Here is a 72,089-nt window from a genome sequence, read left to right as displayed (position 1 = left end):
ACAATGATCAAGTGGAATTTATTCCAGGGATGCAAGGAAGGTTCAATATCTGCAAATCAATCAACATGTTATACAACATTAACAAAATGAAGGATCAAATGATGCAGAAAAAGCATTTGACAAAATTCAACATCCATTTATGATAAAAAGTTCTTAACAAAATGGGTATAGAGGGAATATACCACAGCAAAATGAAGCCATATATGAGAAACCCACAACTAACATCATACTCAATGATGAAAAGCTGAAATCTTTTCCTCTAAGGTTGGGAACAAGACAGGGATATTCACTCTCACCACTTTTATTCAACACAGTATTGGAAGTCCTAGCCACATCAACTAAACAAGAAAGAGAGATAAAAGGCCATCTTTAATAAATAAAATAGGTAAATGGGAAAGAAAGTAAAACTGTCACTATTTGCATGACATGACATTATATATAGTAAACCCTAAAGGCTCTACTAAAATCTACTAGGACTAATGCATGAATTCAGTAAAGTTGCAGGATACAAAATCAATATACAGAAATCACTTGTATTTCTATACATTAATAATGAACTATCAGAAGAGAAATCAACACAGTAATCCCATTTACAGTTGCATCAAAAAGAATAAAATACCTAGGAATAAATTTAACTAAGGAAGTGAAAGCCTGTACTCTGGAAACTATAAGACACTGATGAAAATAACTGAAGATGACACAAATAAATGAAAGGATATAGCATGCTCATGGATTGGAAGAATTAATATTGTTAAAAATGTCCACATTACCCAAAGCAATCTATAGATTCAATGCAATCCCTTTCAATATACCTATGGCATTTTTCACAGAACTGGAACAAATAGTCCTAAAATTTGTATAAAACAACAAAAGACCCCAAACAACCAAGGTAATCTTAAGAAAGAACAAAGCTGGGAGTATTACATTCACTGATTTCAAACTATACTACAAAGCTGTAGTAATTGAAACTGTATGGTACTGACACAAAAACAGACACTTAAATGAATGAACACAATAGAAAGCCCAGAAATATATCCATGCTTATATGGTCAATTAATTTATGCCAAAAATAGACAGTGGGGAAAAGACAGTTTCTTAAATATATGGTGTTGGGAAAACTGAACAGTTATATGCAAAAGAATAAAACTAGACACCTATCTTATACCATATACACAAATAAACTCAAAATGGATTAAAGACTCAAATATACGACCTGAAACCATAAAACTCCTAGAAGAAAACATAAATAGTATGCTTTTTCACATTAGTCAGAGCAATACTTTTCTGATCTCTCTCCACAGGCAGGGTAACAAAAGCAAAAATTGACAAATGGGACCACATTAAACTAAAAAAGCTTTTGCACTGCAAAGGAAACCATCAACAAAACAAAAAGGCAACCTACCAAATGGGGGAAGATATTTGCAAATTATATGTCTGATAAGGGGTTAATTTCCAAAATGTATAAAGAACTCACACATCTCAATATAGTTTTAAAAAATCCAATTAAAAAGTGGGCACAGGACCTGAGAAGACATTTTTCCAAGGAAGTAATACAGATGGCCAACAGATTAAAAAATGCTGAATATTATTAATAATCAAAGAAAACAAATCACAATGAGATATCACCTCACACCTGTCAGAATGGCTATTATCAAAAAGACAAGAAACAACAAGTGTACAAGGCTTTGGAGAAAAGGAAATCCTCATGCACTTTTGCTGGGGACATAAATTTGTACAGCCACTATGGAGAAGAGGATGGGGGTTCTTCAAAAATTAAAAATATAATTACCATTTGATCCAGCAATTCCACTTGTGGGTATTTATCCAAACAAACCCATAAACACTAATTCAAAAAGATATATGTAACCCTATGTTTATTGAAGTATTATTTACAATAGCTAGTATATGGAAGCAACCTTAGTGTCCATCAATAGATAAATGGATAAAGAAGATGTGGTATAAACATACAATGGAATCTTAGCCATAAAAAAATAATAAAATCTTGCCTTTTGCAACAACATGTATGGATTTAGAGGGTATTAAGCTAGGTAAAATAAGTCATACAGAGAAAGACAAATATTGTATGATTTTACTTATATGTGGAGTCTAAAAACAAAATAAATGAAAGAACAAGTCAAAACAGAAATAGACTCATAGATACAGAGAACAAACTGTTGGTCACCAGAGGGGTGGGGAGATGGAGGTTTGGGGAAGTAAGTGAAGGGGATTAAGAGGTACAAACTTCCAGTTATAAAATAAATGTCACAAGGATGTAAAGTACCACATAGGGAATATAATCAATAATATTGCAATAACAGCATAATGACAGATTGTTACTAGATTTATTGTGATCAATTTGTAATGTATATAAATGTCAAATCACTGTTTCACACCTGAAACTAATACAATATTATATGTTAACTATATTCAATAAAATTTTCTTAAAGTGCATCAATCATTGAATTGCTGCAACAACTTTGTCCTCTTTCCGTTTCTCTTCTTTTTTCTGAAACCCTACCTCTCTCTATCTCATTTTCCTTTGTCTTTGCATCTGTTATTTTTGTCTCCTTTTCCTTTCTGTGTCTTTCTTTGTATTGGTTTCTCTCTTCTCCTATTCATGTCTCTCTCCACACCCTCACCCCAATAAACATTTCTCCCTTAGCCCTCATACGTCTTCATGCTATTCTTATCTTGAAAAAGGAAAATGAATGTTTTTGCTTAGCCACCTAGCTTGCATTTCCTCCTAAGATACTTTTAGAAAATTCAAGTAAAAAACAAGGTATTCAAGACAAATTTGAGAGGAAAGTTGCAGTAAAATGACACAAATTAAAACATGAGAAAAAATATGGTTATTAGTTGAATTATTTTGAAGAACAATTATCAGTGTAGTGAAGTGACAAAGGAACTGGTTTTAAGATGCTGGTACAATTTTGATGAATGCCTGATACTGAAGCTTCCCAAAAAGGAAGTTAGCTCACAGCTTGAGGTGCCCACTGTGGGACCATGGGCCTAACTGGACCCCTGCCTCTGTTCTTTTGGCTGTGTCCTCTCTCTGTTTCTTCCTTATTTATCCTCTCTAAAACTCAGTTTACTCATCAATATTTTTTTTAATAGTATAGAACCTGAGCTAAGGTAATGTAAGCAAGGTGCTTAGCACAGTCCCTAGTACTTAGTTCATGCTCAAAACTGCTAGTCATTATCATCAATATGATTTTTATTATTCTTATTGGCTACAAGAATAACAACTTCCAGTTTTTATTCAATCTCCTAAAGACAATTATCCACTCTGATTTTCATGTTCTTTTCTTCCATGAGAGTTTAGCTAGTTCTTATTTTAATTTAATCTATATTTGTGTAAATGTATATATATATATATATATATATATATATATATATATATAAATTTAATGGGCAAAAGTTCCTCAAAATTCATGAGAAAAAATAACAGTACCCTTACTCATTGACTGTGATAAGTTTAAATTGTATACTATAAATCCTAATGCAACCACTAAAATAACAAAGAATATTAGATAATAAGCAGACTAAGGAAATAAATAAAATCATAAAATATCATTAAAGAAAAGAAAGCAGATAGAGAAAAAAAGGACAAAGAATTTTAGATGAGACATAGAAAACAAAAACAAAGATTAGAGATCAGTAATCATTTACATTACATGTAAATAGTCTAGAGTAAGATTAGACAAAAAGAGCAAGACCAACCTTCATGATGCTATAAGAAATTCATTCTAAATAAAGGATACAAATAGGTTAAAAGTAAAAGGATGGTAAAAGATATACCTTGCTAAAACTAATCAAAAGAAAACTGAAGTGCTAGATTAATAGCAAAGTAAATTTCAGAATAAAATATATTATTAGAGATATAGAAGGCTATTTTATAATGATAAAGGAGAAATATAAAAATCCATGGACATAATCAAAATTTCAAAACACTTCTATTGTAATCGGTAGAACAAGTGGACAGAAAATCAGTAGTATATAGAAGACTTGAGCAACATAATCAATTCACTTAACCAATGACATATATAGGATGCTCTACTGAACAACAGAAGAATGGGCATGTTTTTCAACTGTACATGGGATGTTTACCAAGATATAAAATATTCTGAGTCATAAAATATTTAAAAATACATTTAAAAGGATATAAGTCATACAAAGTACCTTCTCTGATAAAATGGAATTAAATTAAGATAAAATAACAGAAAGATGTCTGGACAATTTTTTGAAATATTTGATAACTAAATAACATACTTCAATGTAGCCCATGTGTCAAAGAAGAAATTAAAAGGGAAATTATAAAGTAGTTTGAATTGAATGAAAATGAAAAGACTTTAGATTTTGTGGGATTCTACTAAAGCAGTAGTTAGGGGGAAATTTATAGCATTAAATGCCTACCTATATGAGAAAAGAAAAGAAGTCTCACATCAATGACCTCAGCTTTCACACAAAGAAACCAGGAAAAGAAAAGCAAATTAAATGCAGATTGAGGAAAATAAAGAAAATAATAAAGATCAGAGTAAAAACAATGAAGTAGAAAAATAATAGATAAATAAATGAAACCAAAGTGATGTTTTGAGATCAATAAAATCATTTAATTTCTGACTAGTTTGATCAGGAAAAAATAACAGAAGATAAAATATTGTCAATACAAGGAATGGGAGAAATTACTTTGTAAGAATTGCTACAGACATCAAAACCCAGCAGACATTACATAAAAAGAATTCTACAGACTAATAGAAATATTGGGGTTATAAAGATATTGCTAAACACAATTTTAGCTTAAAAAAAAATTTCCTCAAGTGTCAAGTAGTCCCTGACTATTTGTTCATATTTAAGAATGGGTGACTAAAATTGTAACTGAAAGCCCAGTATACCTGGAAAACTTGAGAAATGGTGAGCTTCTCTTTGTTTCTCTTCTTACCATTTGTTCAGGGACTCTGCTATTTTTTTGATAATGAATCCCAGATTTCTCTTATGGGGAATCTTCTCTTTTGGGCCAATCAAGATATAGAAGGCAACATTCAAATATTTTATCTGTAGTGTGTAGGACTAACTGTCAATATTTTTTTAGAAAATATGGGGGAAATTCTTATGGGTTTGATTGCTCATGACAGGGTAATATGTTCCTGAAGCATTTGGTACATAAGGCACTGAGATGGAGGAAGGGTGTAGCTTACAAAATCATTTAAGTAATTTGATGGTGCTTAACATCCTATATCAGAGATGAGCTACTAACACTTAAAAAATACATGGAAACTTACACATTAAAACCTGTCATATCAAAGCTTTCAAATTAACCATCTTAGCAACATGGACTCTTAATCCAATTGTCAGATATTACTAAAACAATTTCTTAAACTTCTTTTGGTTTTTCATTTAGACCTCTAAGTACTTTCTATGAATATTTTCAATACCCTAAGAATGAATTGATTTAGGAAATATACAAGATGAAAATTAGAGTAATATGGAATATGATCAAGCTGAGGATAAAATTGTGACCTCAAAAAGGTGTCTTTGAAAGTAGTGGGACTTGAACACTAGGTCTAAAAAATTTCAGAAGAGAAATTCCAAATGCATTTTGAATGCTGACAGCCTTGTTAGAATAAATGAATCTACTACCAAAATGACTACTTTGAAAGACAGCTGTCACTTGGATGTATAAATTTAGGTGTGTCAGCAGGAGTGGGAGTAATTAGGAGGTCCAATTTATTACTTTACACACACACTTTGGGTAAGTATTCCAGGTGAGGTCAAGGAAGTCGCCCCACTACTTACCTGCAAAAACCTATTAAAGTTGACTGTCTCCTGAGAATGTGTGGCTGATGACAGAAGAAGGCAAGAAGGCCACTGCTTTGATAAATACCTTAAGGGTTTGCAAAATGGCAGTGCTGGGAGGCATGTGCCAAATCATGTTTGGCTTTGGCCCTATAACTTGTGATTCTGTCAAGGACTCATCACGTCAATTGGTGGAAAATGGATTACTGTCATTCTTCAAGGCACAGCACATCATTCCCCATTGATTGGCATGCCAAATCCTTCACAAAGTAATGAGTCAGGGATGATTCAAATCATCATCCAACTGTCAGCTTGATTGCATAGCCCTCTATCAATGGGATTAAACTGATGTGGCATCCAAAATGTAATGAAAGGCATTACTTCATGTAAGAAGTTGACAGGAAGACAGGGGTGCTGGGCCCAGGAGGCCTAGGCATATAGAAATAATAATAATAATAACAAAACTGGGAAGAGTGAATTGATAGATGATGTAAATATATTTTTCAGTCTCTTAGGAGATGTTATGACTAAAGGGAATTACATTTCTCTTCAAGGTGAATTAGATCTGATAGGAACACTGTAGAAATTATCTAGCTGATGGCTATTCTCTGACAAAAAAGAAACTGAGGTAAAGGAAGGGAAATGAATCATGAATTTTGGTTACTGAGGAGAGAATGGGAGCATAATATAAGGCATGTTCTTCAGAGGGAAAGAAACTTAGTTTTCAGTCTTGGTTCTTCTATTTGCATGTGTGTCATAGTACACAAGCCCCTAAGCCTCTGTCTCTTCACCTATCAAATGGGTTACATACATCATATATGTCTATATTTATATCTATGTACATATATGTGAGATATATATATAGATAGATAAATAGATAGATTAAGGGTGTAAATCACTAAGACAATTAGGATCCCATATCAATGTGTGCCAGGAAAAATATACTGTTATATTGTTCAATTTTCATGAAATATACACATAAACAGATGCCTGTTGTAGAGGTTCAAACTGAATCACTTATTTTTCTTTTGCCTTGGTGATCACCAGTATTTTTTCTTAGAAAAAGGCCATCCTTGCACAAAAATACCTCATACATATTATCTTATTTAATATGGTTTAGAGAAATCATAAATCTTGGCAAGGTCACATTCTTAATAAAAGGTTAAGGATTTATTGATATGGCTCTAAAGACTCTTCTTATTCCTGAGCTCTGATGCTTCTCATGGTGATGATGTTCTTAGTTCATTAGTGGAAGGAAACATTCTCCTGGTGTTGTTTTTTGTTTTGTTTTGTTTTGCTTTTTGTTTTTTGGTTTTTTTTAGCAGTGGTACCAGGGTCCTTCTGTCTCATTTTCTATTATCCAGTGGGTTGTGCCCCAAGAGACCTGAATTGCATGTAAATAGCTACCTATGTGATAAGTGGAACTTGCTCACAAATTGTCCCAACACAATTTTCTCACCATTTTAAGCTGATTAAAAGTACATTATTTTGGATTTTAGCAAACATTTTGTTTTGGGGCATGGAAAGTGTTACACTTCTACCTTTATTAGCTAAAGGAATTATTTGTCAACTGACTAAAAACCTAAGCAACTGAGGTATTACTGGGGTGTTGGAACCTGAAAGGGGAGGTATGATTTTATGAACAAAACTGTCCCCAGAGTCAGGCATGAGGACCAGTGTTAGGAATGTGAATTGGAGTGAAATATTTAGACTTCTATTTGAATGTTAAAAGTCCTACCATATTATCTGCCAGATTATTTAGATATGGTATGCAAAGTTCTGGAAATCTTATCTTTAGAGTGGTGTTAACAATTCAAAGAGTATCCAAAGAAGGGAAAGAGACCTTTGATCAGACAAGTTGAGAAAATCTTGTACACTGTGCCCCTTTTAAAGAATCTCAAATGCATACTAACATGTTAAAGTTTCTAAGAAATCCTGTGGTAAAGAAACCTATTTAACTTTGCTCACTGCAGTATTCCTATAGCTTCTTTGACAAGTGAAGTTCTTTCTTGTATGATGTCTACCATAGCACTTAGAACAGGGTCTGGGATATAGGAGGGGCTCAAGAAATATTTATAAGAATGTTGTGGAGTCAAGTTCACCATGGATTATTCTCAATGGTTTCATGTCTCACGGTTGTAGTACAGAAGAAGCTGATTTGATGGATATGTATTGTACTGTGGCAGACACTGGAGAAAGAGTATAAAACAATAAATGTGACATATGCATTGGCCTCAAAGGAGTTTAAAGTTTACTGGAAATGGCAGAAATGTTTGTACATAACAAAAGGGAGCCAGTATAACATAAATATTGAGAGGGCTAGCTTTGGTCTCAGACAGAACTGGGTTCAAGTTTTGACATTACCACTTACCAGGGGATGGTCTAAGGCAAGTTATTTAATAATTCCAAAGCTTCAGTCTCCTAACATGGAAAATGGAGATAACAGAGTCATACAGCTCACTTGGATGTTATTTAGTGTGACGTAAGCAAAAAGAAATAACTGCATCTTCTCTCTGCACCAAGCAATGTCATACATCACTCAAATATTTCCTGAATGGTTTAATGATAATTAATTATATATTTTTAATTTCTACCTAGTGAAGTACCTTAAATGAAGTGGATATCTAAGAAAATATTGTTGAATGAATAAAAGACTGAATCAGGGAAGCATTTTCTAAGCACAGTACACACAACAGCCTCATCTCTGGGTACACGATTTTCCTCTTGCCATTGCATTAGTAGCCATATGAATGAGCATTTATGAAGATCCACCTTTTTCTACAACATCCTGTGGTCGCTTTGTAAGGTGTCAACTTGGTTAGGCTGAACTACACTTATCATAACTTTTCCCTGTATGTTCCAGTGTAGGGTAGGCCAAAAGAGACCTTTTTTCTTTTCTTTTCTTTTCTTTCCTTCCTTTTCTTTCTTTCTTTCTTTCTTTCTTTCTTTCTTTCTTTCTTTCTTTCTTTCTTTCTTTCTTTTTCTTTCTTTCTTTCTTTCTTTCTTTCTTTCTTTCTTTCTTTCTTTCCTTCTTCTCTTTCTCTCTCTCTCTTTCTTTTGATGATATTTGCCAGATAAAAGTAAAGCACCAGTCACTTTGTAGCTCATACATGTTATCACTTACCTGCTGGCTCCCATCTTCATGTGGGTATCAGATAGGCCTGTAACTGTTCCATCTTCCCCTGGATCCTCCTTCAGTGTCTCTGACTCCTGACCAGGTGTGTTTAGCTCCATAATGAAGAACACCAGTCTTACCTGCCCCATCAAGGTTAAAAGCAGCACAAACTGCCATGAGTTTCAGTCCATCCTTGAGGGCTTCAGCTCAAATTATGTAAAATCTTTCTAATTAGCTCATGTTTTCCCTTTGAGGAGAAACTAGGACATGTCTTTGATTCTTATGGAAGTAATTAGGGTCCTGAGGGTTCTCCTTTCAGGTAACATTTCCTAACCAGAGAGACTGTGGGGCAGTGTAAAATTTAGCCAGAGACCTGGGATCTAGTCCCGGTTCTCAGCAAAACATCCCAGGGCCCCAAGAGTAAATCAGTAATTCTGTGAGTGTCAGCTTCTTCTTAATTCAATGGATAGTCAGTTTTTTCCCGGCATAACTCATACAGCTATTGTAGAGATAAATTATTACACTGAAAACTAACACACCTTGAAAAAATAAGTAAATCTTAGTATTTACAAAAAATATTGAAGTATTATTTTGGCATTATTATTATTATTATTTCAAATCTACCATTTAGTGAGCACTTATTTTATGCCATGCACTGTGCTGAGAACATGTTTCATGTTCTCATTTATTCCCTGTAGAATAGGCTTTATTCCCCCTACTCTACTTATGAGAAAATAGTTAGAACTCAGGTTAGTTAGTTAACTACCCCAGAGTTTTAGCCAGAGTGGCTAAACATTTCTTTATAACATATGGAATACACAGAAAAATTGTTCAAACTTGGTTTGAATGTTGAAAATGTGGTGAAATATCTGCATTAGTTATATAACAGTTGTGCTACATAAAGTTGTTTATAATAAATTTTATGAAATTGTGTAATGATGTGATACTAAAATGAAAAAGTACTACAGGGCTTCCCTGGTGGCACAGTGGTTGTGTTCTGCCTGCCGATGCAGGAGACATGGGTTTGTGCCCCAGTCCAGGAAGATCCCACATGCCGCGGAGCAGCTGGGCCCATGGGCCATGGCCACTGAGCCTGCCCGTCCAAAGCCTGTGCTCCACAATGGGAGAGGCCGCAGCAGTGAGAGGCCTGCGTACCGCAAAAAAAAAAAAAAAAAAATACTACAAATACAGTCAAAGTAACTCTAGACAATTGAAATTGCCAAATCACATGGCTCACATCAGAGATTCTTTCTGACTTCAGAAAAGTTAGTGTAACTGAAAAAATAAAGAAATATCCCTGAGACACCAGCTGTCTATGAATCAAAAACCTTAGCTGCTATTTAAGAACAGCTATTTAACTTCAAGCAATATTATTATAATTAGAAAAAATTGAAAGTAAGAATTTTAATATGGTAAAGAGTAAATGTGGATTAAATCATGTGATGCCTTAAAAGGTGATAATAGCTTAAGATTTTAAGTTTGGGTTTTGAAAATCAGCATATCATGTTGATATGTAATTGTTGTTGATCAAAAATATTTCAGAAAAATATTTAGAATTAGGAATGGGAAGAAGGCTTAGAGTTTGATGGAAATAACAAAGAAGAAATTATTTATGTAGATAAATATATACTATTTTCTATGTGAATATGAATGTATGTGATGTGTGTGTATGTTTGTTTATATGTTTACCCAAAAATCTATGTATGTTTTATGATTAAGTGTAACTTAGATTTGAAGGAATATGGTACATAAGGGGATATGGTACATTTAAGATGCTGTTAATTTTACATCTTGCAAATTTAGGCCAAGACTCCTCCATACTTACCTGGCAGGGGAGATACCATGATCATTAAGCCAAGACTCCAGATAGGTAAAATATTCTAGGTAAACAGTTAAAGAAAATAAACAGTGTGGATAATTATGAGCAGGTTAACATGATTAAAAATCTACTTCATTTTAGAACATGAAGTCTAAGATTTCAGAAAATTTAACTAAAATGTCAGTAAGTAAACTACATAAATAGTGAATATGAAAGTAGAACAGTTTTTTTGCGAGAACACCAGAATCATAACTAGCTGCTGGACAGTCTTTGACAGGAAGACACTGGAACTCACCAAAAAACATACCCCACATCGAAAGATAAAGGAGAAACCACAGTGAGATGGTAGGAGGGGCACAATCACAGTAAAATCAAATGCCATAACTGCTGGATGGGTGACTCACAGACTGGAAAACACTTATACCACAGAAGTCCACCCACTGGAGTGAAGGTTCGGAGCCCCACATCAGGCTTCCCAACCTGGGGGTCCGGCAATAGGAGGAGGAAATCCTAGAGAATCAGACTTTGAAGGCGAGTGAGATTTGATTGCAGGACTTTGACAGGACTGGAGGAAACAGAGACTCCACTCTTGGAGGGCACACACAAAGTACTGTGCACATGAGGACCGAGGAGAAGGAGCAGTGACTCCATGGGAGACTGAACCAGACCTACCTGTTAGTGTTGGAGGGTCTCCTGCAGAGGTGGGGGTTGGCTGTGGCTCACTGTGGAGACAAGGACACTGGCAGCAGAAGTTCTAGGAAGTACTCCTTGGCGTGAGCCCTCCCAGAGTCTGCCATTAGCCCCACCAAAGGGCCCAGGTATGCCCCAGTGTTGGGTTGCCTCAGGCCAAACAACCAACAGGGAGGGAACCCAGCTCCACCAATCAGCGGTCAAGCAGATTAAAGTTTTCCTGAGCTCTGCCCAGCAGAGCAACAGTCAGCTCTATCCACCACCACTCCCTCCAATCAGGAAACTTGCACAAGCATCTTAGATAGCCTCATCCACCAGAGGGCAGACAGTAGAAGCAAGAAGAACTACAATCCTGCAGCCTGTGGAGCAAAAACAACATTCACAGACAGGTGAACAAGATGAAAAGGCACAGGGCTATGTACCAGATGAAGGAACAAGATAAAACCCCAGGAAAACAACTAAATGAAGTGGAGATAGGCAACCTTCCAGAAAAAGAATTTAGAATAATGATAGTGAAGATGATCCAGGACCTTGCAAAAGAATGGAGACAAAGATCAAGAAGATGCAAGAAATGTTTAACAAAGACATAGAAGAGTTAAAGAACAAACAAACAGAGATGAACAATACAATAACTGAAATGAAAACTACACTAGAAGGTATCAATAGCAGAATAACTGAGACAGAAGAACGGATAAGTGACCTGGAAGACAGAATGGTGGTATTCACTTCTGCGGAACAGAATAAAGAAAAAAGAATGAAAAGAAATGAAGACAGCCTAAGAGACCACTGCGACAACATTAAACGTAACAATATTTTCATTATAGTAGTCCCAGAAGGAGAAGAGAGAGAGGAAGAACCCAAAAAAATATTTAAAGAGATTATAGTTGGAAACTTCCCTAACATGGGAAAGGAAATAGCCATCCAAGTCCAGGAAGTGCAGAGAGTCCCATACAGGATAAATCCAAGGAGAAAAACATCGAGACACATAGTAAACAAACTGGCAAAAATTAAAGACAAAGAAAAATTATTGAAAGCAGCAAGGGAAAAACGACAAATAACATACAAGGGAACTCCCATAAGGTTAACAGCTGAACTTTCAGCAGAAACTCTGCAAGCCAGAAGGGAGTGGCATGATATACTTAAAGTGATGAAAGGGAAGAAACTACAACCAAGATTACTCTACCTGGCAAGGATCTCATTCAGATTCAATGGAGAAATCAAAACTTTACAGACAAGCAAAAGCTAAGAGAATTCAGCACCACCAAACCAGCTCTACAACAAATGCTAAAGGAACTTCTCTAAGTGGGAAACACAAGAGAAGAAAAGGACTTACAAAAACAAATCCAAAACAATTAAGAAAAGGGTCATAGAAACATACATATTGATAATTACGTTAAACATGAATGGATTAAATGCTCCAACCAAGACTCAGGCTTGCTGAATGGATACAAGAACAAGACCCATCTATATGCTGTTTACAAGAGACCCACTCCAGATCTAGGGCCACATACAGACTGAAAGTGAGGAGATGGAAAAAGATATTACATTCAAATGGAAGTCAAAAGAAAGCTGGAGTAGCCATACTTACATCAGATAAAATAGACTTTAAAATACAGGAAATTACAAGAGACAAGGAAGGAAACTACATAATGATCAATGGATCAAAGCAAGAAGAAGATATAACAATTATAAATATATGTGCACCCAACATAGGAACACCCCAATACATAAGACAACTGCTAACAGCTATAAAAGAGGAAATTGACAGTAACATAATAATAGTGGGGGACTTTAACACCTCATTTACACCAATGCACAGATCATCCAATATGAAAATAAATAAGGAAACAGCAGCTTTAAACGACACAATAGACCAGATAGATTTAATTGATGATTATAGGACATTCCATCCAAAAAAAGAGATTACACTTTCTTCTCAAGTGTTCATGGAACATTCTCCAGGATAGATCATATCTTGGGTCACAAATCAAGCCACAGTAAATTTAAGAAAATTGAAATCATATCAAACACCTTTTCTGACCACAACACTATGAGATTTGAAATGAATTACAGGGAAGAAAACATAAAAAAAAACACAAACACATGGAGGCTAAACAATATGTTACTAAATAACCAAGAGATCACTGAAGAAATCAAAGAGGAAATCAAAAAATACCTAGAGACAAATGACAATGAAAACGTGACAATCAAAAACCTATGGGAGGGCTTCCCTGGTGGCGCAGTGGTTGAGAATCCGCCTGCCGATGCAGGGGACACGGGTTCGTGCCCCGGTCCAGGAAGATCCCACATGCCGCGGAGCGGCTGGGCCTGTGAGCCATGGCCGCTGAGCCTGCGCTTCCGGAGCCTGTGCTCCGCAACGGGAGGGGCCACAACAGTGAGAGACCCGCGTACCGCAAAAAAAAAAAAAACCTATGGGATGCAGCAGAAGCAGTTCTAAGAGGGAAGTTTATAGCTATACAAGACTACGTCAAGAAACAAGAACAATCTCAAATAAACAACCTAAACTTACACCTAAAGGAACTAGAGGAAGAAGAAAAAACAAAACACAAAGTTAGCAGAAGGAAATAAATCATAAAGATCACAGCAGAACTAAATGAAATAAAAATAAAGAAAACAATAGCAAAGATCAATAAAGCTAAAAGCTGGTTCTTTGCGAAGATAAAATTGGTAAACCATTAGCCACACTCATCAAGAAAAAGGGGAAGAGGACTCAAACCAATAATTTTAGAAATGAAAAAGAAGTTACAACACACACCGCATAAATACCAAGCACCCTAAGAGACTACTACAAGAAACTCTATGCCAATAAAATGGACAACCTGGAAGAAATGGACAAATTCTTAGAGAGGTATAACCTTCAAGACTGAACCAGGAAGAAATAGAAAACATGAACAGACCAATCACAAGTAATGAAGTTGAAACTGTGATTAAAAATCTTCCAACAAACAAAAGTCCAAGACCAGATAGCTTTACAGGTGAATTCTATCAAACATTTAGAGAAGAGCTAACACCCAACCTTCTCAAACACTTCCAAAAACTTGTGGAGGAAGGAAAACTCCCAAACTCATTCTATGAGGCCACCATTACCCTGATACCAAAACCAGACATAGATACTACAAAAAAAGAAAATTAAAGACCAATATCACTGATGAATATAGATGCAAAAATACTCAACAAAATACTAGCAAACAGAATCCAACAACACATTAAAAGGATCATACACCATAATCAAGTGGGATTTATCCCAGGGATGCAAGGATTCTTCAATATACGCAAATCAATCAATGTAATAAACCATATTAACAAATTGAAGGATAAAAACCATATGATCATCTCAATAGATGCAGAATAAGCTTTTGACAAAGTTCAACACCCATTTATGATAAAAACTGTCCAGAAAGTGGTCGTAGAGGGAACCTACCTCAACATAATAAAGAACATATACAACAAACCCACACTAAACATCATTCTCAAAGGTGAAAAGCTGAAACCTTTTCCTCTCAGATCAGGAACAAGACAATGGTTTCCACTCTCACCACTACTATTCAACAAAGATTTGGAAGTCCTAGCCATGGCAATCAGAGAAGAAAAAGAAATAAAAGGAGTACAAATTGGAAAAGAAGAAATAAAACTGCCACTGTTTGCAGATGACATGCTACTATACATAGAGAATCCTAAAGATGCCATGAGAAAACTAATAGAGCTAATCAATGAATTTGGTAAAGTTGCAGGATACAAAATTAATACACAAAAATCTCTTGCATTCCTATACACTAATGATGAAAAGTCTGAAAGGGAAATCAAGAAAACACTCCCATTTACCACTGCAACAAAAAGAATAAAATACCTAGGAATAATCCTACCAAGGGTGACAAAAGACTTGTATGCACAAAACTATAAGACACTGAAGAAAAAAAATTAAAGGTGACACCAAGAGATGGAGAGATATACCATGTTCTTGGATTAGAAGAATCAATATTGTGAAAATGACTATACTACCCAAAGCAATCTACAGATTCAATGTAATCTCTATCAAATTACCAATGGTAGTTTTTACAGAACTAGAACACAAAATCTTAAAATTCATATGGAGACACAAAAGACCATAAATAGCCAAAGCAGTCTTCAGAGAAAAAAACAGAACTGGAAGCATCAGACTCCCGGTCTTCAGACTATACTACAAAGCTACAGTAATCAAGACAATATGGCACTGTCACAAAAACAGAAATATAGATCAATGGAACATCATAGGAAGCCCAGAGATAAACCCATGCAGCTATGGTCAACTAATCTATGACAAAGAAGCAAGGATATACAATGGAGAAAAGAGAATCTCTTCAATAAGTGGTGCTGGGAAAACTGGACAGCTACATGTAAAATAATGAAATTAGAACACTCCCTAACTCCATACCAAAAAAAAAAACTCAAAATGGATTAGAGACCTAAATGTAAGACTGGACACTATAAAACTCTTAGAGGAAAACATAGGAAGAACACTCTTTGACATTAATCACAACAAGATCTCTTTTGATCCACCTCCTAGAGTAATGGAAATAAAACAAAAATAAACAAATGGAACCTAATGAAACTTAAAATCTTTTGCACAGCAAAGGGAACCATAAACAAGATGAAAAGACAACCCTCAGAATGAGAGAAACTATTTGCAAATGAATCAATGGACAAAGGATTAATCTCTAATATATATAAACAGCTCACGCAGCTCAATATTAAGAAAAACAGACAACCCAATCCAAAAATGGGCAGAAGACCTAAATAGACATTTCTCCAAAGAAGACATACAGATGGCCAAGAAGCCAATGAAAAGCTGCTCAACATCACTAATTATTAGAGAAATGCAAATCAAAACTACAATAAGGTATCACCTCCCTCCAGTTAGATTGGGTATCATCAGAAAATCTACAAGTAACAAATGCTGGAGAGTGTGTGGAGAAAAGGGAACCCTCTTGCACCATTGGTGGGAATGTAAATTGATACAGCCACTGTGGAGAACAGTATGGACATTCCTTAAAAATCTAAAAATAGAATTACCATATGATCCAGAAATCCCACTACTGGGCATATACCCAGAGAAAACCATAATTCAGAAAGACACATGCATCCCAATGTTCATTGCATACTATTTACAATAGCCAGGTCATGGAAGCAACCTAAGTGCCCATCGACAGACAAATGGAAAAGACGATGTGGTACATATATACAATGGAATATTACTCAGCCATAAAAAGAAACAAAATTGGGTCATTTGTTGAGACGTGGATGGATCTAGAGACTGTCATACAGAGTGAAGTAAGTCAGAAAAAGAAAAACAAATATCATATATTAACGCATATATGTGGAACCTAGAAAAATCGTACAGATGAACTGGTTTGCAGGGCAGAAGTTGAGACACAGATGTAGAGAACAAACGTATGGACACCAAGGGGGGAAAGCGGGAGGAGGGTGGGGATGGTGGTGTAATGAATTGGGCAATTGGGTTTGACATGTATATACTGATGTTTATAAAATCAATGACTAATAAGGACCTGCTGTCTAAAAAAATAAATAAAATTCAAAAATTAAAAAAAAAGTGAAAGTAGAACAATAATCCTTGATATTGAGAGGAAGAAAATACATGAGTCAAAGGGAGTAAATTAATATCTTTAATTTTTTAAAAGTATTTGAATCAGCAAATTTCATTTCCCTAACAAAATGAAATTGCAACTCTGGAATAACTAGTACATAAGATATTGAGAAGTAATTGCAGCAATCAGAACAATGAGTCTATAGCCTTTGAAAATAAGTAAATGTGAATTGCAAGCCTAGAGAGAAGAAGCAACCAAAATAAAACATCATTATCCTAAAAGAAAGAGAGAGAGAGGGAAAGAGAGTGAGGCAGGAAGAAAAGAAGGTTGAGAGGAAGGGAGGAAAGGAGGAAGGAAGACATAAAGGGAAGGAAAGAAAAGAAAGAGAAAAACATTGAATATATGTTAATGAAAAAAGATACAACAAATCTTACACAGTGCACAATGATTGTTTAGACAAGTCATTTGTTAGAGTTCATAATTTGATGGGGAAAATGGAAGAAATAATATATATGAAAATGGAATAAGATACATTTCAGGAAAACAAATCTAGAACGGAATGAGAGAAATTTATTCTAAATTAAAAACAGTATACTTCATGGAGATTTGTAATAAATAAATAAATTCTAGTGAAATTATTCTCCTAACTCAGCACTTATTAGACTTTAAGGCAAGTATGTGTACGTCCTAAATTACCCAACACTGATTTATATGGTTATGGTAATACCAGACATACACAAGTTAAATTACGGTAATGTAAACATTGAGGTAAATAACAGGAAGCAATCAGGTGAATGGCAAGCCCCAGACCTAATCTGTGACTGAATTCTTGGAACCATGACATGTTTGGGAGTTTGCTGCTTGCATCGCAACAAATTAAACACTTTCTTATAATCACTTTGGTATAGCAACATACCCTGCGTTGTCCTTCCTAGGACTTCTTTTGATTGTCTATATATATTATGTCTTTCCATCACAAGATAGTAAACATTTTGGGGACTGAGAGCTTGAAGGCCTGCGTAGAGTTCTATCTGAAACCAAATTTTTTGCTCATGGGAATCTGAGTTCCGATCCAAAGAAAGATAAATCTGAAAAAGTTATACACCCCTTGTCAATAGTACCAGTCTTGTGAGAAAAATGAAACAGCTCTTCCCCATTTTCTCTCTTCTACCCACTTTGCATTATTTTCTTTCTCCTTCCAAATTCTTAAAGGTCTGCTCCAGAGTGGTTCTTATCAAAGTTTCTTATATTAGAAAAATACACTTTAATATTATATAAAATTATCATGGTAAGTTCTCAAGTTGAATTTAGTTTTTTTTTTCTTCTAATTATAAAATTAAACTTTCCTGTTGAAAAGATTTCATGTATCTTCAGCAGAAAGCTGAGGTTTTACAAGAGAGAATGTAGGCTTTACATTGTTCATGAAATATTCATATTTGAGTTCCATTAAAGACCTATCAGAACCTCCAATCATCCCCCTGCTCACTACACACAACACTACAATGGAAATGACTCCATGGCTGGAAGGTCTAGGCAGCCCTGGTGCAAGAGCAATGTACAATGAACATTATCGAGCCCCAGGCTGGAATGCAGCTAGTTTGTTTAGTTTGTTGTGCCCAGCATGCTTTTTTTTTTTTTTTTTTTTTTTGCTATACTCGGACGTCTCACTGCTGTGCCCTCTCCCGTTGCGGAGCACAGGCTCCGGACGCGCAGGCCCAGCGGCCATGGCTCACGGGTCCAGCCGCTCCGCTGCACGTGGGATCCTCCCAGACCAGGACACGAACCCGTGTCCCCTGCATCGGCAGGCGAACTCTCAACCACTGCGCCACCAGGGAAGCCCCCAGCATGCTTTTTAATTTAATAAAATAGTACCGCTAGGATCAGTCAAAATGTGAAGTAAACCAAAAACCTTTCTATCAACCTCAATCCTTCTCCAGGCTGATCTCCCTGAGTTTTTAGAGGCTTCACACTGCACAGCAGCATGATCCAGACCATCTGGTATTCTGGGTGCTTTTATTTTTTTAACCTCTCTCCTTAACCTATCCTTTGACCCATCTCAAGGCTTTTCTTCTGGTGACAGAAGGATGTATGAATAACTATTTTCAGGCCAGGTGTTATGGGTAATAATGGCTTAACAAACCCCACCTTGAAAATAATTTCAGGACCAATAAGATAAATAATACATTAGTTGTATATAATATGAGAATTTATTTTAGAGCAGAGGTGGATGAAACTCATACCACATAATGAGATATTTACTTCATTTGTGTTTAAAGCTGGACCAGGTTTCAAATGTGCAAATAACCAAAGTGTGCAGTTCAAAATCACTTTGTATGCCCATATCTCTCAGAAAAATTCCCCTTTCTTTTGCCTGATGGATATAGAAACAGCCTGCTACCTTTTTGTTAACTAAGGGTCTCACACATTGGCAATTTTGTCAACCTAGATGTACACCACTGCCATGTCTGAATCATAATAAATTTTGTTTACTGTAGTTAGATATTGGGTTTGCTTACATCTTAGTGAAAACAGCCAAAGATTTATCCTTCTGTCAGAACCACTGGAAAATTGAGAGTCTTGTGCAAGTTGTAAGCTTTTTTCTTAATCTTCCGGAAACTTTTCCAATTTTCCTTTAATAACACCAGGAGGCCAGTGGTATGCCACTTATGAATGGAGGGGGAGGAGTTCTCCATCCCAGTCTCCCTCCTTTACTCAGCTGACAGCCTTCACATAAATAAAATGCAGCAATATACATTAGCACTAACTTATACACCAGGCTGTCACCATCAGGTAAAATTGACCACAAATTACTGATTACTGAATCAGGAAAGTCATCAGTTATATTGTACTTGATTACTTTCTCATAAGAGGAATATATTACTGAACATGCTGAGATTACTCATGCATAAGAATTTGGAAGTGACACCCCAGTAACCCGCCCTCAGGAGGGAAGGAGAATTGTGCTGAGGATGTAGACTCGAAGTTCCTTATATAAATTGTTTTAAGCCAGCTATTCAATTATGGTAGATTGTGTGTGATGTGTACTTGAATAATTTTCAGCCATTTTTCAGGTTGAAAACTTTTACATCACAAAGTCTTCCCTCTAGGAAGCGCCATGGTCACTGACATCAACTATACTTCCTGTTAGAAAGAACTCTGGTACTGGTCAAGGTTACAAAATTAGGCCAATATAGTTGATGGAATTCTTGCTGGGACAAGTTAAGAAATAGAACATTGTTTTCTTTGTGATTCATTTTCTCCTAGAAGACCCACTTTGATTTGTCTTGACTCTACCTGCTCTATGTCATAGATGTCTTAAGACAAATTGGAAACTTACTCTCATTTAAAAGAGTCTCTTCTGCCCTTGGGAGACCACATGGGCCAGGATGGGGGTCATGAGACAGATCTTAAGAAAAAAAAAATTTGAAAGAGTTTAACATTCGCATACTGTCTAATGAACTCAACAGGAATATAGTGATAAAGAGTGTGCATTTACCCACATATAGACAGTTTTATCATTGGCGACTGATGGCAGCCAATTGAAATTCAGACTCTGGGAAAAGAGGTTGACCATATAGAAGAAGTACAAAGAAGTTAGGTTGACATTTCACACCTTACACCTAAATGAAGACTAGCTCTGATTTTTCCAAACTGGGGTATACAGAGAGTCTCAGGGATATGTAGTGATGTAGAGGGAAGTGAGAAATCAAAGGACAAACAGAAAATACCTTCTTAGATTGTCCATTTTACACTAAGATTTGGTATCCTTGCAGTCTTAAAATATTTAGGCCAATCTCTTATTTATTTATTTATTTATTTATTTATTGCGGTACGCCGGCCTCTCACTGCTGTGGCCTCTCCCGTTGCGGAGCACAGTCTCCGGACGCACAGGCTCAGTGGCCATGGCTCACGGGCCCAGCCGCTCTGCGGCATGTGGGATCTTCCCGGAGAGGGGCACGAACCCCTGTCCCCTGCATCGGCAGGAGGACTCTCAACCACTGCACCACCAGGGAAGCCCCAATCTCTTATTTTTATTCAAGTTCAGAGAACATGTTTTTATGTTCAGGAAGTGATTTAAAATATTTTACTTTTGTGTTTTATGTCCTTCAGTGCCTGCCCTTCACCAGAATATCAGTACAATTGGTGCTATGTGAGTACAGTTTCCTCTGCTGACAGAGTGGATTATACTAACAACACTAACCCTGCTCCTGGTGGTAGTCTGCAAGAGATATTTAGTCCTTGGTGTTCACCTGTTGTCACCAAGGTCTAGAAGCTGCACAGAACAGAGAGTATTAGGAAGCCTATATTCATTGAGTGGCATGAGTCTGGATGCTCCAATAGTTGTAGACCATACCATTCACTGTCTATGGTCAGATTTTGTCAGTGCTCCCAACAAGTGTGAACTTATCCTTAGCACTCCTAATTTCTGGTCAAGGTTTTGTTAACAAATGAATGAACACCCCAAACCACAAAACTTCCTGACTGAACAGGTACACTGCCTATAGATTACTGATCCAATTTGAACCTCAAGTTTGAATATTTTTTGAATGTAGACACCAGCTAGAAATAAACCCAAGTCTTCATTTGGTTCTAGAATATGGATGTTTGACTAATAGATTGTCCCCAGTTCTAGCGCCATATCCTCACAAATAATCATGACATACTCCGATCTTACTTGGGAACAAGTGTCCAATACAACCAGAAATTCCACAACTTTGATATTTGTGAGATCTACAGAACACATCTTCCTAAACAGAGGGAAGACAGCCTCTTTTCAGATCATGTGCCATATGATATTTTTTAAAAAAGAAAACAATTATAACATGGATGTTTAATTTTTTAATGATAAAATTTGAGAAGAGATTCACTGTAGTTTAGAATGTTTGTCTGTCTCCTTGTAATTCATTATAAATGAGTCTGGACAGTGCTTCACGAAAAAAAAAAAAAAACAATAACCCCAACCATTTAATAGGCACAGCTGGTTGTTTATAGCAATAAGATATCTAATGTTATAGGACAGAAAACAAATGTCATGCAATGTGTTTTTTTTTTCTTTGCCTGAGCTTTAGTCTTCAGCAAGATCTGACAAATATTGGCATTCTATGTCACTAAGAAGTAAAAGATCATTCTCTGACCTTCAAGAATCTCCACAATATGTACATTATGTTGATGTGCCCTTTGTTTTGTCTATCTTGGTTTGCTTTGGCGGCCTCTGCAATTTCAGAATGAGCGAGGTTGTTTTACCAAGTTTCCAATGGCATCATTTTAGCCAAGGAACTAACTAAAGGTGAAGACTACTTCCTCCACTATTTATTTATTTCACTCTGACACAGTTGGAAGACAAGACATGAGGTATAAACCACAAATGTAGAAACTTAAAAAAAAAAAAACATTTTTTTATTGGAGTATAATTGCATTACAATATTACTTTATGCTGTACAACAAAGTGAATCAGCTATATGTATGTGTGTATATATATATATATCCCCTCCCTCTTGGACCTCCCTCCCATCCCCCCATCCCACCTATCTAGGTCATCAGAGAGCACTGAGCTGAGCTCCCTGTGCTGTACAGCAAGTTCCCACTCGCTATCTATTTTACACATGGTTGTGTATATATGTCAATCCTAATCTCCCAATTCATCCCACCCTCCCCTTCCCCCTCTGTGTCCACCTGTCTGTTCTCTACTTCTGCATCTTTATTCTTGCCCTGCAAATAGGTTGATCTGTACCATTTTTCTAGATTCCACATATATGTGTTAATATATATATTTTTTTCTCTTTCTGACCTACTTCATTCTGTATGACAGTCTCTAGGTCCATCCACATCTCTACAAATGACCCAATTTCATTCCTTTTTATAGCTGAGTAATATTCCATTTTATATATGTACCGCATCTTCTTTATCCATTCCTCTGTCAATGGACACTTAGGTTGCTTCTGTGTCCTGGCTATTGTAAATAGAGCTGCAATGAACATTGTGGTACATGACTCTTTTCGAACCATGGTTTTCTCAGGGTATATGCCCAGTAGTGGGATTGCTGGGTCATATGGTAGTTCTATTTTTAGTTTTTTAAGGAACCTCCATACTGTTCTCCATAGTGGCTGTATCAATTTACATTCCCTCTGCACAAAAGTGCAGAGGGTTCCCTTTAGTCTTTTGAGAAAGGATTCATCAGAGAAGGTCAAAATTCTTCTTTCTTCCTTTTGCAATGGGTCTCCACCCACGTGTCAAAAATGTGTACCATCTCTAAGGTTTGAGTCACATTCCTCCTAATCCAGACACATGACCCCCCCATTGATTTACTCATTCACCTCCTCATTCTTCAAACACCTAAAGTTCTTTTAATCTGCATTGTACAATTCATTATTTAATTGAATTTTTCTTGATTTTGCCTCAGTGGTTTTGTCTCCTGAGCTAGAGGTCAACCAGATTAAGATGATAACCATATCTCTTCCTTCATAAAACATGGCACGGGCTTCCCTGGTGGCGCAGTGGTTGAGGGTCTGCCTGCCGATGCGGGGGACACGGGATCGTGCCCCAGTCCGGGAGGATCCCACGTGCAGTGGAGCAGCTGGGTCCGTGAGCCATGGCTGCTGAGCCTGCACGTCCGGAGCCTGTGCTCCGCAATGGGAGAGGCCACAGCAGTGAGAGGCCCACGTATCGCAAAAAAAAAACAAAAACAAAAATAAAAAACATGGCATGGCACATGGCATATTCTTAATAAAACAATTTTATTGGGTCTATTACTTCACTACAGGTAAGTTTTAAAAGCAGACAGATAAAAATAATATATAAATATTATTAGGTCCCTGCTTTCTCTCAAGAAGTCAGAGAAATTTCCCTCTAATATTGTTTACTTTTTTCTTTACTTTTTTTACATTTTTACATTTCAAAGTAACTTTATATCTGAGATCTGATTATGATCCTCAGAATCACCCTCATAGATAAACAGAACTTGTATATGGGTATAAGTGAGCCTGTGTTCATACATGTAAGTGGCAGAGTCTAGAACTCAAGACTCATAATTCCTAGCTGATATGCTCAACTCTAAATCATACTGACATATTTTGCTGTTCATTAGGTTCTGCCAGCTAATGACATCATTAAGATAGTTTTATTGAAATGCAATGGAGAAGAAGAGGTTCCACTGAGTTTGGTAGAATGAAGAAATTACTCCCCTCACATTCATAAAATAACTAAATAATGTATTACACAAGGGTTAAAGTAGATTACTGAAAAAAAGAAAAAACTTAGTAATTGGTAGTAAGATAATTAGTCTCAGTTTTGCATATCTTTGCTCATGAAAATGAAAGAGTTGATTTTTAGAATACCCCTTCCAACCTAATACTTATGATTGACCCCTCTCTAGGAATGATAATTAGGAGTAATTTCTTTATTGTTCAGCTCTATTAGTGTATGTACCTTATTATTTGAGCCTTGGCATAATGCTATTGTTTGTGTAGATATTTGAATTGAGACAGTATTTATGATCAGTTCTGGTTATAGTTAATCTGGTTTGTAGTTTGTTTGCCTCATCTATTTATACATATTTAAAAGAGCTAACTGGTGATAATATCATTTGTTAAGAAATCTAAATATGTTTCCTGGAGACATGTTGCAAGTTTAATCTAGTTCTACTGAGAAAAAAAAAATCTTCATTCCTCTTTAAAGTTTGAATGTTTCAATCAGTTGATATTTATTAAGCACATATTTAGTGCTCTAGAACATTATATAAAGTGTGCTGAGAAATATAAAAAGTGTAAGGAAAGGATCCTACCTGTAAATGCCTAACAATCTTGCTGGGGAGTGAAACATGTAGAGATGAACAACTCAAGGTAGTGCATAATAAACACCAAATACTTGGTATATTTACAGTCTTAAGGTGTGCTGGCATATGTTTAACAACTGACTCTCCAGGGGAAAATAACCAGGTTTGTAACATTTGCCAATTTCCATGGTGTAAATATTCCCACACTGACTAATTTCAAGCTACCAACATGAGGTCATTGAACACTGGGCTGGAGAGAGATGCACAGAATATGTTCTGGCCAGAAGCAAGTTGAATTGACTCCAGCACACCAGCTGTCATGTAAGAGTTTAGATGAAGCAAAGATCTCCTGAGCCAAAGTGGTCAAGTATATTTATTCTGTGGAGAAATATCTTTCATATCTCTGAAGAATAGTAATATATGAGTGGGATATAATTGATGTGAAATAAGAGAAGATATAACCAACAGTCCAAGGTCCCAGTGACTAAGATAGACTTGGGGAACAAAAATACATCTAGCTGGCATAGAATATTTATTTAGAAGGATCTTAGAAAGTGAGGAAGGAAGTGAGAAAAAGCTAACAAATGGCTTAGATTGTATCTTGTATGTTTGCCTTTTCAAATATGTGAATAATATCTGTATTTACAAAGAAAAATGAAAAAAATAACAAATACCAAATTCTTTTTTTTTTCATAAATCAATTTGATGATCATTAAAGTGTTATTAAGAGTCTTTTGGAGGTTGGAATTACCAAGAATATTCTTAGAAATCTTTCCAAATTACTGGAAATCCCAGAAATACAAAATTATTATAAGAAAAGAAAGCTTAAATATCTCTTCAGCCAAATAAGATTAAATTCTTACATAGTTATATTTAGTATCACACTGGAGTCTGGAATATTTTATTTTTTTCATTTTCCTCCAAATAAATCCATGTTCTGCCCTAAGAAACTTTAACTTCCACCCTTCTTCACAGCAGAATCCACTCTTATAGCACTATTCCAAAATATTTTCATTCTCATCAGAATCCCTGAAGATAGGCTTTAATTTGATTATTCATGTGGCTGGATATCAAACAGCTGCCAGGATATCTACCAACATCTGCTGTTTAATTTTTATCAGTTTGTCCCATCTGGCATGCATTCAACAGGACCCAAATCAAGACTGAACAAAATCACAGGAACTTCAAAAGCAATTTCACATTGTTTTTTGAAGCATCAAGCCTTCTTTCTCAGTCTTTAGAATCAGGAGCTGTGCTGTCCATCATCCTGCAGACAACTCTGTAACTTTTCGGATTAAACTTTTCAACACTTTCCCCTCCACCTAATGTTAACATTTATAAATACATGTTTAATTTTCTTCTGTACTGGCTAAGTTTGACTCAGAAACATTAAATATGATAAGAAACAGGAAATTATTAGTACTCATGATCACTAAAGTGAATTTTAATTTAATCCACATACATAAATCCAAGAAAATTTCTCATCTTGGGCATTTCAGTTTCTTCCCAGGATTCCCTACATTTGTCCTCTGTTTCCCTCAGTTTCATGTAGAGTATTTCTCCTAATATCCTTCCCTCATGCCTCACAGTGTAACTTGTTATTAAAGCTCTTCTGCCTTTGCACACACCTATCAAGAAAAGAAAAGGGACCAGTAAAGTAAATATGGCACATACCCAGTAACATGAAAATTCACTGTGTCTATGATCTCATCATCTTTTAACTTCTCCCAGGTTATGTCCTCTCCTATGAGCCCTAGTAGCACTTATTCAGTACCAGTGTCTCTCCCATTTTTAATACCTACCTAACATTCTACCCACTTACATGAAATTAAGATGTACAGTCTCATTTTAAAACAAAAAGACAGATGCAAGGAAGCAAGAGATCTTCCAAAAGCCATGTAGTAAATCAATGGCAGAATGAAGATGAAATCAGGAAGTTTTGACTAAACAAACCCTGATCTTCCAAGAACTTCCCTAGATACCGTCAGCCACACGGTATGTGTTTCCACTCTGGAGCAGAGTGGAAATGTGTTTTTCACTTCAGAGAAGAGTGTGGCTGGAAAAATCAGTTAGATCTGGGCATAGATGAATTATTTTATCCACGTTCTTTTTACAACTTCACAATGAAAATAAATAAATATATAGTTTGAATAGAATACCATTGCAGTTTTATTGTCTCTTTCCTTGTAAAAGGTCAAACCAGAGAAAAGTCATTTCCACTGTGTCCTTACACCCAAAGTTGAGGATTGAGACGATTTTCTGTCATAAAAGCCCTAAGACAAATCCTACTTTCCCATAAGTATTTGCAAAGTACTGTTTTCTATGAGTATTCAAGTGAATTTCTATAATTTTTTATTCCACTTTGTTTGTACCAATGGTTTGGTGGAACCAACAATTCTGCTTGAGTTCTCCTCTTTAAGTGATTCCAGGTGACAAGCCAGGGACCCTTAGAGTCAGGCAATCTGTGTATCTGGTTCCTAAATTTTTCCCTAATACATTCCCTTCTAATATCACTGGCAGATGAACAGGACCAGGAATTTTTTTGCCCAATTTTCCCCAAACCCATTTCCAAGGTCTGAAAATGCCTCTTCCCCAGCCACCTTCTCCCAGGACCACCCACAGTGGTGGTGTGCACCCCTCCTGGCCCTGGAGGGTCCATGCTGAGGATGCAGTTTGAATATGGGGGATGAGGTGTTCACATGTATCAGCACCAGCAGTGTGGAGTAGAGCAGGGGATGGAAAGAACAGGGCCTAGGTGGAGGGTCAGTATCCAGGGGCCAGAGCTGGGTGTCCTCATGCCATCACATCTGTGTGGATCCAAGAAGTCTGAGAATGCTACATTCAAACCTGATGCTCCCAGTCCTTAACATATTTACCACTTTGTTTCACTGATTTATAATTTTTAATATCAAGATGTGGTATAAATTCTTCTTTCAGAGCTCTTTTGCTAGCCCTCCAAATGTTAGATTCAGGCCTGTGCCCTTCTTTCAAATCACAAAGGAAATGAATATACACCACAAAGAAATGTCAGGTGATTCGATCAATGTCGTCAAGAAAGGACTAAAATTATTTCTCAAAATAATTATTGTTTAATGATTTTTGCCACATATGTAGGTAAAACAAATTTATGATTACAGAGCATTTTAAGCTCAATTTTCTTTTCCAATCTTGCTGTTAGCCCTGATCCATTTGTTGAGATTATGTCAAATTTCTACTTTATTCATTCTATAGAGACTTCAAAACAGAATAATTCTTTAGTTTCTTTCTATTATGTCCATTCCAAAAAAGTAGCAAATTTAGTCTAGCTCTCCATTTCTCTCTATAGAGCAATGGTATTTTTGTTGAAATGAGAAATTTACATGCCCATTTGAAAATGTTAATTCTTGCTCAAAATAGCTTTGGCATAGTGTTACACAGGATTTCATCCTAAAAGGAAAAGCTGAATCTACAGATCCAGTATAGGGAATTTAGAGGTTTTGCCCAGTAACTTAACTATGTCTGCCAGGGAAGTCCCTCTCACCATTCAAGAGCAATTTTATCTTTGGTTTGAGCAGAACTTTTGTAGCTTAATTGGTGACAATTTCTCCTTGTCAGACATCTCATATTCAGCATGCTCCTCATCTGGTCTGTGTAACATAAAGAGGAGGGAATGTAATTTCCACCCACCTGTAGAAAACAGCCACATTTTATTTCCTACGTGATTCCTAATACACTGCCCCATGAAAGGAATTCATTATCCTCAGATGAAGTAATTATCCTCAAGTAGAGTGGAGTTGAAGCACATAAAGGTTTAAGTCTGACAGGGATGGGTTTGAAGCCTGACTCCCCCAACCCTTATGTGCTATATGATCCCTGGCAAATTGCTTAGTATCTCAAAGCTTCAGATTTCTCATCTGTAAAGCAGAAATAATACACCTATCTTATAGAGTAATTACAAGGATTAGATGAGACAATATATATAAAGTTTCTGACAACTGGTGGGCATTCATTCAATAATAGCTATTATTATTCAAGCTCCTAAATAATTACCATCACCTTGTTGTTAATTTTTTACTATATCACTTCTTTGTGAATAATTTCTATGTGACCTCAAGTCTTTTCTCTCCAATCAGGCACCTCTACTCAGATGTCTCAGAATTACCTCAATTCAATTTGTGCAATACAAAATACCATCAGTTAAAAAAAAAAATCCTTAAATTTCCTGAAAGTAAAAAACAATATTTTGATACTCATTGTTTATTTTTTTAAGCAATAATAAAGACGATGTGAAATTTAAAGTGAAAGTGTCTCCCCTCCCAGTTCTTTCTCAAATTCTCATGGCTAAGCCCCTTACAACCTTGTACATTTCCTCAGTGTCATTTCTGACTCTTCTTTTCCACTTTTCCAGCATATGCTATCACTAAATCCTAGCTTTTGCACTGTGCAAAGGCCTCTCATGTCTGTTGCTCATGTCATGTTAATAGAAGGGAAATGTTCCCTTCATGTTAATAGAAGGGAAATCTTTAATTTCCCTTCTATTAATAACGTTCTAGGTCCTCATCATAGCACATCCACCGAAACATCTCCCTGACAATTGATCCCTCTCATTTTCCTCGTTTCTTCCCCAGATTATTCCCTTATACAGGTTTTCATTACCTACTGCACCCAGTAGATAGATCAATCAACTTGTTTTTTAAGACCCTTTAGTATCTATCCCTGTCTTTCTTATTCACCTTGTATATTTTAGCATCACTTAGGCAGTAACTTTACATAAAATAGGCACTCTTTTTTCTGTTGTTTTTGCTTGTTTGTATGTTTTTGCCTCAGAACATTTATTTATGATATTCTCTCTTGTTATGGGTTGAAATGTGCTCCTCCAAAATCCATATGTTGAAATTCTAACCCCTAGTACCTCAGAATGTAACTGTATTTGGAGATAGGTCTTTATAGAAGTAACCAAATTAAAATGAGGTAATTAGGGTAGGTCATAATTCAATATAACGTGTCCTTATAAAAGGGGGAAATTTGGAGAGAGACATGCAGGGAGACAGGGAGAATGCCATATGAACATGAAGGCAGAGATGGGATGATGCTTCTATGAGCCAAGAGACTCTAAAGATTGCTGGGAAACCACTAGAAGCTGGGGGAGATGCATAAAACCTTTATTCCTCATAGCCCTCAGAGGGAACCCAACCTGCTAACACTTTGTTCTTGGACTTCTAGCCTCCAGAACTGTGGGAGAATACACTTCTGTTCTTTAAGACACCCAGTCTGTGGTACCTTGCTATGGCAGAGCCAGCAGACTCCACATCATCACCTGAACATTTGCTCCTTTGCAAATGCTACCCCTGTTAACCTGAGTGGTCTACCCAAAGTGAGATATCATCAAGAAGTCATTCCAGATGACATGGGCTGACACTGACTTCTCATCTCTGACTTCTCTCAGTGCCTAACACCTGAACCACAATTGTGACATTTAATCATATTCACTGCATGTAAAATCGCTAATTCCTTCCTCTCTGCTTACAAAATTCTAAAATGTATTTTAAACCCAAAGAAGTTTCTCTGCTTCTAGGGAATTAATTATGAATGTTCAACCCATTTTTGATCACTTCTTTCCCATTTGCCTGCAACTCCACTAAGAATAGAATGTGAGCTATGCATGGCCAGTAAGATGTAAGGATATGAAAAATTGAAGCCTTCTAAAGTAGCTTTCTGACATAGCGGATACATTCAGCTGATACTAGCACCTTCTCTCTTTCTCCAGCTTTTAGTAGAAAAAGGATGCCTTGACCTGAAATGGCTATCTTGTGACCCAGAAACATCAAGTGTGAGAACAAATGGCTAACATTCTAAGAATGGCAGAGCAAAAACACTGTAAGTGCATGAGTCCTTGATGGCATGACTGACAGCCAAACTAATGCTAGCAAATGCTGATCTTCAGACTTCTTATTAAATTAAGAATTTTCAGCTTTACTGGTTTCAGCCACTTTAGTGAGAGCATACTCAATGGGCAATTAGGGTAGGAGTATTTATTATATGAAGTATTTTATGTGCCTTGTTTCCCAATGGTAGCTGAGATTTTTTCTCCTGGCATGTGGTAGGCACTCAGTAGATAAATGCTAATGTTCTTTATGTTATGGTATGTTCTTTACAAAGTCGTTAACACCTGACTTACGTAGCTTTACTTAACTCGAGTAAACATGGATAATCTGGCAATGAAATGTTTACAATCTCAGCTGTAATAGCCACTAGTGATATTCCCCAAATATTTCCAAGGTCTACCATTCAGGCACAATGACAGAATTGTACTTTTCTGTCTTATTTGAAGTTAAGCATGATTGTAGGATGTGTTTCCGGAAACTTGAGCAAAAATTATGTGTATCACTTCCAGGTGGAAACTTTAAGAGCCATTGTGGGATTCATGACAATTTATTTTTCTCTGTTCTGGCAACTGGAGATGATGATCCAGAGGGGGCTGCCCTGTAGGCTGTGTCCCAGAACAAAGATGGTGTGGAACAGTGCTTTCAGCTGACTCCCAGGGGATGTTTAATATGAGTAAAAAGTTAACCTTTTTTTTTAATAAATTTATTTTTATTTATTTACTTTTGGCTGCATTTTGTCTTCATTGCTGCTCACAGGCTTTCTCTAGTTGCGGTGAGCAGGGGCAGCTCTTCATTGTGGTGTGTGGGCTTCTCATTGTGGTGTCTTGTCTTGTTGTGGAGCATGGGCCCTAGCTGCGTGAGCTTCAGTAGTTGTGGCACACAAGCTCAGTAGTTGTGGCTCGTGGTCTGTAGAGTGCAGGTTCAGTAGTTGTGGCACATGGGCTTAGTTGCTCTGCAGCATGTGGTATCTTCCAGGACCAGGGATTGAACCCATGTCCCCTGCATGGGCAGGTGGATTCTTAACCACTGTGCCACCAGGGAAGTCCAATCTTGTTGTTTTAAGTCACTGGGATTTTTGCAACCCACGGAATACTCTAGCCTGAGTAGTTCATAAAACTATCTTATCATCTGAAGCAAGATTTCAGGTTGGTTTGAACACTAAAACTTCCTATGGTTACCATTTTGGCTTCAGTGATCTGTGATTTAGGTCTTTTTCCATGTATTTCATTAACATTCATATACTTTTGTAATACTATATGGCTCTCACCCAGAATGGTTATGAATAATTTTATGAATTAATTAACCCAGGTACTGCCTTCGAGGCACTTACAAGATCTATAGTGTATTGAGCTTCTCTGTAAATATTCAGCACATACACAAACCATTGGCAAAATGTAAAGCAACAATGGCATAAAAAGAAAAATTACAAAACACATTTAGAAACTGAAGATGTAAGAAAGGAAAAAAAGGGGGGAAATTATTTTTCAATTCTTTCAGACTTCAATTCCATAAAGTCTTTTCTTTTTATGTGTTACTGTAAATGTTATGAATAGTCATATCTGGGTTCAGAGCAACCCATGACAAAATCACAGGTCAACAAGGTTTGTGTCACTGCCTCAGGCCTTGGCAGTGGTAACTGCTTCTCCATGTCCATGGAACTGTTTTATCCAATGTGTAGCCCTATTCCTAACCCCCTTTCTTCTAATATCTTCTGCTTTTCCATTATTACAATCCGACATGGAGACAAAGATATCCATGGCTTAAGGTACATTATAATGATAGACAATTTGCATTTTGAATCTTTCCTGCAATCATAACCTGATGGGCCCTTTCCCCATTCTAATGATCTAAAGTATTGATGATCTGGTAGAAATGAAACTTTGTTGTTAAGAAATGTTCTTCTTATCTCTGACATCATTCACTGGATGTCATACTACACCAACCCGTGGAATAATAATAATTCCTAAGACAGCCCAGTCTCTGAGCCACCACCGAGCAGAGGACTCAACAGCCTCCCCCTTGAGCCACCCCCCATAAAAAATAATAATTCCTAACACAGTATTATTGAGTTCTTACTATGTGCTAGACACTCTTCAAGGCACTTCCCATGAATTCATGCATTCAATCCTACCAACTATCCTGTGAGACAAATCACATTATTCTCTCCTTTTTAGAGGTACAGTTAAGTAAATAGTCTAAGATCATGCATTTAGTATGATATAAATCTTGGGTCCAAATCTAGGCAATCTGGATCCAGAGCCCACCCACTTAACCTCTGCTTTATTTTGCCTCTTTGTTATTTTAAGAGTAGCTTAGTGGAAGAGCTGGATGGAAGTCTTGAATTGTCCCTGAGCCTTAGCCAAGGTTCATCTGAAGGGTGAAGGGGGAGAGAAAGATGATCCTTAATGGATTCTCTGTTGCCCTTCTTTTTTCCTTTCCCTTCTGCTGTAGACTGAATGTATTCCCCCCAAATTTGTATGTTGAAATCTAATCCCCAATGTGATAGTAATTGGAAGTGGGGCTTTTGTGAGGTGATTAAGTCATTAGAGTGGAAGCCTCATGAATGGAAGAATCTGCGGACATTCTGACCTTGAACTTCTTAACCTCCAAACTGTGAGAAATGAGTTTCTCCTTTTGTAAGACACTCATTTATGGTATTTTGTTATAGAAGCCCAAATGGACTAAGGCATCTTCCATAGACATAAACTTTCAAACTAGAATGTATAGACCAGATTATGCTCTGCTATTACTTAGGCTATTTTGACATTTTGTTTTATATCCAGTACCTTGTACCCCATTGGACACATAATAAATTCAGTCCTCACTTTTACATTCACTGAATAGTTTCCTCACTAATCTTCAGCTACCTGTCACTCTTCTTGGAAGCCAGCTTTTCTGTTTCCTCATCCTACCAATGATTATTCCAGAGATGAATCAGAATATTCCAATTCAAGAATATGCTTTATACGTGGTGTTGGGTTACCCACGTCAGAATTTTCTTTGTTCTGTTCACAGCTATGTTCACAGAATCCTCAAAAGACAGGGTGTTGGGGTGAGTGGAGTGACATCCTGAAGTTTTTTTCATTTTTTTCTGTCTAACCATGAAGGTCATTAGATGGTCAGGGACATACTGGAGTCTTCCATTCCTCCTGCCTTCCTCAGTGATGCAACGACAGGCCACAGCATACAGTAAGAAGTTAATAAATGCTATCGACTGACTTCTTAAGTTCTTTGTATAATTTGTTGAGGGTTTCTTCCTCTCTAACTGTGGAACTCACATATATTTCAGGGACTTAATTCTACAGTGATCTGACTCATTTGCAGTTTATTTTTAAAAGAAATTAGTTGATGTCTAAGGGCCTTTAAAAAAAGAAGCCATTTCCTTTTGAACAATGAAATCACTTTTCACTGGCATAATTGGACTGGAAAACATACAGGCTGGAGTTTAGCTCTAAACTCAGAACCCATGAAGGTCGATTGGAAAAACGCAGTCGCCCATCCCAGTCTTAAGTGGCACTTTTTTTCAATTTGTTTCACAAACATGCATACAAAACAAGGGCTAAATGTTACGGATTAAAACCTAAAGCTTTCCAGCCATGTCAGTTAGGAGAGAAAAATAAAAAGAAACTCTCAATACTTCAGTTGAAGTTTCTTCCCCAACCTATAGGAGGGTGAGGGGAAATCAGTTAGGTTAAAGACATAACCTACAGTGGGACCAAATTTTTTTTTAATTACTTTACCAAGGTTTGCTTTTATATCAGGGTAATATCAGTTTGGCTACAGCCTGAACAAACAAACTCTGTCTTTTTTTTTTTTCAAAATCTGTCTTTTTAAGAAATGTCAATGCTCATAACTGCTCAATAAATCAACAGCAATAGTTTTGGCCTTCAAAATCTGTGGAAATTGTGTTCACCTTTTGAATCCTCCTACTTCTAGATCTGAGTAACTGCCTTCTACATTCACACTTACCTGTCGTTGGCTTGTCTATTACTACCCCAAAAGTATTTTTCTGTCACCCAGCAAGAGGAGATTTGCCAGACCAATAGAGAAACAATCTATGAAATGGTATAAAAGAGAGAAAAGAGATCAAATCAGTGTAGATAAAAGAGACTTCTCAAGGGACTGAGTGTTGCCACTAGCAATAAATTATTTTTAGGGTGGACAAGTGTAAAGGCTACACTTTAAAAAATATATATTCACAAAGATTGTTACCATTAGAAAGGCCCTAAATTCATCTGGCTTAAATACTTTATTTTATAGGTACGGAAATTTATCCCAGAAAAGTCAAGAAAATTAGTATTAGCCAAGTTTATATGGTGAATTAGTAACAGACCTAAAACTAGAACTAAAGTGTCCTGAATCCAGGCTTTTCTTCCCCAGTTCTCTAGGTGTCTTTGTAGTGCTTACAAATTGATGGGATTCAATAAATATTGAAGGGAGCAAAGAAAGGAGGTAGGGATTGAGGGAAGAAGGGAAGAAAGAAGATGATGTATTCCGCACTCTTTGGACAAAGAAAAAAATCTTTAGGAAATATCTTTCCTGGTGTGACATAGAGTGGAACAGAGTCAAACAGTGACAAGAAAAATAAGTACCAAGGCTCAGTCTGGGATACAAGGACCCAAAATGAACACACCTGGCCCAGAAGCACAAGTCCTCTTATCTTAGACGTTAGGCAGAAGAAGTACTGAAGCTGAATCCAGCCTCTGGACCCTGACACTGAATTAAATTTCAGAGACAGAGTTTTGGGTGAAGTAGAAAAGAATAGCTTTATTGCTTTGTCAGGGAAAGGGAGCCACAGCAAGCTAGTGCCCTCAAAACTGTGTGTCCCAATCTGGAGGGGGTAGTGAGAAGTTTTATAGTAATGGTTCAAAGAGGGCATGATCACCTCGTGGACAGTCTTCTGATTGGTTGGTGGTGAGATAAGTGGGAGTCAGCATTATTAACCTTCTGGTTCCAAGCATTCTGAGGTCTATGCACTTGTGGGCAGCATACAAGTTAACTTCACCCACCTGGTGGAGGTTTCAGTATGTGCAAAACAGCTTAAATATATTGTTATGTATATCTCTTGGTGGGCAGGACCCTGCCCCAGGGCTGCACTATTGTTTCTTCTGACTGTTCCTCCCTTGTCTCTGCATCCCCTCCCTTCTGTAACTAGAAACCGTTTGAACCTGCCCTTTGGAACTCAGGGAAGGTCACAGAAGCTGAATGAAACCTATTTCCTGCAATCAAGAAATGGAGGACACAGAAAGGCCCAGGAGCCCATAGAGTCCTGCTTGGTATCAGTATAGGAACAGAGGACATAAAGGGAAGGAAATCACCAAGTGTCCCTCTGAGAGCATCTGAGTTTGTCTAACCCCAAAGCCATTGTTTCATGACTCTAAGTCACTGGCTCAGCCCCTCCTCCTTCAGTGCTTCCCCTCACTCTGCAACTTAAAGTCTATGATCAATATCCTTTCATCCAAGCACTTCCAACTCTCCACCCTCTCAACCTGACTACCTAGTACAAGCCTGGCCTTTGCAGTTCACTGAGCTTCTGGCTGTTTTCAGACCTTAACTGGCCCACTACCACATCATTGCTCTAGACACTGCCACTTGGAATGCCCTTTTGTCACATTTCCACCTACTTAAACTATGCCTTAAAGAAGATCTCTTTTTTGAAGCTTCACTCAGTGCCCAATCATATCAAATTCTCCTCTTTGTGGAGCCCATGACATTGTGCCCTGGTGACAAATTTGTAGTATATGATTTTTCATCTCATTCAGAGGAAATTTGAGAAGATTGTCAATAAATCTATTTGGAGACATGTCTGTCTTTCCCACCAGGTTGTGAATTCCTCAAGGAAAAGATGTAACTTATGTACCTGAAACCTCAACAGGATCTGGTAAGTGTCTTGTAACAAGTAGGAACCTAAAATAAGTGTGTATTCCCTTGAATGACCTGGCCTTACCTTATCTAACTTATATTCCATAGTGTCTGAAACTGATGCAAAAAATTATTATGCTAAATGAAATGAAAGTCATTAAGGTGGAATAAATTAACACATAGGAGAACTGTAATCTCGATGTTATCTCAAAGCCAGTTTCTCCTACATTGGAGAAACACTATTTAACAATTATCAGATGCCTGGAAGTTACTGCCTGATACATTAGCATGGTCAAACCAGCATTTATTATGGATTTGGAGGCATATAATGATGTTTTTCAGGTTAAATAAAGGCAGAAAATAAAACAGAGTAGAGAGAAATAATCACAGTCAACAAAAGATGTCTCCAAAGGAACATCAATATAATTGAATTAAAAGTCAAGAAAAAAATCTTTTCATTCTGAATGTACTTAAATTATCTCTTTACTGTTTGAAATATTTCATCAAACTTATTCAACAACTATTCCCTGTGGGCCTTTACAGGTACATGATAAATGTGAGATTTGAAAGTTCGCTCTTTTGAGATATTTTACTTTGAGTTATTTTGTGTGTCTGTGTGTAAGTATGCATGCATGCACCCATGCATGCTCGCACACACACATGCTCTGGAAAGAGCACTGAATGGTAAGTCAAAATGCCAACATCTGGCTCTACATCCTAACCTGTGACACTGGGGAAGCGTGTATTACCTTCATGGGTGGGGGCTTCCTTATCTTTACAACTGTGGTACTGAAATGGACAATGTCTGAATTCCTTGCTGGTTCTTATACCCTTGGATTCTATGTAAATAAATACCATTTAAACAATCGCCCAGCACTAGATGTTTTCAATGATTTTTTTTTTAAAGTGATACCTAGTAATCTCTCTGGTAGGACTTCTAGGTTCCCTGGATCATCCTCACCCATAAAACCTCAAAAGGGAGAATGTTTTAGCTGAATCAATGTTCTGATTTAATCTTATATCATGTGTTGTCATACAATCTTATTTTGTCTTCTCTCAGTTTAGTTTCACAGATGAAACAAAAAAACAAACAAATGCCCTTGCAAAATGTGTACAAATTGTTAAATGTCAGCTGAATATCATTTTCCAAGTTTGGCACTCAAATAGGGCTCTCTGAAAATTGGTTATCATCTGCTGGGAGTTAAAGGAAAGATCTTTGAAAAGATCCTTAGAGGTTTCATTTCCAGAGGTTTTTAAGGTCTCACTAACCCCACACCATCTCCCCTGGTGTCCTGCAATGCCATTGTCCTCCCAGCTTCCATGCCTTTGATTGTGCCATTCACTGGCCAAAAATGCCCTCTCCTTGCCCCCTGTCTATCCAAAGATGACTGTTCTTCACAGACAACATTGAGGTACTTCTTCTATGAAGCTGTCTTGTCATCTCAACCACACAATCTTCCCCTCTCTGCAACCCAGCTGTGCTTGGACCTTGCACCAACTAGTCCTGGTTTAGACTAATCCTGGTTTAGACAATGTTTGTCATGCTGCTCATTTCTTGTCTTAAAACTCGCTTGTAAACTCAAGGTAGAAACTCAATTTTACCTTAGCATTCACATTGCTTAGCACAAAGTTGATCATACAAGAGGTGTTCCAACACACAACACTTGTCACACCTTCATACCCTGTCATCCTCAATAAGCAGAGGAATTAGAATGCCCTTGATCCTATAAGGAGAACCAAACATTGTTACTTTTTCAAAATGATAAGAAATTAAGGCAAGGAACCAAAGAATTAAGAACAGTGCTTCCTGTCTTGATTATATGAAATTTTATATCAAAGTAACATTTGGGCCTGAATTACCTGGACCATTGTCTCCATCACCCAATTAACCTTGCATCCTCTAAAGATATTTGCCCAACCCCTAGGGTGCTCTTCATAACCTAGATACAGCTGCCACAGCTCACTAGAGAGCTTAAATATCTCAAATACCCAAACTGAGTACCATTAAGGAGAGAGGTGTAAACTGCCCAAGGATAGATATGAGTACCTGATGGAACTATACCCTCTTGAAATGCTGTGCATTTGTCTTAACTGCCTGATTGACCTTCTCTTGAGAAATACGGTTATTTTTCTCTCATTGAGGTCTCATAATTGGTGTGTTGACTCTTGTTTTCCTTCCAGGTAAATGAGACAGAGATAGATGAAGAAAAATACAGAGGAAGTTTTGATGAATCTATGCAGTGTTTTATTGCTGATGCAAACTGGTTCCATAAATCTCTAGAAATGTAACATTTTAAAAGGAAAGAGGATGGGAGTCAAAATTGAGGGAGGTGGTGAGGGTAATGGAAAGGGTGATGATAAGCTGATGCATCTTATCAGTAGTTGGGCAGAAACACTCACTCTGCAGATGGACCTCATCATATAGGAAAAATCAGATTACATCAAATAGAGCTTAATGTTTTCATTAAATTGAGAAGAGACATTTACTTGCCTAAGAAAAATGTCTTAACTAAAAAATAGATTTTTTAAGGACCACAGACAACAGCAAGGTAAAATGTATGTGATTTATGGCAGGTTTAAAAGGTCTTCTTCCCACATGTGAGTCTAGAGCCACAGTTGGTGCCACAGTAGGATGATAAATGAAGAAATAACTCAACAGGAAAGCAACAGGCAGTAGGCTCTGGGGTGGTAACGGCTACACCAGTAGGCCTCAGAGTGGAATCTAAATGCTAGGATGAACAACTATGTTACAGGGTTGGAAGAGGCAGATAAAGAAAAGAGGGTGACACTGGGAGTCAGAAATGTGGAATTTTTGTCCCAGATTCACCACTAATCATCTGCATAGCTTTCAGGAAATCATTTCACCTTTCTTTACCTCCACTTTTGCATCTCTGAATGAGAATAGCAATAGCCTGTTCTACCCACTCACTGGGATGTTGTATAAAATAAAGCACAGCGTGATAATAGATGAACTAGCGCTTTGAAGAACTCAAAGCACCCTACAAATGTGAGGTATTAATTATGTTCTAAAGGTATCATTTCAGTGAGAGGGATAAAAAAGAAGGAACATATTATTAAATTACATATTTGAAAAGATAAGAGGCATATTGGGAGGGCTGCTTTCAATAGATATTATAAAAGCTGGCATTCTATCTTCTAGACAGCAGCCAATCCTCATGCAAAAACACAGATCCGAGATGAGAGAGAAACAGAGCAGCTGATGGTGTAAAGAGGGTGAACTGTGTACCTAGATAAATTGCAGACGTGTATTGACAAAATAAAATTGGTGATTTACATAATGAGAACAACAAATTAGCAAGCATACAAAAGACTTAATATTATAAAGAAGTCAGAGATGATGGAGGTTCAGGGCAAATTTAAAGTTGCATAATAAACTTAAAAGGACAATTATGAACAAGCACTCCTTCCTGCCCAAAGACACAGGAGGTGCACAACTACAGATAATGAAGAACAAAACCTTTGCTGAGGTCCATCCTGCCAGTGGTGTGAACAATACTTTCAGAAAATAGCTAGATTCAGGTCCAAGCAAAAATAATTATTTAATAAATACTTTATGTGTACCTAGTATTTTTTCAGACTTGTGTACTAGTTTGGGGAAAGGGGATCAAGAAAAGGAAAAGCTGGAAAACTCTTCTTTTTTAGGCTAGCTAGCAAGAAAGTGTGAAAATGTAGGAAACTGTGCTTAAATCCTAACCACAAGCCACTGGCAATGAATATTACACTTGCTTAGTTGGTTATTATATAGGTTTTATATTGGTTAGTTGGGTGTTATATTACAGTTGGTGTTACACTGGTTAGAAAGATAATGAGAGGGTTTGCTCCATGATATCTAAAAACATTTCTGGTACTAAAATTGTGAAATTTCTATGAGCATTTTCTTTGCTAGAAATAATATTCAGAGACTTCTCTCCCCCAGCTCCCAGAAGAAAACTAGAAAGTATATAGGGAGACGGGGAACTTGTTTACTTTTTTTTTTAAACATCTTTATTGGAGTATAATTGCTTTACAATGTTGTGTTACTTTCTGCTGTATAACAGTGAATCAGCTATATGTATACATATATCCCCATATCTCCTCCCTCTTGTGTCTTCTCAAACATTCCCTATCCTACCCCTCTAGGTGGCCACAAAGCACGGAGCTGATCTTCCTGTGCTATGCGGCAGTTTCCCACTAGCTAGCTATTTAGCATTTGGTAGTTTATATATACCCATACCACTCTTTCACTTCATCCCAGCTTACCCTTACCCTTCCCTGTGTCCTCAAGTCCATTCTCTACAACTGTGTCTTTATTCCTGTCCTGTCCCTAGTTTCTTCAGAGCCTTTTTTTTTTAGATTCCATATATATGTGTTAGCATACGGTATTTGTTTTTCTTCACTTCACTTCACTTCACTTCACTTTGTATGACAGACTCTAGGTCCATATACCTCATTAAAAATAACTCAATTTCATTTCTTTTTATGTCTGAGTAATATTCCATTGTATATATGTTCCAAATCTTCTTATCTGTTCATCAGTTGATGGATACTTAGGTTGCTTCCATGTCCTGGCTATTCTAAATAGAGCTGCAATGAACAATTTGGTACATGACTCTTTTTGAATTATGGTTTTCTCAAAGTATGTGCCCAGTAGTGGGATTACTGGGTCATATGGTAGTTCTATTTTTAGTTTTTTAAGGAACCTCCATACTGTTCTCCATAGTGGCTGTATCAATATACATTCCTACCAACAGTGTAAGAGGGTTCCCTTTTCTCTACACCCTCTCCAGCATTCATTGTTTGTAGATATTTTGATGATGGTCATCCTGACCAGTGTGAGGTGATACCTCATTGTCATTTTGATTTGAATTTCTGTAATGATTAGTGATGTTGAGTATCCTTTCATGTGTTTGTTAGCAATCTGTATATATTTTTTGGAGAAATGTCGATTTAGGTCTTCTGCCTATTTTTGGATTGGGTTGTTTGATTTTTGATATTGAGCTGCATGATCTACTTGTAAATTTTGGAGATTAACCCTTTGTCAGTAGCTTTATTGGCAAATATTTTTTTTTCCCATTCTGAGGGTTGTCTTTTCGTCTTGTTTATGGTTTCCTTTGCTGTGCAAAAGCTTTTAAATTTCATTAGGTCCCATTTGTTTATTTTTATTTCCATTTCTCTAGCAGGTGGGTCAAAAAGGATCTTGCTGTGATTTATGCCATAAAGTGTTATGCCTATGTTTTCCTCTAAGAGTTTGAAAGTGTCTGCACTTACATTTAGGTCTTTAATCCATTTTGAGTTTATTTTTGTGTATGGTGTTAGGGAGTGTTCTAATTTCATTCTTCTACGTGCAGCCGTCCAGTTTTCTCAGAAGCTATTATTGAAGAGACTGTCTTTTCTCCATTGTGTATTCTTGCCTCCTTTATCAAAAATAAGGTGACCATATGTGCATGGGTTTATCTCTGGGATTTTTATGCTGTTCTATTGATCTATATTTCTGTTTTTGTGCCAGTACCATACTGTCTTGATTACTGTAACTTTGTAGTAAAGTCTGAAGTCAGGGAGTCTGATTCCTCCAGCTCTGTTTTTCTTTCACAAGATTGCTTTGACTATTCAGGGTCTTTCGTGTTTCCATACAAATTGTGAAATTTTATGTTCTAGTTCTGTGAAAAATGCCATTGGTAGTTTGATAGGGATTGCACTGAACCTGCAGGTTGCTTTGGATAGTATAGTCATTTTCACAATGTTGATTCTTCCAATCCAAGAACATGGTATATCTCTCCAACACTTTGTATCATCCTTAATTTCTTTCATCAGTGTCTTATACTTTTCTGCATACAGGTCTTTTGCCTCCTTAGGTAGGTTTATTCCTAGGTATTTTATTATTTTTGTTGCAATGGTAAATGGGAGTGTTTCCTTAATTTCTCTTTCAGATTTTTCATCAATAGTGTATTGGAATGCAAGAGATTTCTGTGCATTAATTTTGTATCCTGCTTCCTTAGCAAATTCATTGATTAGTTGTAGTAGTTTTCTGGTGGCATCTTTACGATTCTCTATGTATAGTATCATGTCATCTGCAAACAGTGACAGCTTTACTTCTTCTTTTCTGATTTGGATCCCTTTTATTTCTTTTTCATCTCTGACTGCTGTGACTAAAACTTCCTAAATTATCTTGAATGATAGTGGTGAGAGTGGACAACCTTGTTTTGTTCCTGATGTTAGAGGACATAGTTTCAGTTTTTCACCATTGAGAACCACAGTGGCTGTGGGTTTATCATATATGGCCTTTATTATGTTGAGGTAAGTTCCTTCTTTCCCTCCTTTCTGGAGGGTTTTTGGTCATAAATCGGTGTTAAATTTTGTCAAAAGCTTTTTCTGCATCTATTGAGATGATCATATGCTTTTTCTCCTTGAATTTGTTAATATGGTTCATCACATTGATTGATTTGCATATATTGAAGAATCCTTGCATTCCTGGGATAAACCCCAGTTGATCATGGTGTATGATCTTTTTATTGTGCTGTTGGATTCTGTTTGCTAGTAATTTGTTGAAGATTTTTGCATCTATATTCATCAGTGATATTGGCCTGTAGTTTTCTTTTTTTTGACAACTTTTCTGGTTTTGGTATCAGGGTGATTGTGACCTCATAGAATGAGTTAGGGAGTGTTCTTCCCTCCCATACATTTTGGAAGAGTTTGAGAAGGATAGGTGTTATCTCTTCTTAAATGCTTGACAGAATTCACCTGTGAAGGCATCTGGTCCTGGGCTTTTGTTCGTTGGAAGATTTTTAATCACAGTTTCAATTTCAGTGCTTGTGATTGGTCTGTTTATATTTTCTATTTCTTCCTGGTTCAGTCTTAGAAGGTTGTGCTTTTCTAAGAATTTTTCCATTTCTTGTAGGTTGTCTATTTAATTGGCATACAGTTACTTGTAGTAGTGTCTCATGAGCCTTTGTGTTTCTGCAGTGTCAGTTTTTACTTCTCCCTCTTCATTTCTAATACTATTGATTTGAGTTTTCTCACTTTTTTTCCTGATGAGTCTGGGTAATGATTTATCAATTTTCTTTTTTATCTTCTCAAAGAACCACCTTTTAGTTTTATTGATTTTTGTTATTGTTTCCTTCACTTCTTTTTCATTTATTTCTGATCTGATCTTTATTATTTCTTTCCTTCTGCTAACTTTGGGATTTTTTGTTCTTCTTTCTCTAATTGCTTTAGGTGTAAAGTTAAGTTGTTTATTTGAGATGTTTCTTGTTTCTTAGGGCAGAATTGTATTGCTATAAATTTGCCTCTTAGAACTGCTTTTGCTGCATCCCATAGCTTTTGGATCATCATGCTTTCATTATCATTTGTTTCTAGGTATTTTTGGATTTCCTCTTTTATTTCTTCAGTGATTTCTTGGTTATTTTGTGGCATATTGTTTAGCATCAATGTGTTTGTATTTTTCACAGATCTTTTTCCTGTTATTGATATCTAGTCTCATAGCATTGTGGTCGGAAAAGATACTTGATATGATTTCAGTTTTCTTAAGTTTACCAAGGCTTAATTTGCAACCCAAAATATGATCTATCCTGGAGAATGTTCCATGAGCACTTGAGAAGAAAGTGTATTCTGTTGTTTTTAGATGGGAAGTCCTATAAATATCACCTAAGTCCATCTTGTTTAATGTATCACTTAAAGCTTGTGTTTCCTTATTTATTTTCATTTTAGATGATCTATTAATTGTTAAAAGTGGTGTGTTAAAGTCCCCTACTATTATTGTGTTACTGCTGATTTCCCCTTTTATGGCTGTTAGCATTTGCCTTATGTACTGAGGTGCTCTTATGTTGTGTGCATAAATATTTACAATTGTTATATCTTCTTGGATTGATCCCTTGATCATTATGTCATGTCCTTCTTTGTCTCTTGTAATAGTCTTTGTTTTAAAGTCTATTTCTTCTGATATGATAATTGCTACTCCAGGTTTCTTTTGTTTTCCATTTGCATGGAATACCTTTTTCCATCCCCTCCCTTTGAGTCTGTATGTGTCCCTATGTCTGAATTTGTTCTCTTGTAGACAGCATATATACAGGCCATGGTTTTGTATCCATTCAGCCAGTCTATGTCTTTTAGTTGGAGCATTTAATCCATTTACATTTAAGGTAGTTATTGATATGTATGTTCCTATTACCATTTTCTTAATTGTTTTGGGTTTGTTATTGTAGGTCTTTTCCTTCTCTTGTTTTTCCTGCCTAGAGAAGTTCCTTTAGCATTTGTTTTATAGCTGGTTTGGTGGGAATGAATTCTCTTAGCTTTTGCTTGTCTGTAAAGGTTTTAATTTCTCCATCAAATCTGAAAGGAGGTCCTTGCTGGGTAGAGTTATCTTGGTTTTAGTTTTATCTCTTTCATCACTTTAAATATGTCCTGCCACTCCCTTCTGTCTTGCAGAGTTTCTGCTGAAAGATCAGCTGTTAACCTTATGTGGATTCCGGTGTATGTTATTTGTTGTTTTTCCCTTGGTGGTTTTAATATTTTTTCTTTGTATTCAATTTTTGATAGTTTGATTTATATGTGTCTTGGCATGTTTCTCTTTGGATTTATGCTGTATGGGACTCTCTATGCTTCCTGGACTTGATTGACTATCTCCTTTCCCATATTAGTGGAGTTTTCAACTATAATCTCTTCAAATATTTGTCAATCTCTTTCTTTTTCTCTTCTTCTTCTGGGACCCCTACAATTTGAATGTGGTACATTTAATGTTGTCCCAGAGGTCTCTAAGACTGTCCTCAATTCTTTTCATTCTTTTTTCTTTATTCTGCTCTGCAGTAGTAATTTCCAATATTTTATCTTCCAGGTCACTTATCCATTCTTCTGCCTCAGTTATTCTGCTATTGATTCCTTCTAGAGAATTTTAAATTTCATTTATCATATTGTTCATCATTGTTTGCTCTTTAGTTCTTCTAAGTCCTTCTTAAACGTTTCTTATATTTTCTCCATTTTCTTTCCAAGATTTTGGGTCACCTTTCTATCATTACTCTGAATTATTTTTCAGGTAGACTACCTATTTCCTCTTTATTTTTTTGGTTTGGTGGGTTTTTACCTTGCTCTTTCATCTGCTGTATATTTCTCTGTCTTCTCGTTTTTCTTAACTTACTGTGTTTAAGGTCTCCTTTTCACAGGCTGCAGGTTCGTAGTTCCTGTTGTTTTTGGTTTCCACCCCCAGTGGGTGAGGTTGGTTCAGTGGCTTGTGTAAGCTTTATGGTGGAGGAGACTGGTGCCTCTTTTCTGGTTGTGAGAGTTTGGCTCTTGTCTTTCTGGTGGGCAGGGCCACGTCTGGTGGTGTGTTTTGGGGTGTCTGTGAACTTAGTATGATTTTAGGCAGCCTCCCTGCTAATGGTTTTGGTTGTGTTCCTGTCTTGCTAGTTGATTGGCATGGGACATCCAGCACTGGAACTTGCTGGTCATTGGGTGGAGCTGCTTCTTAGCATTGAGACAGAGATCTCTGGGAGAGCTCTTTCAGATTGACATTATGTGGAGCCTAGAGGTCTCTGGTGGATCAATGTCCTGAATTCGGCTCTCCTACCTCAGAGGCAGCAGCCTGACACCCGGCTGGAGCACCAAGACCCTGTCAGCCACACAGCTCAGAAGAAATGGTGGCACAGTGGTTGAGAGTCCACCTGCCGATGCAGGGGACATGGGTTCATGCCCCGGTCCGGGAAGATCCCACATGCCGTGGAGAGGCTGGACCCGTGAGCCATGACCACTGAGCCTGTGCATCCGGAGCCTGTGCTCCGCAACGAGAGAAGCCACAGCAGTGAGAGGACCACGTACCGCAAAATATATATAAATAAATAAAAACATTAAAAAACGTACCCATACAACCGTGGGAGAAATGGTAAAAGCAGTGCTATACAGACAAAATCACACAAAGGAGTATACACATACACACTCAGAAAAAGAGAAAAAGGAGAAAATGTATATATATAAAAGAAAAAAGGAAGAGAGCAACCAAATCAATAAACAAATCTACCAATTATAATAAACTCTAAATAGTAAACTAATATAGACATAAAAACAGAAACAAATTAGTTACAGAAAACAAACCCCAAGTCTACAGTTGCTGCTAAAGTCCACCGCCTAAATTTTGGGATGATTCTTTGTCTATTCAGGTATTCCAGAGAGGCAGGTACATCAAGTTGATTGTAGAGATTTAATCTGTTGCTCCTGAGGCTTCTGGGTGAAATTTCCCTTTCTCTTCTTTGTTCGCACAGCTCCTGGGGTTCAGCTTTCGGTTTGGTCCTGCCTCTGTGTGTAGGTTGCCTGATGGTGTCTGTTCTTCACTTATACAGGACAGGATTAAAGTAGTAGCTGATTAGGAGGCTCTCACTCACATAGGCCAGGGGGAGGGAGGGGTACGGAACGCAGAAGGCAGAGTGAGCCTGCAGCAGCAGAGGCCGGCGTGATGTTGCAACAGCCTCAGGCACGCCATGTGTTCTCTTGGGGAAGTTGTCCCTGGATCATGGGACCCTGGCAGTGTAGGGCTGCACAGTATCCTGGGCAGAGAGGTCTGGATAGTGACCTGTGCTTGCACACAGGCTTCTTGATGGCTGCAGCAGCAGCCTTAGTGTTTCATGCCCATCTTTGGGGTCTGTGCTGATAGCCGTGGCTCACACCCGTGTCTGGAGCTCATTTAGGTGGTGTTCTCTCTCCTCGTGCATCCCAAAACAATGGTCTCTTGCCTCTTAGACAGTTCCAGACATTTTCCCGGATTCCCTCCCAGCTAGCTGTGGCACACTAGCTCCCTTCAGGCTGTGTTCATGCAGCCAACCCCAGTCCTCTCCCTGGGATCTGGCCTCTGAAGCCAGAGCCTCTGCTCCCAGCCCCCACCTACCCTGGTAGGTGAGAGACAAGCCTCTTGGTCTGGTGAGCACTGGTCAGCACCGATCCTCTGTGCAGAAATCTCTCCACTTTGCCCTCTGCACCCCTGTTGCTGTGCTCTCCTCCATGGCTCCAAAGCTTTCCCCCTGCCCTCCTCCCATTTCTGCCAGTGAAGGGGCTTCCTAGTGTGTGGGAAATTTTCCTCCTTCATAGCTCCATCCCAGAGGTGTAGGTCCCATCCCTAGTCTTTTGTCTTTGTTTTTCCTTTTTATTTTCTTTTGCCCTACACAGGTATGTGGGGAGTTTCTTGCCTTTTGGGAAGTCTGAGGTCTTCTGCTATGGTCCATTAGGTGTTCTGTAGGAGTTGTTCCACATGTAGATGTATTTCTGATGTATTTGTGGGGAGGAAGCTGATCGCCACGTCTTACTGCTCCACCATCTTGAAGGTCTCCCGTACTCTGCATTCAGGAATATTAGACCAAGTTAAGAGTATGGGCTCATGCTGAAAAGAAAGACTTAAAAATAAAAGTAGGGGAAAGTCTATATACTAAAAACGAAGATCCCTCTTTAGCTTCCAGAACACTGACAACCAGGCTTCTATCTCCTCTAACCCAACTCATTCACTTCCTCCAGGTGAAGAGATTTGGAAGACACTCTTTGGAAAAAATTTACAAATCCAATAAGAAATCTATAAAGATTCTGGCAGTTTGGGGCTTGGGGTCTGCCCTGGCCCTTAAAATGGAACTCACCACTAGTAAGTCCCATTCTACACACAGAGTCTCAATAGCTCAGCTATGAACAGAGAGCCTGGAGTCTCCAGGGAGCATAGAACAGCTTCCAAAAGAAACATGCAAACAGAAACAATAAAGGGAATTAGAAGAAAAGTAAAACCTTGCCAAGAGAAGAAAACTTTAGAAAAACACTATAATTAATATTCTCAGTGGTTAAAAAAAAGTCTAACCTTTTAAAAGAAAAATAATAATCATAAAAATTGAAGGCATATATTAAAGCAGGAAGGACAGTGTAATGAATCCTGTGTACCTATGAGCCAGTTTATGGTCATTTATTTTACTTCTAAATCATCACCCACTTCCTATCCCATATTATTATTTTGAAGAAAATCTTGGAAAAATAACATGTCATATATAAGTATTTCAGGCCATACCACTAAAAGATAGTACTTTAAAAATATATATAACTACAATAGCATTAGCACACTAAAAATATAATAATTATTCCTTTATATCATCAAACAATCTGATTTCAAATCTATCCAGTTGTCTATGCTTTTATATTTTATTCTATTCTATTTTATTTTACTTTATTTTATTTTATGTATGGTTTGTTCAAATCAGGATCCAAATTGTGGCATTGTGATGGTCAATGTAGTTGCCTAATCACCTTTTAATCTGTAGGCTTCTCTTACCTTCTCTCTCTCTCCCTTTTTATACATCTTGCAATTTATTTTTGAATAAACTGTTTCATGTTTTATAGAGTATTTCACCCTCTGGATTTTGCTAATTACATCCAATTGGTATTATTAAACATGTGTCTCTATCTTGATAATTCCTATTTATTGGTAAGTAAATTTAGAGACTTAGCCAAATTTCAGTTCAAAATTTGGGCAGGAATTCTCCATAGGTGATGATATGTACTTCTGTCAGGAAGGACATAGTGCCTGGATCTTTACATTTTCGTGACATTTTGAGCTTTGAAAAATCAATGCCTAGAAATAGTTGTATTGTTTCATTAAAGGTTGCAAAATATCTTAATTCTATATTTTTTTATTCATTTTAGTAACTGGATTACTTCTATTAAAGAAAAACTTTCTATCATTAAATATTGGATTTTCTTAAGATACATTTGTATAGATAGGAAAGGCATAATAAGTGCTTAACTTTTACCTTTTTAAACCAATTTTCACAATAAAAAGTTGGCTCTCTAGCATTCTCCAAAGATAATCAATGAGGTTTATTTTTCCTTAAATAACATTATAAACCTATACATGTATATATCATTGACCTGCTACAATCTATCATAATTACTGTTCTTACTGATACTCAAAACCTCTTCAAGTTGCTTCCTGAGTCCTTTTGACAAGACCTGGGATTCTTGGGAAACTTCTTTGTTTTTAGATTTGACAAGATGTTCAAGGCTCATCTTGTATATTTCCAGCCTTAGAGCTGGATTCTTTTAGTTCTCCAAAATCTTCTTGTTCTTTCTAGTGGAAAATGACATTTCTACATCAGAATTTCTTTCCCTAAAGTCAGTTCCTTATTGCTTTTCAAGAAGATTTAAAAGTGTATTTATCCAGAATGTTTGGTTGTTTGTAATGGTAGGGTTGGTTCAAATAACCTAGCCTACCATTCATACAAGCTCATCTCAGGCGCTTTGATAAACCTATTTCTTGGCATTTGTTTCCCCCAGTTATTTGAATGACTCATTCTTCAATTCTATCAAAGCTTTATTTAAAATTCATCTTTTCCATGAATAGTTCCCTGACTGGATAGCAAAGAAGTTAGTGAGTGTTGACTGAATCAATGAATAAATGGATAGTGCATGTATAAAACACAAAGAGAGGCTTATTAAAAAGGAACATAGAGTGGTCAATAAAGAGAACCTAAAATTTTAAAATATCATAGCAAAATGAAAAATTCAAAATCCAGAAGCACAAATATCTTTAAAAAACAAAACAAAACAACAAAACCAAAAATAACCTTAAAGGTAAAAAATCATATTAAAAATTCAAAAAATATCTCAGAAATAAAGAATACAGATTTCTAGAAAGCAATTAAAAGAACCCACTGAATGCTAATCATGATAGATGTAAAAGACATATATCAATACATATTATCACGAAATTTCACAACACTGTGGACAAAGTGATAACCCTCAAAATTTCTACCAAGAGGCAGCACAATAATTACATACCAAAGGTCAAGAGTTATAATGTTACTAAATTCTGAAAGGAATGATTGTCAATCTAGAATAAGTTATTGATCAAGTGTAAAATGGAAGGAAATTTTCAAACATGTGAGTTTCCATAAAGGGAGAGTCCAGGATTATAGCAAGCATGGAGAACTGTAAGCCCAGATTCCTGCAAAGTAGAAAGGGACAGAGGGAGGAAGGAAAATAAAAGAAGGAGAAGATGTTTCATTTGAACCAACAGAGAGGATGTTTCTACAACTGTCAGATTATTTAAGGATGATTTATGTATTGGTACATAAAAAATCCTAGCAAGTAAATAAATATATGTAATTATGAAATTTTAAAAAATGGACTGTTGAAGAAAAGAAATAAAGCTAGTATACCATATGGCTTAGCTATGAATAACATTTACATAGTCATAATGAACTAAATATTGCATAGTGATCTCAAAATTATGCCTTATTTATACTAAGAGAGGGTGGAAAGGGAATGGTCTGGGCTGATGTGTGTATGTAGAGGGTGGTGCATGTAACAGCTGAATTCATCTTTAAAGGTTAGCTGGAAGATTTAGAAATAACAGAATAAAAATGGTACCTGTAAACATGAAAATGAACACTAAAATATACAGGTGAAAGAGGTAAAAGAATTACCTTGAGGGGGTAGGAATTGGGGATGGGAAGATGCTTTTTTTTTTACACTTAGTAAAACTATTTGACTTTTTAACCATGTTTATCTTTGATGAAAACTGTTTGCTCAAAGATTCAGATGCCCTCAGAGAACTGCTGACACTTTCAAGGGTCTCCTTGAAGGAAGAGAGAAAGTCAAGGTGCAATCATGAACACTGAGTATGTTGATGCTGATTGAGACCAGGACAGTAGAAGTGATTGGCAAGTGGTAGGCCCATGACCCTAAAAAACATATAGATGCAAAGCACTTCATTTTATCCACAATTCAAACTCTTCCCCTTATATTTTCAGTCTGTGCCTTAAATTCTTCCCAAACTCCACCCCCGGTCTTAACTCTCTTAGGTTAACAAGAATATCAAGGTTACAAAATCTTTTTCCCGTTATTCTTTTTCTATTACTCATATATTTCCAAGAAATGTGTTACCTGAGATTTGTTCCTCTAATTCTATATTTTGAATGTATTCTATTTCTGCCTGTAAAACACTATATGAAAATTTTCTCCAAAAAAAATTTGTGTTTCTTGGGAACATACAGAAACTCTTAAAATATACCCTTGGCATATGTATTATTTAATTCATACTCTTTCCCTGTTTCAGTACAATAAAATGCCCCCTATGAAGTCTTATTGCATCATTTTGCAGTTATCTTTATAATGTTCTGGTCTCTCTATAAAATGGGGCTCATTTCTGCATTTATCCACAACCTTCTCACCTGCTGAGAACTGTCCTTCAAAATTTCTATTAAAAACTCTAGATAAAAGTTATTACATGCTGGAAGTTTATCAATAATAAAGGCAGTACCATATACAACTACGGTATATAAACTATACATATAAACTACATTGGGTGAGGAGATTTCAGCAGCATGGAGGGCAATGTTTAGAAGACTCCTGCAACCCAAAAAAGTGTGCTTGTCAAACACATATGAAATTCCTTAGAAAGATTATGATTCTTTGGACTCAGGACAGTGTTTTCAGTAAACTGCAAACTTTCATGTTCACTAAGGGGAAAAAAAAGGTCCTAGACTTTTCCCTATAGCAAATTTGACTGGTGGAAGGGAAATAAATAAAAAGATTCCAGTTGACCATGGTGGACTAGATATTAAGAGTAGGGATGAAACTACAGGAAAAGGTTGATGACACTGACCATCACTTACTTCACAGTCTGGCTCCATATCAGCCAAAAGTAAAAGGAATATAATTTCTGTCAAGGGTAGGATAGGAGCACATACAGAAATCAAGTCACCAGATAACATATATACTAATGTATGGGGATCAGTGTCCTGTGTTCAATTCTGTGGTGACTTTCTTGTTTCTGATCCAGGAAGGACATTTGTGCTGATGTCCTTTCTTTATCCTCCTTTGTAAATGGCCAAACTCAGGCTCAGCAGCACAGAAGGTAAATAAAGGAATTGAAAACATCAAACCATTATCCACATCTGATGAATGACTGTCAGGGCTCCACAGACCCTGTACTGAGCTGTTTGCAATTTATCAGTGTGACTAAGACTATTAAATACCATTTTTTGAGATACTACCATACGGTAGGCATAGTACATTCAATAAATTGTTTCAAAGAATTGTAAAACATTTCGAGGTCAGTTATTTTCCCCATTTTATAGGACAGGTAACTGAGGCAGAAGGTCACCCAGCTAGTGAATGATACAGATGGGTTTCACAGCCAGTTCTACTTAGTTCTAAAGCTCATGTTATTTCTACTGTTTTGGGTTGCTTCTCTGAACAAAGCACAATCTTTGACCTCAGTAACAAACTAATGGAGACTATCACTTGGAAAAAGAAGCCCATTGTCAGTGGTTCTCAAATCATACCAAACTGGCAATTACATAAAACACCTTATGTGAAAGACTGGCCTGGTGAAAATAGTGCATATATATAAGTGCATGTAGATGTATATAAATATTACAAATCCTTGAGTGTATTACATATAAGAAACTTTATAATTCAAATAATGCAAAATAATGTTGGGCTGTTTTGTAGCATACTTAAACCCTAACCCAAAAAAAGTGCTCCGCCACACCTCCCTGACCTTCCTCACATTCTATCATTTTGCACTATGAAAATCTTTTGTGTGCACACAACTTGTGCTACTTAGATTTGTTACCTTCCCATGTAAATACCTTAGACTTTGGATCTGGTATAGGATTTAATCCTGAGAGACTAGAGCAAAAAAGAAAGATCATAAACAATGGAAACTCAAGAAGATCATAAATATGCAAAAACTAGAAGGCAGAAATACCTGCTGATACCCTAGCACCAACCAATATTGGAAGCTTTATCCTCCTTTAAAGTATTAATCAGTAGAGAAGAATTTGGAGATCATAATCAACAAGATTCAGTTTTTCTTTAACCGAAGCTAAAGAACAGTCTCCTTTCCACCCCACACTCTTTTCATTTTACTGACATCCTATAACTTGTTGGACATTAATAAATAGCCCAAAATGGTGAACTCACAGATTTCCAGACAAACTTGGCAGAACTCAAAAGACTGGGCTTCAGATGGGCAAGGAGAACATTAGACCTTCTGGGTGCTATCCATCCAGTCAGAACATTTTACCATTCATCCGTCATTACTTATTTCCTCATTCCAAAATGGCCCCGTGCCATGATAGTCTTTCGCCCCCTGCTCTGCAATCACTTCTGTACACATTGCAACTTTGGCAGGAGACTGCCATTCTTATTTAAGGCAATTATTGGTCATACATTTATGATAATTTATCAAATGTCTTGCTGAAATTCTATTTTTTATGAGGACATGTAAGAGACTCATAGAGTCTTAGCTCTATCTGGCAAAAATTGAAAGCTTTGAAATTTCTTGGGCTCTTTCAAAAAGAAGCTTAAGGTAAATACAGTCCTCATATCTCTTAAAGGGATTGGCATCACCCTCGGGCTGTAGGCATTATTGATGCCAAGGTTGGTATGCTGAATCATTATTTTCTGTAATCCATTGCATGAAAATATGTAAAATTCTGACAGTTGCATTTGGAATTAGGTCCTAATCTAACAGCCACCAGGGCACTCCCTCTCCTCAGCAAATCACTCACTACCCACCCCCACCAGCAGTATCACATAGCCAATACATGTTTGCTGACAACTCACCTTTGTGCCAAGTGGGTCTAAATGCATGAAATTAGAGAATGAAGGAGAGTGGAGAGGTCTAGGCCAGGTGCGATGAGAGTAATGGAACGCTTCAATAAAACTGTGATTACCCCCTATTGCAGGTGGGTTAACAGAGGCTAAGAGAAAGAAAGTAAATTATGCAATGACCACAAAGCTCAAAGGTGTCATGCTTGATATCAGAACTCCATAGTGTCAAAGACCATGTTATGTCCACTTCTTAGTTATACACAGAGAGAGAATACATACTTTGAGTAAATGTCATGTCAAGGAATGTACATTTTTGAACAGTTACTCGGCATCCAATTGAGAAAGGTTTAAAAGACACATCTCTCCACTCCTGAAATTATGATAAAAGAATGCACACACACACACTCGCACACACACACATAATGCTAAGCACCTGGTTACAGGCAGAGAGAAACAGAATCACATAGCCACTTTGTTTAACCAATAAAACAGAAACCAGCATTAAGAAGAACATGCTTGAGGGGAATAAAGACTCCTGTGTTTTAGGAAATATACCCAGACTACCAAAAATTGGCAGTCAATCTATTTCCAGAACATGGGAAGATTTTCCCTTAATTGCAACAACACAGTCATGCTACTAAAAATGAAAATAGTGAAACAACTATAGAGTGCTATCCAATAAAAATATAATGCAATCCACAAATGTGAATCACATGAGATTTTAAATTTTGTAGTAGTCACATTCAAAGAGTAAAAAAGAAACAAGTAAAGTTAATTTTTAAGGTGAAATTTTATTAACTTAGTTGTCTTGGCTGAGGCTGTTATAACAGACTATCATAGACTGGGTGGCTTATAAACAAGATAAATTTATTTCTCACAGTTCTAACTGCTGAGAAGTCCAAGATCAAGCTGCTGGAAGATTCATTGCCTGGTGAGGGTTCATTTCCTTGTTCATTGATGACCATCTTTTCACTGTGTTCTCACATGGCAAATGGAGTGAGGGAGGTTTCTCTGGTCTCTTTTATATGAGGACTAATCTCATTCGTAAAGGCTCCACCTTCATGACTTAGTTACCTCCCAATGGACCCACTTCTAAATACCGTCACATTGGGCATTAGGTTCGACATATGAATTTTGGGCAGGACACAAACCCATTCAGTCTATAGTACTCAGTGTATCCAAAATATTAATTATTTCATGATATAATCTATATTAGAAATATTAATGAGATATTTTACATTTTTAAATAAATCCAATGTGTATTTTGCACTTAAAACTCATCTAAATTCAGACTAGCCACATTTCAAGATCTTGGTAGCCACGTGGAGTTAAAGGCTACAACATTGGATACCATAGCTTTACACCATACCTTATGAAAAAGAGCTAGAATAGGTGCAGGTCAATACAATAGAACAATACCTATTCTTCTTCTTACTGGAACTCTTGGTTCATAAATAAAGGATCTAGACTAACCAGAACACTGAGTAGTGAAGGGGGACTGAAAAGCCTGGAGAAAGATTTCAAGGATAAGTACAGGCGACTGCAACTGGCATCCCTAAGGGAAAGAGCTATCCACTTGCAGGTATAGCACTGAAATGGATGGATGAGCTAGGGAAAGAAAGGAAGCAAGTCTTCCTGTAATGTGTGGATTTTTACATACCTCAGAGTATGAACCAGGCAGTGGGGAAAGTGGAAAACTCTGGATGACAATCTGTACTGCATGAAAATGGAGCAGGAGCTGGTAACATGCACAAAAAGCCCACTGAAGATTCCAAAAGATTTGGCCACTGCTCAAGCTAATAGTTATACCTTTGGTTGACAAACATTTTGGTTGAGAAAGATCTCTCCTAGAAAAAAAAAAAGGGGGGGTGTGGCAGAAACAATAATAGCAATAACTGAAGAAAAATAAAAACAGCATTACAAATCAACAGCAATAGGATGGATGATTCTATATTATAACTGTCATGAGAATTTGAATTAGGAAAACACTAGGTATATCAAAGTGTTAAAACTTTCTCTTTAATAAAACAATAGAAAGCTAGAAGAAAATATCAGAGAAGATTGATATTTTCCCAGGATGAGAAAGATTTTTCTAAGCATAAAATTTATGGAAGAAAGCCATTTGGGGGTGTGAGAAACAATCAATATGTCTGTATCAAAAATAGAATAGTACTGAAATTCAGCAAACATCATAAGCCAAATTGAAAACAAATGATAGCTAAGGAAATGTTTAATATAAATGTGCTTTTTTTTATAGAAATTGAAATAATAAATGAGCTAAAGACATGTACAAACATTTCAAAAAAAAAAAAACAGTAGATGAAAGGCATAAACAGAAAATAGCCTGTCAAAATTCAAATAAACTGAAAACTAAATTGCCATATTTAACCTAACCATTACTAATAAAGTAAAATAATTCAAAAGATACTGTGTATGTAAAATCCATCGCTGGATTGTTTATCATAGCATTATATGTACCAGCAAAAGACAAAAATGGGAGGATCCTATCTGCTAATGAAAGGACAATTGCATAAATTAAATTAAAATTAGAATAATGTTTAATGATATGGTTTTTTTTTACATCTTTATTACAGTGTAATTGCTTTATAACGGTGTGTTAGTTTCTGCTTTATAACAAAGTGAATCATTTATACATACACATAATGTTCCCATATCTCTTCCCTCTTGCGTCTCCCTCCCTCCCACCCTCCCTATCCCATCCCTCCAGGCGATCACAAAGCACCAAGCTGATCTCCCTGTGCTATGCAGCTGCTTCCCACTAGCTATCTACCTTACATTTGGTAGTGTATATATGTCCATGCCTCTCTCTCGCTTTGTCACAGCTTACCCTTCCACCTCTCTATATCCTCAAGTCCATTCTCTACTAGGTCTGTGTCTTTATTCCTGTCTTACTCCTAGGTTCTTCATGACATTTTTTTTTCTTAAATTCCATATATATGTGTTAGCATACGGTATTTGTCTTTCTCTTTCTGACTTACTTCACTCTGTATGACAGACTCTAGGTCTATCCACCTCATTACAAATAGCTCAATTTCGTTTCTTTTTTGGCTGAGTAATATTCCATTGTATATATGTGTGACATCTTCTTTATCCAGTCATCTGATGATGGACATTTAGGTTGTTTCCATCTCCGGGCTATTGTAAACACAGCTGCAAAGAACATTTTGGTACATGACTCTTTTTGAATTATGGTTTTCTCAGGGCATATGCCCAGTAGTGGGATTGCTGGGTCATATGGTAGTTCTATTTGTAGTTTTTTAAGGAACCTCCATACTGTTATCCATAGTGGCTGTACCAATTCACATTCCCACCAGCAGTGCAAGAGTGTTCCCTTTTCTCCACACTCTCTGTAGCATTTATTGTTTCTAGATTTTTTGATGATGGCCATTCTGACTGGTTTGAAATGATATCTCACTGTGGTTTTGATTTGCATTCTCTAATAAATAATGATGTTGAGCATTCTTTCATGTGTTTGTGGGCAGTGTGTACATCTTCTTTGGAGAAATGTCTATTTAGGTCTTCTGCCCATTATTGGATTGGGTTGTTTGTTTTCTTGTTATTGAGCTGCATGTTCTGCTTATAGATTTTGGAGATTAATCCTTTGTCAGTTGCTTCATTTGCAAATATTTTCTCCCATTCTGAGGGTTGTCTTTTGGTCTTGTTTATGGTTTCCTTTGCTGTGCAAAAGCTTTGAAGTTTCATTAGGTCCCATTTGTTTATTTTTATTTCCATTTCTCTAGGAGGTGGATCAAAGAGGAACTTGCTGTGATTTATGTCATAGAGTGTTCTGCCTATGTTTTCCTCTAAGAGTTTGATAGTGTCTGGCCTTACATTTAGGTCTTTAATCCATTTTGAGCTTATTTTTGTGTATGGTGTTAGGGAGTGATCTAATCTCATATTTTTACATGTATCTGTGCAGTTTTCCCAGCATCACTTATCGAAGAGGCTGTCCTTCCTCCACTGTACATTCCTGCCTCCTTTATCAAAGATAAGGTGACCATATGTGTGTGGGTTTATCTCTGGGCTTTCTATCCTGTTCCATTGATCTATGTTTCTGTTTTTGTGCAAGTACCATAGTGTCTTGATTACTGTAGCTTTGTAGTATAGTCTGAAGTCAGGGAGCCTGATTCCTCCAGCTCCATTCTTCATTCTCAAGATTGCTTTCTCTATTCGGGGTCTTTTGTGTTTCCATACAAATTGTGATTTTTTTTGTTCTAGTTCTGTGAAAAATGCCATTGGTAGTTTCATAGGGATTGCATTGAATCTGTAGATTGCTTTGCGTAGTAGAGTCATTTTCACAATGTTGATTCTTCCAATCCAAGAACATGGTATATCTCTCCATCTATTTGCATCATCTTGAATTTCTTTCTTCAGTGTCTTATAATTTTCTGCATATAGGTCTTTTGTCTCCTTAGGTAGGTTTATTCCTAGATATTTTATTCTTTTTGTTGCAATGGTAAATGGGAGTGTTTTCTTGATTTCACTTTCAGATTTTTCATCATTAGTCTATAGGAATGCCAGAGATTTCTGTGCATTAATTTTGTATCCTGCTACATTACCAAATTCATTGATTAGCTCTAGTAGTTTTCTGGTAGCATCTTTAGGATTCTCTATGTAGAGTATCATGTAATCTGCAAACAGTGACAGCTTTACTTCTTCTTTTCCAATTTGGATTCCTTTTATTTCCTTTTCTTCTCTGATTGCTGTGGCTAAAACTTCCAAAACTATGTTGAATAAGAGTGGTGAGAGTGGGCAACCTTGTCTCGTTCCTGATCTTAGTGGAAATGCTTTCAGTTTTTCACCATTGAGGACAATGTTGGCTGTGGCTTTGTCATATATGGCCTTTATTATGTTGAGGAAAGTTCCCGCTATGCCTACTGTCTGCAAGGTTTTTATCATAAAGGGGTGTTGAATTTTGTCAAAAGTTTTCTCTGCATCTATTGATATAATCATATGTTTTTTCTTCTTCAATTTGTTAATATGGTTTATCACATTGATTGATTTGCATATATTGAAGAATCCTTGCATTCCTGGAATAAACCCCACTTGATCATGGTGTATGATCCTTTAAATGTGCTGTTGGATTCTGCTGGCTATATTTTGTTGAGGATTTTTGCATCTATGTTCATCAGTGATATTGGCCTGTAGTTTTCTTTCTTTGTGACATCCTTGTCTGGTTTTGGTATCAAGGTGATGGTGGCCTCGTAGAATGAGCTTGGGAGTGTTCCACCCTCTGCTATATTTTGGAAGAATTTGAGAAGGATAGGTGTTAGCTCTTTTCTAAATGTTTGATAGAATTTGCCTGTGAAGCCATCTGGTCTTGGGCTTTTGTTTGTTGGAAGATTTTTAATCACAGTTTCAATTTCAGTGCTTGTGATTTGTCTGTTCATATTTTCTATTTCTTCGTGATTCAGTCTTGGCAGTTGTGCATTTCTAAGAATGTGTCCATTTCTTCCAGGTTGTCCATTTTATTGCCATAGAGTTGCTTGTAGTAATCTCTCATGATCTTCTGTATTTCTGTCAGTTGTCACTTCTCCTTTTTCATTTCTAATTCTATTGATTTGAGTCTTCTCCCTTATTTTCTTGATGAGTCTGGCTAATGGTTTATCTATTTTGTTTATCTTCTCAAAGAACCAGTTTTTAGTTTTATTGATCTTTGCTATCGTTTCCTTCATTTCTTTTTCATTTATTTCTGATCTGATTTTTTATGATTTCTTTCCTTCTGCTAACTTTGGAATTTTTTTGTTCTTCTTTCTCTAATTGCTTTAGGTGTAAGTTTAGGTTGTTTATTCGAGATGTCTCCTGTTTCTTAAGGTGCGCTTGTATTGCTATAAACTTCACTCTTAGAACTGCTTTTGCTGTATCCCATAGATTTTGGGTTGTTGTGTCTCCATTGTCATTTGATTCTAGGTATTTTTTTTGATTTCCTCTTTGATTTCTCCAGTGATCACTTCGTTATTAAGTAATGTATTTTTTAGACTCCATGTGTTTGTATTTTTTACAGATCTTTTCCTGTAACTGATATCTAGTCTCATAGCATTGTGGTCAGAAAAGATACTTGATAACAATTTCAATTTTTTTTAATTTTCCAAGGCTTGATTTTTGAACCAAGATATGATCTATCCTGGAGAATGTTCCATGAGCACTTGAGAAAAATGTGTATTCTGTTGTTTTTGGATGGAGTGTCCTATAAATATCAATTAAGTCCATCTTGTTTAATGTATCATTTAAAGCTTGTGTTTGCTTATTTATTTGCATTTTGGGTGATCTGTCCATTGGTGAAAGTGAGGTGTTGAAGTCCACTACTATGAATGTGTTACTGTCGATTTCCCCTTTTATGGCTGTTAGTATTTGCCTTATGTAATGAGGTGCTCCTATGTTGGGTGCATAAATATTTACATTTGTTGTATTTTCTTCTTGGATCAATCCCTTGATCATTATGTAGTGTCCTCGTTTGTCTCTTCTAATAGTCTTTATTTTAAAGTCTATTTTGTCTGATATGAGAATTGCTACTCCAGCTTTTCTCTCATTTCCATTTGCATGCAATATCTTTTTCCATCCCCTTACCTTCAGTCTGTATGTGTCTGTATGTCTGAAGTGGGTCTCTTGTAGACAGCATATATATGGGTTTGTTTTTGCATCTATTCAGCCAATCAGTGTCTTTTGGTGGGAGCATTTAGTCCATTTACATTTAAGGTAATTATCAATATGTATTTTCCTATTCCCATTTTCTTAACTGTTTTGGGTTCGTTATTGTAGGTCTTTTCCTCCTCTTGTTTTTCTTGCCTAGAGAAGTTCTTTTAGCATTTGTTGTAAAGCTGGTTTGGTGGTGCTGAACTCTCTCAGCTTTTGCTCATCTGTAAAGGTTTTAATTTCTCCATCAAATCTGAATGAGATCCTTGCTGGGTAGAGTAAGCTTGGTTGCAGGTTTTTCTCCTTCATCACTTTAAATATGTCTTGCCACTCCCTTCTGGCTTGCAGAGTTTCTGCTGAAAGATCAGCTGTTAACCTTATGGGGATTCCCTTGTGTGTTATTTGTTGTTTTTCCCTTGCTGCTTTTAATATGTTTTCTTTGTATTTAAGTTTTGACAGTTTGATTGTGTCTTGGTGTATTTCTCCTTGGATTTATCCTGTATGGGACTCTCTGTGCTTCCTGGACTTGATTAACTATTTCCTTTCCCATATTAGGGAAGTTTTCAACTAGAATCTCTTCAAATATTTTCTCAGTCCCTTTCTTTTTCTCTTCTTCTTCTGGAACCCCTATAATTCGAATGTTGGTGCATTTAATGTTGTCCCAGAGGTCTCTGAGACTGTCCTCAGTTCTTTTCATTCTTTTTTCTTTATTCTGCTCTGCAGTAGTTTTTTCCACTATTTTATCCTCCAGGTCATTTATCCATTCCTCTGTCTCAGTTATTCTGCGATTGATCCCATCTAGAGTATTTTTAATTTCATTTATTGTGTTGTTCATCGTTGCTTGTTTCATCTTTAGTTCTTCTAAGTCCTTGTTAAATGTTTCTTGTACTTTGTCTGTTCTATTTCCAAGATTGTGGATCATCTTTACTATCATTATTCTGAATTCTTTTTCAGGTAGACTGCCTATTTCCTCTTCATTTGTTAGGTCCTGTGTGTTTTTATCTTGCTCCTTCATCTGCTGTGTGTTTTTCTGTCTTCTCATTTTGCTTATCTTACTGTGTTTGGGGTCTCCTTTTTGCAGGCTGCAGGTTTGTAGTTCCCGTTGTTTTTGGTGTCTCTCCCCAGTGTCTAAAGTTGGTTCAGTGGGTTGTGTATGCTTCCTGGTGGAGGGGACTAGTGCCTGTGTTCTGGTGGATGAGGCTGGATCTTGTCTTTCTGGTGGGCAGGTCCATGTCTGGTGGTGTGTTTTGGGGTGTCTGTGGACTTATTATGATTTTAGGCAGCCTCTCTGCCAATGTGTGGGGTTGTGTTCCTGTCTTGTTAGTTGTTTGGCATAGGATGTCCAGCACTGTATCTTGCTGGTCATTGAGTGAAGCTGGGTGCTGGTGTTGAGATTGAGATCTCTGGGAGATTTTTGCCATTTGATATTACATGGAGTTGGGAGTTGTCTTGTGGACCAGTGTCCTGAAGTTGGCTCTCCCACCTCAGAGGCACTGCACTGACTCCTGGCTGCAGCACCAAGAGTGTTTCATACACATGGCTCAGAATAAAAAGGAGAAAATGTAGAAAGAAAGAATTAGTAGAAGAAGAAAGAATGAAAGAAAGGAGGGAGGGAGAGAGGAAGGAAGGAAGGAAAACAAGAAAGAAAGAAAGAAAGAGGATAAAGTAAAATAAAATAAAGATAAAATAAAGTTATTAAAATAAATAATAATTATTAAGAAAAACAATTAAAAACAAACAGACAAACAAAAAATGGATGGACAGAACCGTAGGACAAATGGTGGAAGCAAAGACATAGAGACAAAATCTCACACAGAAGCATACACATACCCACTCACTAAAAGAGGAAGAGGGGAAAAAAATCCTAAATCTTGCTCTCAAAATCCATCTCCTCAATTTGGGATGATTTGTTGTCTATTCATGTATTCCACAGATGCAGGGTACATCAAGTTGATTGTGGAGCTTTAATCCGCTGCTTCTGAGGCTGCTGGGAAAGATTTCCCTTTCTCTTCTTTGTTCTCACAGCTCCCGGGGCTCAGCTTTGGATTTGGCCCCGCCTCTGTGTGTAGGTCGTCAGAGGGCGTCTGTTCTTCGCTCAGACACGACGGGGTTAAAGGAGTAGCTGCTTCGGGGACTCTGGCTCACTCAGGCGGTGGTGGGGAAGGTGGGTTACGGAGTGTGGGGCAAGCCTGCAGCGGCAGAGGCCAGCGTGACGCTGCACCAGCCTAAGACTTGCCGTGCATTCTCCCGGGGAAGTTGTCCCTGGATCCCGGGACCCTGGCAGTGGTGGGTTGCACAGGCTCCCCGGAAGGGGTGTGTGTGGATAGTGACCTGTGCTCACACACAGGCTTCTTGGTGGCGGCAGCAGCATCCTTACCGTCTTATGCCCGTCTCTGGGGTCCACACTTTTAGCCGCGGCTCGCGCCTGTCTCTGGAGCTCCTTTAAGCAGCGTTCTTAATCCCCCCTCCTCGCGCACCAGGAAACAAAGAGGGAAGGAAAAGGCTCTTGCCTCTTTGGCAGGTCCAGACTTTTCCCTGGACTCCCTCCCGGCTAGTAGTGGTGCACCAACCCCTTCAGGCTGTGTTCACGCCGCCCGTCCTCTCCCTGCGCTCTGACTGAAGCCCGCGCCTCAGCTCCCAACCCCGCCTGCCTCGGCGGGTGAGCAGAGAAGCCTCTCGGGCTGCTGAGTGCCAGTCGGCCCTGTTCCTCTGTGCGGGAATCCCTCCGCTTTGCCCTCCGCACTCCTGTTGCTGTGCTCTTCTCCGTGGCTCCAAAGCTTCCCCCCTCCGCCACCCGCAGTTTCTGCCAGCGAAGGGGCTCCTAGTGTATGGAAACCTTTCCTCCTTCACAGCTCCCTCCAACTGGTGCAGGTCCCATTCCTATCCTTTTGTCTCTGTTTATTCTTTTTTCTTTTACCCTACCCAGGTATGTGGGAAGTTTCTTGCCTTTTGGGAGGTCTGAGGTCTTCTGCCAGCTTTCAGTAGGTGTTCTGTAGGAGTTGTTCCACGTGTAGATGTATTTCTGGTGTATCTGTGGGGAGGGAGGTGATCTCCACGTCTTACTCTTCCGCCATCTTCCCCTCGTCCCAATGATATATTTTTAATGTGTAATAAATAGGAGGAAGATGTCATCTACAAATATTTATGCGATGTAATTCTGAATAAAAAATGAGATATAATCATTTACACATATAAATGTAGTTTTGTTAAAATATTTTTAAATATTTTGTTAAATATTTTGTTAAAATATATGTTTATATTTTAATAACAGGTTATATTATTAGTTTAGTTTTTATTAAGAACATATATGTATAATGGTTCTATGTATTTAGATTAATTCGATATATGTATGTACACATACATAGAAAATAGAAACAAACACATTTATAGAAAAAAACTTGAAATAAATATATTACATTTTTTACTTAGTTATATCTGGAAAATAGTTATGAATTTTTATCTTTCTGTATTTTTTACAGAAAGATAATACATTTTTATTTTGTATTTTTAATAGTTTTTAATCTTTTAGTACTTTTAAGTGTTCTAAAATAATCACATATTATTTTTATCATTACATTATTACTGATAGAAACATTCTAAGTATGAGTAGGCAACATGTTTAATATGGGGCAAGAGAGGGATGTGGCTACCTACAAGCCTAATACGATCTCTATCCCAGAGCCAAAGTACAATATCAAACTAAATAGGTTAATTTCTGGTTGAAATGAAAAAAGTTACTACATTACAACATCCAGGTACAGGTTACACATAGACTATAAGGAACTTGAAGAGAGAGAAGTCACCATGAGTGGGAATTAACTGGAGTATGGCTTGTGCTAGAAATAAAACCAAATCCTTGGAGAGCTTTTGAAAAACAGAAAAGGTAAAGTCTCGGGTTTGGAGAGCATATTTGATAAAGACAAAACTGCCAGGCAGCTCCTGTGCAGAGACCTTCTTTTATACATGTGCAGGATATTCCTCTTCTCTACAAGTTCTCTTCCTTCCAGAAAATAATCCAAGCCATCTGGTTTCCAGTCTGGATGTTTTGGATCTAGAAAAGGTGGTAGAATTGTATCAGCTTCCTGGACTTTTGGTTTAGAGATACTAATAGCTCTCACTAAATGGATCCTCCTTTAGAATAAAAATTCTAAGGATAGAATAAACAATAATTTCAGCTTAATTTAACTGTCTTTGCTTGTGTCTTGGCCAAAGTCACAGGTTACTCATACGGCCATTGTTTTAGGCCAAACATTCCTTATAATTGAATTCTTGCTGGACAGAAGGCTGAGTTCAAGATATATTATTGGCATGTAATTCTCAACTTCTGAGAAGTACTTATTGAAGTAGACATTCCAGTTAACTGTTTTCAGTTTGATTGTAATGATCTAAATCTTTAATCTCATATGGCATTTCTTAGTTTCCATTTCCTGCCTTTCACTACTTGTCCACCTTCATGGCCAACCCATCCTTTCTCTTGGAAATTATCTTCACTGCAACTAGCTCTTCTTTCTGCAGGGAATTTCACCTAGCTAGTATTTTTCTTCTACATGTAACCCACAGTGCAACACAGAGTCCCCAGCCTACAGAAGGGTAAAAATTGATCCAGAGAAAAAGTCTTCCTTAATGAAACACCTCTATGTACACACAGAAGAGTTACCTTCGTTTGGGGCACTGAGAACCACCAAAAATACAGTAACGTTTTTCTTTCCAGCAAATCCAGAGCCTAAATCATATCTTTCGGCCATTTCCAGACACCAGAACCTTGTATGCTGTGTTGTTACAAATTTTTTTTCTCATGAAACAATTCTCTTTCAATTAAGTGCAAAGTGGCTTTCAAAGTGAGAGCCCAACCAACAACAGGGACCCGGCCCAGGATCCCAACCCTTGGAACTTGCTGATTCCTCAGATGAACTTGAATTCTCTTCCTGAAGGTGAAATCTGTCTTCAGAGTCCACTGAGCCTTTTAGTCCCTTGAAAGTTCTTACAGTGTCTATAAAAATTTCTGCTCTTAACCTTTCTTGTGTTATAAAAAGCACAGCCACATTTCTCATAACTATTTGATGTCTTATATAAAACCCTTTATAAAATAAAATTTTAAAAAATCTCCCCAGATAGCCTCAAAAGAAAAGTTGCCAGCATTGTCTTTAAACGGCATGCTTATTTAATATCAACGTGAAGATGGAGTCAGAGCTCTGAATTCTGGGCTGCCCGTGCTGGCATTGAGGAGCCCTGCTAAAACCTGCCAGTTGCTAAAATATCCCTTCTACTCCATGGGGAAATAGTGTCAAGAGTAAAAGCCAGAAAGGGAAATTTTGGCTGGCATCCAAAAACAGTTGTAGAAAAGAAGGTTCCCTCTCCGACAGCATTCTGACATGCTTTCTTCAGTTTTGCCATGAAGTTGAAATCTTTACTCAGGAGAGATGAGTGCATATGTAAAGACTGCAAGAGCATGGTGAGCTCAGGAATTTCAAACATGGCCCAGTCTGACATGAAGGAAGGAAAGGGAGAGGGGGTGGGGAGGAAGCCACTGAACTTCCAGAAAAGGCTGCCAAAAGTATGCCATTTCAACAGGTTTATCTTTGAAATGTTTCTACTGCCAAACTCTTCTTGGTGATTCTAATATAATTTGGACCCAATCCTTGTATGATTTTATATGAGGCTGCTACTTTGCTTGATTTCTGATTTGGATCCATCATATATATAATGATATACGTGATCTACAGGATTAAAAATTTGGCATTTATGAGGTATTCGCACACAACATGTTAGTATCCAAAGTTCAGCTAAGAAATTCAGTCAAAATTTTAAAAGTCTATCCAGAAGGAAGGAGGGATGATAGGGAAAATATGCAAAAAAACCTCCTCCAGTTCCAACAGGCAGTGACTGTGTCTCAGATAATAGAGTGGCAGCCCTCCATCAACACATGGGCTTACAAAGTCTGTACTGGTGGTTGTGGAGCGTGTGTCTGTGTGTGCACACCAACATATGTCAGAGGGGTGGAAGCCAGTAGGGCCACTCAAGTGAAATAAAACCTCAAAACAGATACATATACATCTGTTTCCTACACACAAAAGCTATCCCTGTGCAGAGAAAACAGTAAAACCTTGGCAATTGTCTAAATAATGTCCTCAATCACATTAACATTAACAACATATAACATGTATGTTAGACCTTGACCAACAGTGTGAGTGTAATAAAGTGACTGATCATTATTCCACACTTTCTTATGTTTTGAACCATAAGAAAGGGCTGAGTTACCAACCTTAGAGTCACTCTCAATAACTGTTAATAAGTAAGTAGAGAAATAAACCAGGTATTATTGTTTGCTAAGGAGGTGGAAAGTTGATTGCTAGAGAAGCCTATATAGCCATCAAAATCCCGTATGAAAACATAAAGTACAATTTTCTTGATTTGTCTATACAGTGAATTACTGGTTCTGTTCTTGCTTCTTCCACTAGCTAGTTGTTTATCTTCTTTACAACAACAATTCCTCTTAACATCCTTTTTATCACTTATAAAAGAGAAATAATAATAATACCTACTTCTCAGTATTATGTAATTTTAAAAGGTACAATGGATGTATCTTTAGCAGACTGTAAAATGCTGCATACATGTTGATCATCGTGAGCAGTAGCAATATCTCTGATTCATTTCACTCACAAGATTGAAGAGAAAGGATATTTTATAGCTTCTGAGATTTTAATCCATTTCTAATGCACTAATTTCATGGTCATAAAATATTGGAGCTGAAAGAGATCTTAAAAATCATCTCATTCAAACTTCCTCATTTTTAAGGCCCAGAGAGTTTGTGATATGCTCAAAGTCGAAGAGCAAACTTAAAAAGTCACAGATATGCATAGAATACAGAAGTATTCCAGATGCATACATCTGCAAAACAGGTTCTTGAGAACTTGCAAAATGGTTTATTCGATAAGATTCTCTGACTTTTTGCAAAAGATTAGGTTAACAAATCTGGCCTTAAAGAAGATTTCTATAAACTGAATTTTCTATTTACCCATTAGTCCTTATAAGGCAATTCAGAAGAAAATGATCCCATGGACACAGTAGACAGAAACATCTTTTAAAGCTATAAATCCTGTCATCTCAGCCCCTTCCTTAAACGTTTCCATCAGCCCTCTCTGGTCCTATTATAAAAAACCCCTTGCCATCTCCTGCAAAGTCCCCATGCTATGATTCCTGCTGTTTCAGACAAACTTATTTCGAATGAAACACCCCATTCATCAATTACACTTTGTCTGCACCTGCTTTTTTTTCTTTTTTTTTCCAATTCTGAGATTTTAGTGATAATTTTCCCTCAGATCATTGCATGGCACACCTTTTGTTATTTATGTCTCAACTAAGTGTCATCTCCTTAGAGAGATCCTCTGTGCCCTCTCAAGTCTCTTGTCTATCCCCTTATTTTGCTTATGGTGCTCATCCCATCTGGAATGATCTTATTTATGGATATTTTGCAAGTGTAGTATCGGCCTCTGTCACAAGAGCACAAGCTCCATTAAAGAAGCAATGATTTTCTTTCTTACAAAACATTGCATCCCCAGACCAACTATTTAGCACTAGCCCAGCACATGGTAGTAGGCACTAAATTGTTTATGCACAAAACATAATTTATTGATGAATGAAAGAAGGAAGGATAGATAAATGAGTAGACCACTCATAACTTTTGATAAGAAACATGTTAAAATGGTGATTGGATTATTTTCATAATAGCTTGCAGCTCCAACCAGGTGGCAGCACCTTGGAAACCAGGACTGTGTTGGAAGAATTATGTGAAAAAATACAGGCACTTGTCAATGAGATGAAAGAACACCAAAGACAAACTTTATTGGTATTAGAATTTCACATGAAACCAGGACTCAGCATCAGGTAGAATCATTAGTTCTGTGCATTAATAAGTAAATATTCAATATTCAAGATACATAGTATACAGGCACCCAGGAGACTGAGGGGGAACAGAGTTACGGAAGACACAACCTCTGACATAAAGTTCACATAGTTTGCTTTGGGATCATAAGGTATAAATACAAGTTGTATAACAGTGCAAAGTTGAGAAACTACTCAAAATTGAAATAGCAACTCTTATGGACTGAATGTGTCTCCCCAAAATTCACATGCTGAAAGCCAACTTCCAGCGTGATGATATTTGGAAGTGGGGCCTTTTGGAGGTGATTAGGTCATGAGGGTGCAGCCCTCAAGAATGGAATTAGCATCCCTATAAGAAGAGGCCAGAAATCTAGCACACTCTCTTTCTACCACATGCATATACAAAGAAGTCAGCAATCTGCCACCCCGAAATGATGCTCACCAGAACCCGACCGTGCTAACTCCTTGATCTTGGATTTCCAACTTCTGGAACTCTGAGAAATAAATTTCTGTTGTTTTTAAGCCACCCAGCTTACCATATTTTGTTATAGCAACCAGCACTAAGACAGCAATGAGGAAATACATGAATCATAAAGAGAGTACCTGATTCTACATCAGGTAAGTAGAACAGTCAAAAAGCACTATGAGTTCAAGAGAGAGAAAAAGGTGTTGCAAACTGGTACATGCTAGTAAGATCTATGTAGAAGGAATTTTATTGAGTCATCTGCATTCATTATTTTAGGCAATGAGAGCTGTTCCAAATACATAAAGATAAAGATTTCATTCTTTTTATTCCTCCATGCTCAAATACCTCTGAGATGATCCTGAATAGCATAGGAAACTATGTAGGTACAGCACACAGTTTGTCTATGAGAAACTGGACACAGGCAATGTGTGCTTTTTATGTCCTTTATACTACCTTTTGGTGTTTCCTATCTCCAGGCCCATTTGCAAATGATAGCAGGGCTAGGGTATTCAGATCTGCTAAACAGTGGGGGACAAGCATGAATGTGAGTGGAATGGTTTTCTAGCCAGGGTATGAGTAAACTAAGTTCCCTTGGTTTTCTTTCTTTCATCCAACTGCAGTTTCTTTTACTGCTCATGTTTTTGATAAAGAAATGGAAACAGACACTCAGTAGAATATATGCTTTGTACCTTTATTCCAATATTATCTTGTTATCTTTATTCCACATGGGGGTGGGTTGAACTGGAAACCTCTTCTGAAGGGATCAAAGTCTCTAGTCCCAAAGACACTGCACCCAGAAAATTTCAAGCAGCCACTACTCTAGGGTAAGAGCCCAATTCTGGTGGGTTGAGATGCTCATGCTGACCCTTTTGCCTTTACCATTCTGAGTCCTGTGTGCTTGGCTCAGGGAAAGGGTGTATTCTTCTTTACTTTGGCTCAGTTCTTTAAGTTAGCACTGATCGTGGTACAGTGATGGTGTTGGTCAAATACTTGAAGGACAGTTAGATGAATGGATAGATGCTTGGATGCATTTGCAAAACAGATACATATAATATCTGTCAGATAATTCCTTTGTCCTAAGCTACAAGTCCTGTTCTCTGCAGAAAGTTGGGGAAAGGCAGTTGAAACATAAATACTGAGGCTTGGGTTCAAACCCCATCTTACCACTCTACCTTTGTAACTCTGAGCAAGATCTGTCCTTAAAAAGTGTTTTCAAAATGTATCATACTTTCCAGGGTGAAGACCAATGAATGGGATCGTGGATCATGTATGTAATGTAATTTTTATATCCCAACTGTTTGATAAAAATTTTCCATACACTGGTCTGAAAACTGGATTTTTTCCATTGGTTATTTGGCTTTGTCTTTGTTTCCCCAGGCCTAAGACTGTATTTGAATGCCTGATGCTTTTCTCTACACCTGATATTAGTTGTCTTGGCTATGTTTTTTAACTCTGACCTCTGCTGTGGGCAGGAAACCATGCAAAACACTATAGTAGGGGAACTGTCTTACCCTACACCCTAACATATATAACAACATACTGTTTCTTGGTAAAACACATCATGAATAAATTTGAAAATGAGATTTAATTTAAGCTATTTTATATTCTCTGTATTGTGGGACTCATTTTGTAAAAATATTCCCACTCATCACTGCTTATTGTTCTCTCAGATAGAACTGTAAAATTGTGAAGATGGTTAAGCTATTTATTTATTTTAAAGCTAAGGTTCTTTCATCGGTTTTATCTTTCTCCAATTTCCATCATTCTGTGACTCAAGCTCTCTCTCCTTATCATTTTCACACTGTACCCAGACTTGGGGGCCGTGGAAGAGCTCATCACTTCCTGGACAAGAGCATCCATATCTCGCAGGAGCAGAAATGGGATGTACAAGTTCGTTATAGGTGAAGAAGGGGGGAATGAGCATAACATTCAGAAAAGCTGCTGAATTTGCCCTGCGCAAATCAGAGATTTGTGGAAATGATCATATTTCTATAGCCTGTCTTCTCTCCACAGCACATTCTGCTCATTAATTCATTAATATTTGTACCACCCCTGCAGTGGCGGTAACTATTATTAGCTTGGGTTTGTAGACGGAGAAATAGAAATAAAGTACAGTGAAGTTCAGCAACTTGCCCAGGATCACAGTGGGAGATGTTGTTGGGAGTGGGATCTCAACCCAGAAGTTGTGTCTCCCAAGTGCCTGTTCTAACAGAGACAACCCCTCCACCCCATCCATTAGCATAGTGGTCATAGTGGTTACGGGGAAGCTGTCACTTTATTTCCTGGAGTTGCATTCACCTAAGCTACTGAACTCTCCTGAACACACATACAGTTGAGTTTTTCTAACATTTACACTGCCAAATGTCTGCATAATTCCTCTCTTTTCCTTGCCTAGCTGTCAGGAGCCGCCCTGCCTGACAGAATACACCCACATGGTCAGGAAAATATATTTTTGAAAAAAAATAGTTACACTTCAGCCCAGTTCTGCAAAAGAAGCATGATATTGTCAGCTAGTGAAACAACACATTTCTTTCTGAAAGGAAAGGTATATTATATTATTTTCATGCACTGACCCTCTCTGTGCCTCCTGCCCCAAAGTGCAAGTGACATTTTGGTTTATCATCGTGATGTTGATGGTGAAAATGATCTGGGAGTGGAGATGTTTGGCCAGTTCAGCTTGTAACTCCTGATTGTATTTGATTTCAGGAGATGTAGATGAGGGAGGAGACTAATGTGTGTTGAGGGCTCACTGCTGTACTCACTGATTTTCACAAAACTAGGATGTTACGGAAAAACCTGAACGAACGTTTCAGCCAACCCAATACAAGGTGGATACTGGTGCTCTCATTGTAGAGCTGCGGAAATATAAAAAAATATAGACTCAGGGAAGTAAACTTGACCCAGATTGCCTGGCTATCAACCAGAGCCAGGATTTGAACTCAGTTTTATCTGACTCTAAATTATGTTGAATCTATATATTAGTATAAGAATACATCAATGACA

The sequence above is a fragment of the Leucopleurus acutus genome (genome assembly GCF_964270905.1).
Source record: "Leucopleurus acutus genome assembly, chromosome: 13".
Taxonomy (NCBI): domain Eukaryota; kingdom Metazoa; phylum Chordata; class Mammalia; order Artiodactyla; family Delphinidae; genus Leucopleurus; species Leucopleurus acutus.
The sequence above is the reverse complement of the archived record's forward strand: the minus strand, read 5'-3'. Positions refer to the sequence as shown.